The 72089-nt window shown below is 42.6% G+C and overlaps 2 protein-coding genes across 2 annotated transcripts in view; both read right to left on the reverse strand.

The window, feature by feature from the left end:
• Positions 1–3771: 3771 nt before the first annotated feature.
• Positions 3772–28378, reverse strand: srm (spermidine synthase). Its single transcript, XM_080014571.1, has 32 exons — positions 28245–28378; positions 26930–27066; positions 25710–25833; positions 25514–25618; positions 25157–25313; positions 24807–24915; positions 24649–24724; positions 24327–24437; positions 23690–23833; positions 22220–22410; positions 21006–21162; positions 19770–19918; positions 19194–19244; positions 17609–17720; positions 17472–17519; positions 17289–17364; positions 16632–16741; positions 16253–16345; positions 16096–16164; positions 15858–15963; positions 14516–14589; positions 11660–11846; positions 11475–11539; positions 11275–11351; positions 8485–8754; positions 7649–7769; positions 7481–7573; positions 7240–7393; positions 7053–7136; positions 5284–5429; positions 4928–5050; positions 3772–4839 (listed from the first exon to the last, which is right to left on the reverse strand). Exons 1-32 carry the CDS (start codon positions 28371–28373, stop codon positions 4822–4824), a joined length of 3666 nt encoding a protein of 1221 aa, XP_079870697.1. The 5' UTR covers positions 28374–28378; the 3' UTR covers positions 3772–4821.
• Positions 28379–38086: 9708 nt separating this feature from the next.
• The window catches only part of LOC307240727 (contactin-3-like), a gene marked incomplete at both ends in the record, with an annotated part of 48712 nt that continues 14709 nt past the window's right edge, over positions 38087–72089 (reverse strand). Inside the window, 13 exons of the mRNA XM_080014577.1 lie at positions 38087–38190; positions 41426–41591; positions 43403–43515; positions 45640–45826; positions 47671–47780; positions 49720–49954; positions 50816–50886; positions 52112–52261; positions 54941–55099; positions 64849–64966; positions 66649–66818; positions 70315–70442; positions 71103–71253. Of these exons, the coding sequence (XP_079870703.1) occupies positions 38087–38190; positions 41426–41591; positions 43403–43515; positions 45640–45826; positions 47671–47780; positions 49720–49954; positions 50816–50886; positions 52112–52261; positions 54941–55099; positions 64849–64966; positions 66649–66818; positions 70315–70442; positions 71103–71253 (1862 nt within the window). The remainder of the gene's footprint in view (positions 38191–41425; positions 41592–43402; positions 43516–45639; positions 45827–47670; positions 47781–49719; positions 49955–50815; positions 50887–52111; positions 52262–54940; positions 55100–64848; positions 64967–66648; positions 66819–70314; positions 70443–71102; positions 71254–72089) is intronic.

Genomic DNA, 72089 nt, shown 5'->3' on the forward strand with positions numbered 1-72089 from the left:
AGCGCGCTTCGGCGGGTTATCTCCCGATGAGGGTCCTTTCCGTGTGGAGTTTGCATGTTCTCCCCCTACCCCCACATGGGGGTTCCTCCTTGTAAAGTCAGCAAGGGCCCCCACGAAAAACACGCAGAACTGCAGGACTGACCAGCGATGGACACTTGTAATTGGTCCCCGGGCGTCGCGGCCCGCTGCCCCTGGCCGCCCCCCGAGGAAGGACAAGCCAGGACGGGTTAAAAGGCAGAGAACTAGTTTCACCTGCCACTGTCTGATGCATGTGTGTGTGTGTGTGTGTGTGTGTGTGTGTGTGTTGGTCGCTGTCGCCGCATGAGCGCATGTGTTGTGGCGTCTGCGCCGTGTGACGAATAAAGAATCGTCTTCTTCCTCGAAAGAAAGAAATAAAGCAGTAGAGACAGATGGATTGCTACTGACGCGGGTGTGGAATCTAAATTCGCAAGTTTGGATTTCACCATCAGGGAACAACTGAAAAGGAAGCTGTCCTTGTGCTATCGGAGCGAATTCCAATGATTCACTCTACGAATAACGACAAATAAATATGTACAAACACTGAAACTGCCCGACGGAAACGACTGAAATAGAGCAGCGACACTGCAGAAAACACATTTCACGTTTGCGAAAAGCAATTTTCTCGGCTAAAATAACGTCGCAAAGGGTCTTATGTGTGATAGGCGTTGAACTCCTTTGCGTCTCGCTGCCTGAAGTTGACGCCGAGTCGAAATCGGCTTCCGAGCAAACATGAAGGACCCCTAACGGCGCCGACGCCTCCTTCTGAGGTTGGCCCGCAGGGGAACACGCTCATCCCTCGGCACGGTCTGATCGCCAGGACGCGCTGCAAAACGGAATCGGAACCCAGAGGTTTGGAAAACGTGTCCCGAGGCCGCGCGCCGCCTGCTCGGGAAGGGAGAGGTGGACAATGCGGCGCGTTTGAAGAAAGTGACCCGCCGCGCCATTATCCCAAGCCCACCCAGCGGAGAAACTTCAAACGGGGAGGAACGTCAGCGTGACCTTTATTTTTTCTTTTTAATCCCGCGCGTCGCCTCGGCCTCCGGCTCCGTTCGGCGACGAGCACGAGCTCCTGCTCAGGAGCCGAGTGCAGCTTTTCCGAACTGCAACACGGGAGTTCAACTCTGCTTCAAGTAAAACGCTGGTGGGAGATTTCTCTGAGTGATAGTGACGTCATAACCGCGTCAAAATCCAAATAAATAGGTTTGTTGCGTCGTGGCTCTGTGGCAGGGCCGTTTCTAGCTTTTTGGGGGCCGGTCCAGGGGCATGCATCTCACATTTAAACGCTTCAAGCGGGTGCCCTCAGAGGAAAAGAAGCTGGATCCATGAAATAAACCCCTTAACATCTTTTTTTCCATCTCAAATTCAAATCAAACACCTGAAGTGAACCCCAGTCATTTCAAGCGACAGGAAGTGATAATAAATGGGAAACACTGCAGCTCCCCTGCATCGAGAAACTCCTCAGAACTTACAGGATTTACCCAATCTGCATCTCCCAAATGCACATTAATGAGACAGACTCTGCCATTTTCCTTAAAATGTTTATTTAGAATGTGAGGAACAAATTTCTCGAGGAATCAAAATGAAGGCAAACATTGCAACTGATTAATACCCCTCCTCCCCCAAAAAAAGCAATACGTAAAATAAGTTAGGCCATTGCACAGGATAAGGGGGAGCTTCGCTACCAAGACAGAGCGGTCATTTTCATTTCTAAAGAAAAAAATAAATAAAAGGCAAAAATGGCAGCTTGGGGGGGGGCCCCCTGTTGGCTTCCAGGGCCCCATGCAACCACATGGTCTGCATGCAGCAGTAAACCAACCTGCTCTGTGGAATACGAATCGATTCTGATTGGTCAATAGCAGCAACCAGCTGTCGGTTATTTCTGAATAGCGGCCGCTGATCTGTTCATAAGGGCCGTGGCCACGGGCGACCACTTCTCCGGCTGGTTCCACGTCCTTTGCGTCGCTCTGCCTACGCGCTCGTAGTAATACTAGCTAGTGGCGCCGCCTTGTGGTGCCAGGTAGTAAATACAGTGGACGACTCGAAGCGAGGAATGAATATCAGTGAATACACTGATATTCACCTCTTTGAGTCTTGCGTGAGAAAGGTTTACTTCTCTCTTGAGGGAGAGAAACGGCTAACAAAAACTTATCCAACGTGTCTAACCAGTTTTTTAGACTTTTTATTATTATTGTATTTTTTTTTTAATTCCTCTGAGCAAAACAACCATCCATCTGGATTGATTTTAAAGGGAACCCTGCCTATTCTTTATTTTTTATTTTTTTAACCTAAACATACATTTTCGACCATCGGGAATCATCTCTTGATCTTTTGAGTCTTCCCGCGAGAGTTTACTTTTATTTAGGAAGAAGCTGTGCAATAAGTGGGATGATGTGCAGCCAGGCGGTCGTCATCCAAATGTAACACCTCAGTGTATAGTGTGCTGTGGGGGCGACCAAGACAGGCCACAGCGGATCAATCCTGACATGTGTGAACCTTCCAACAGCACAATAAGTGTATTATGAGGTGGCGTAAGATCTCATGGAAGGAGAATTCAATTATTTTGCAGCTTCCTGCACTCTGGACTGACACCACGCACACGCACACGCACTCTGATGCAACTGGAGGAAACAGTGACACACGTCCCACAGGGAAACAGGTCGATGCAGGAACATAACATTTAAACCCAACGCTAATCCCAGATTTCAGGTTCCGGCCTCAACTACACCGACTGAAAATATTACTCGTCGTATGTTGATGTTTATCCGCCGCCGGTCGGGGGGACATTGCAAAATTAATGTATGCCATCTTGTGCCTAAATACTGTAAACACACCTGCACAACATCAAGCCTGTCCACTGAGAGAAACTTTATTTTCTCACATATGATGGAAATGCTTGAAATTATTTGGGGAATACATTATTAACATATGATTTTTTTTTTTTTATGTTGTGAAAGTGATTTGGTGGGGTTGAATGTTTCAGTTGTATACGGTACCACATTAGGGTTGCAGGAAGTCCAAGGTATTCACACAGTCTAAACAAGGTCCTTTGAGCGAAACGTTGCTCTACTCAATAAAGGAATTGGATATATTTAGCGCTGCGTGCTGCTGGCTTGACACCGGATGACTTCCAGCCCTTCCCCTACAAACCCTTCCCTTGAGGGATCTTCTTTCTTCGTGTTCTACACATTTCCCATTTGACGTCATTAACTCTTTCTCACCTGACCTGACCTGACCGGCAATAGAAGGCAGTTTGTTACACTAGCAGCAAAACTTTGTTTCCAAGTTGTTTCCACATTATTTTAATATTGACGGATTTGAATAGATTTACACTTGACTCATACCAAAGAATAACACTTCGATCAGTCTGTACTTCAGTGCAGAACTGACACAAAAGGCTGCAATTAAAGGAAAACACAGGTATTCATGCCAGGCCTTATATTTCGATCATCGGGTGATTGGCATCAGAATCCATTAAATTGATCCAGTGTTGAGACAGCTTCAGCCGTACGATGGGACTACGCTCTAAATCAATTTCGGTCATCAAGATTCTGATGCCAAACACTCCTGATTGTTGATTGATTCCAAATGGTTGAAAATGTAGGTTTAGGTGATAAAAATAAAAAATAAAGGTAGGCAGGGTTCCCTTTAATATCAAACCAGATGGATGGTTGTTTTGTCCAGAGGACAATTAAAAAAATAAAAAATAAAAAAAATACAAAACAAAAAAAATGGTTAGACATGTTAGTTTTTGTCAACCGTTTATTTCAGTTCAGAATTCTTATAAAAAGATGATCTCATCGACCGACATCGATGCAATTCAGGTTTACAAGTTGAGGCATATATTTACATATCCAGCTTATATACCGTCAAGATCTTCCATTTCAGTTCCTTATAACAGCTATGTTAATGACAACACTCAACAAGAACAGTCGTTCCCTAAAAAGCTGTTAACGCTGAAACCGAGGGATCGCATAAAGAACTGAGGACCGAGGCCTAAAAACAAAACAAAAATCGATGATATATATATATATATATATATATACCAGATACTTTATATGTCATTTAATTTTTGCAGTCACACCCATTAAGCCGGACTACAATATCAGGTACAGTAAATCCCACACCCTGGCAGTGAGGTCCTCCATCACTAGCTCTGCAGGAGACCTCACCTCACACCAACACTTGAAATGTTAAAGGGAAAATTTAACTCCTGAGATTTCCCCGGTGGTATCTGCCTGCAGGTACACCATGACTAGGACTCCTTTGCAGCCATGACACGACCAATATCAGGCACTATTGGGTTCATGTTTTCGGGACATTTTAGGTTTATATGAGAGTATGGACAGTTTGAGTATCTCCCTATGAATGAAACCAATACTTTCTTTTTTTTTTTTTTAACACATCAATAGAGAGGGGCGAAGATTGATATATATATAATGTACATATATATTATGATTTAAGTACTGTAGTGGTTACTAAGAGGAAGAAGAAGAAGAAGACAACAGTCAGGTGCTCCCCCCAGAATGACCCTGCCTACTCAACCCCAACGAGGCCTGTTCTCATTGGGGGTCGGAAACGCTTAAGAACGTGAAAGAAGCAGAAGGAAGATGTGGCCTGAACAATAAATACATAGGAGGACCGCAGGAATTTGGTGGACCCACTCTGTCAACTCTCTCTCTCCCTCTCTCTCTCGTCAGTGTCAGGTGTGATGGGAGGTATGGACGTTGTGGTTTGAGGTGGAGCTTCTGTCGGCCGAGTGACGGGGGTGCCGACGTGGGGTGGGGGAAGCGCTGGCGTCCATCACGCTTCGCTCAGTACCTGCATCAACAACGCACACAAGCCATCGTCAGCCGGGAACTGCTCCATGCCTTCGAAATAGGACGCAATTTTCTAAAGCTGCCTTTACCTTTCTGGCGAACTCCGGGAGGATAAAAGACGCTCTGTGGATGTCAGGGTTGTAATATTTGAGGCTCATAGTTTCCACTTCATCCGTTGACAGCTCTTTCACGGGGTCCCGGAAATTAGTTTCCTATTTCGGAAAAGGCAGAAGAGTCATTTGTTTGACATCAACTGGGGTGGGGGAAAAAAAACCCCACAAAAGAAAAAAAAAAACGAAAAAAAAACACACACTGTATGTATCGGCGTTTGGAAGAAGCGGATGCGGGTTTCGGGGTTAAACTATGGGCTGTTAGGAGTAAATCGAACATCGGCGAGGTGTGAGATGGATGAAAAATTGAGGAGGGCAAGCACAACCACACTCACGGTGTTTTTACTGCAGAGCATGAAGCCAATCTGTCCGCTGGGGTAGGTGGGGATGGTACAGTAGGCGTACTCCACCACGGGGAATAGGGTTTTGCAGAAGGTACGCATCTCCTTTATCAGCTCCAAATGGAGCCACTGGCACTCTCCTAGAGGAGTCAACAGAGGAGCACGAGAGCGGGCGTGATCGTTTTCCCGTCAGTCTTTTACCGGGGCCTCTTCCATCTCGCCGGCGGGACCGGCGGCTGGGCGACAAAAGGGCCCCTCAAGGGTGAACACAAAATCAAACCGGGGGGGCTGGAAAATGAATGCGAGGCACAGTATTGACTTGACCCAAAGGAAATGAAGTTCACGCCTCCCACGGATTGAACAGCAAAGCTTAACTGGCCACAGTCTTGCGGAATGGACTTCCTTTGCAACCGTGTGGCTGTAAATACGTCCATTGGCTGACTTGGCCAAAGCAATCTCTCGCTGTAGTTCTAATGGAGGCTCAGAGATCATAGAGCAGCGTTATGTCACTGGCTGCTTACCAAATACGTTCCGATGCATCAGAGAGGTGACTGTGGCTAACGTCACATTCGGCTTTTCTGATTACTGAATATGATCGGATTCTTCTCCCTTTTTGCAAATCTTTTCGCTTTCCCAGTGAAGTCATTTTACTGACAACAGCTTACTGGCAGAAATGTATACGGCTATAAAGACTCCCCCACGAAACCCCAAATCATTTCAGAGTTTCAAGTTTCAAGGCTTTTGTTTATTTTTCAACAGACAATCGAAATCTGTTACTTATGCGATTTGTATCGTTTGGAAAAAGTTTCCTACGGGCGTCCTTGTTTCTTCACTGCCCAGAGATGAAGCTTGAGAGCAACATCTGGGGGTTTGGGGATTTTCTAGAGTGATCTTGAACAATGACCTACGTAAAACCACTGACAGGTAAAGTGAATATCATTGATCATCTCGTTCCATTGGCACCTGTCACTCTATCCACACACACACACACACACACACACACACACACACACACACACACACACACACACACACACACACACACACACACACACACACACACACACACACACACACACACACACACACACACAAAATAGAAGCTTTGTGACATGCCAGGACTTCTACTCTGTGAGGTAAGTACTGGAGGTAAGTTAAGGTGGGTTTCATTTAGGAGGATTTAAATGTATATCTAATACAACACAGACATTTATATAATTATAGAACCCACAATTATACAACCTTGGATTGCGGCCGCCTGCGCTAGCGCCTCATGTCGATTACGCACATTTTAGTATTTTTAGAGCTTATTGTGCGTAATCACCGGGTGGCATGACATTTCACTGCATATATGTATGACAGTGTATGTATGTGTGTGTGTGTGTGTGTGTGTGTGTGTGTGTGTATATATATATATATATATATATATATATATATATATATATATAGTGCTGCAAGCCCCACCCCCAAAGTTCCAGGACGTTTGAAATGCACTACCCCCCGAGGAGGGACTTTTCGGTTCCTGGGACGTTGTCCCCAGAACTAAATTTAGACCCTGGTCCCTGCAGTGGAAACACACTGAGTTCCTCCAAAGGTTCCTAGTTCCTGTAGAAAGTTCCTGGGATGGAAACGCGACTTTAGTGGTGGTTTTATTGTTATGGCTGATCGGTGGATACTGTAAATCGCACAACTACACTCGACACTCGCTACTTCCTTATGAGTCGAAAACAAACGCGGATGAACGGACATGGATCCTAACTTACCTTGGCAGCAGAGAATCCCGCCATCTCTTAGGGCTGTCTTCATCAGCTGATAGTATGACTCCTTGAACAAACTCTCAGCAGGGCCTAGGGCAGGGAGAGGGCCTTAATGTTTCCAAACTACAGGGTGGCAGCATGAGAAGTTTCTCGATCCAGTCCCGATGTACACTCCAGTTTATTGATCACTCACCCACGGGGTCCGAAGAATCAGTTATAATGATGTCAAAGGCGTCCTGGTTCTGCTTCATGAACTCAAAGCCGTCTCCGACGTTGAGGACGAGCTTTGGGCTAAAAAAGCCGTTGGCCATCCCAGGGAGGTACTTCTTAGAGACGTTGATGACATCCTAAAAGGCAGACGATACAAAAAAAAGAACACACACATTGAGAGGGGGACCAAACATTGAGAACCACTGCTCTACAGACACACACACCTCGTCTATTTCACACTGAACCACGGATTCGACCAGTGGATGCTTCACAACTTCTCTTAAAACTCCTCCGTCTCCACCGCCGATGATCAACACCTGCACAGAGAAGGTTGGCAGCGGTTATGCATGGGAACTGAGTTACGACTCCTTTTGGATCTTTGGAGTAAATACCTTTTGGGGGCAGGGATGGCTGCAGAGGGGGAGGTTTGCGATCATTTCTTGGTAGGAGAACTCGTCTCGCTCTGTGCACTGGATGACGCCGTCCAACACCAGGACGTTCCCATACGTTTTGCTGGCGTGGATAAATTCAGGTGTTGCATGTTATTCACGTGACCGATCAATTCACGTGATTTCCCTCCCATTCCTTCGTGGTTGTGATATTTATTTATGGAAAAGCACACTTATTTACTGGGCCCTTGTTTACGCTTACTCAAAGCACACTCTTTCACACGCAAAAAGACCGTTGGAGCTTTTCGAATTGAGGGGAAATTCCGTTAAAGCGGCTTCGTTGAGTCTTTCAAAATTGTAGTTTTTCCCGATTAAAAAAAACCTGAAATTTAAACAATAAAGAATAATTTCCCTTTGCCCAAAAATCGATTTATATCGTGCGAAAATGTTCTTCTTAACTTTATTTTGAATGATTATGAATATTATTATCGCCTATAGTTTTGAGGTGAGCCGCTGTAAAGCCTACCTACCCAAGAATCGATCTATCGTAAATAAATAACGGATTTCATTTTGCGGAGCAAATTTACAAAAAAAACAACAACAACAACAACAAATGCAGTGGGGAAGGTTTCCTGAAGAGAGTGCGTCATGGGCCAGTTTGTGCGGTATTCAGCGGACAGGTTTCGGACGGTTTTCCATCCAGTCTCGGTCGAGGCGGAGCGTCCACTTCGGCTAAACTTGGCCACGGCTAGCTCAACTTAACGCTTAGCATTAGCACGCTAGCTCAGACGTCCCCCCCCCCCCCCCAAAAAAAAAAGAACACACACATAATAACTGACCTTTTAAAAACCATCACATCCTGAAATTTGGACTTCTGGTGGTAGAGGACCTCCTCCACCTGCAGGCTCATGGCTTGGCCCGGCCACAGCGTGCACGTCTCGGTGAACCAGCCATCCTTGATGTCGTCCATGGTCCGGGCTTCTCTCAACGTGTCCGCGGCGGCAGCGACGTGAGCGGCGCTGACTACACACTGCGCCGCTCCACTTCCGCCCCCCCTCGCCGCGTCACCGATGACGCGCCTTGCGCCGCCTTCGCGGTCCCTCGGAAAGCTCGGGAATCGAGTGACGGGGGGGGGGGGGGGGGTTATGTGGCGTGTTGGTTAATTTCAGTAAAAAACAAACAAAAATAAAATGTTTTTTTTCTTGTGAATATATTTCCCCAAAACTAAAATAATTGTAAAATAAAGCACATAAGAGTACAAGAGTACAAGTACGGACTACAAGATTTAAACGTAGTAATATCACTTTTGTTCTGCTTAAAAAACGTGATGTATGTGGCGTGTTGGTTAATTTCAGTAAAAAAACAACAAACAAACAAAAATAAAATGTTTTTTTTTCTTGTGAATATATTTCCCTAATAATAAAATAATTGTATAATAAAGCACATACGAGTACAAGTACAGACCACAAGTTATGGTTCGATTTAAACGTAGTAATATCACTTTTGTTCTGCTTAGAAAACGTGATGTATGTGGCGTGTTGGTTAATTTCAGTAAAAAAATTAAAAAAATAAAAATAAAATGTTTTTTTCTTGCGAATATATTTCCCCAACAATAAAATAATTGTATAATAAAGCACATGAGTACAAATTGTTTACGATGATAATATGACATCACATTAAATAATTATTCGGATTAATCATCCCACTGAAAATAAGTGTCTTGTTAAGTCTTATGATGGCTGATGAGTGAATAATGAATACACGCTACAATAATATTTACTTAACTTAAACAAAATGTTCTAGGGAGAAAAAAACAACTCACTGGTTATGGTAAATATTAACCAAAACGGTGTTTTCCCACCTCATGGCTTGAATCGGGTCACATATAATTAAATTGAATAATAGGGCCACACTATGTAGAAAACTCATTTTGCTCTTTGCATGATCATAATTTGAAGAATGTCAAACCTCTACCACGTTAAAGACAAAAAGAGCAAAAGAAACAGGCCCCCCCCCAGAACAAAGCTGTTCCGCTTTAACGCCCACTGCCTTTATTACGCCTCTGATTTCTACTGATGTCAAATCACATCTTCATCACTGAATTTTGACCAACAGAAGCAGCTCAACGACTGTTAAAGACCCGAAAACACGATGACAATGTTGAGACAGCGCGGTTGGGATGCCTGTTGAAACAGGTCGGTCGGCTCTATAATATATAATATTCAGTCAATTAGTGGTTAGATTCTAAAAGCATGGAAAATATTAGCGTTGATAGAAGAAGCAAAGTCTTTTTTCTGGACGTCGTATAATGTCTGTATCTTAATGAGTCGTTCATTAAAACACAAGGAAATAAACTTGTTGAAAAAACAACTCACAAATAGGCGTTTCCTTTTGCCAAAAATCAATTCTTTTTAATATAGTTGTGGAATTGTGGTATAAAAGAGACAAGTGTATTGTAACCCAGCCATTGTATTGTTATTTACATGGAGAATTGTTACACATGTGACAAATAATACATTTTCAGAAATTCAATAAATAAATAGTGAATTTCCTTTTAAAGCGGGGGAAGAAATATTTTATTTTTTGAAAACTAGTCTCGGGGAGAAAAAATTAAAATAAGTGGGAAAGATTCCTTAAAAGACCTATCTTTTAGGCCAGTTATGCCGGAATCCCCTGTAAAAAAAAAAGGAATACATTTTAAAAATATGTAATATACAATAATCATTTGTATAAGAACTTTCATAAAAAAGACGCTTCACAAATAGACATTTCTTAAGTTAAAAAGCAGTTGTTAAACACATGAAAAAACAAACCAAAAAAAAACAGTATAAATATGGCTCCACCGATCAGCCACAACATTAAAACCACTGATAGGTGAAGCGAATAACTTTGCTCATCTCGTTCCAATGGCACCTGTCAAGGGGTGGGATGTATTAGGCAGCATCTCCAAAAAGACATGCAGCGGTAAGTATCTATCAAAAGTGCGCCAAGAAAGGACAACCGGTGAACCGGGACAGGGTCGTGGGAGGCCAAGGCTCATTGATGTCCGTGGGGAGCGAAGTGTCGCCTGTCTGGTTCGATCCCACAGAAGAGCTACTGCAGCACAAATTGCTGAAAAAGTTAATGCTGCTATGATAGAAAGGTGTCAGAGCACACAGTGCATCACAGCTTGCTGCGTATGGGGCTGTGTAGCTGCAGACTGGTCAGTGTCCATGCTGACCCCTGTCCACCACTGAAAGCGTCTACAATGGGCATGTGAGCGTCAGAACTGGACCCTGGAGCAATGGAAGAAGGTGGCCTGGTCTGATGAATCACGTTTTCTTCCACATCATGTGGATGGCCGGGGTTTGGCTCCGAACTGATGGAGCATCTGTGGGATGATGTGCTGGAACAACAAGCCCGATCCATGGGGGCCCCACCTCGTAACTTACAGGACTTAAAGGATCTGCTGCTAACGTCTTGGTGCCAGATACCACAGGACACCTTCAGAGGTCTCGTGGAGTCCATGCCTCCACGGGTCAAAGCGTTTTTTTCGCGGCATGAGGGGGAGCTACACAATATTAGTTATTAGTGGTGGTTCTAACGTTGTTGTTGATCGGTGTGTATATGCACGTAAATAACATTCTCACCTGTCAGACCTCGCAGGCTGATAAGACATACTTCTGTTTCCAGCAGCATGGTTTGGTTTATGACCCTTCGGGTTTTTCTTCATAGAAGAAAATGTAAAAATATTTACTCACATTGGCAAATAATTCACACGGATATTTATAATTTTTTTTTAAATAATACCAACAAATAAATAATTGAGATTGAGTAAAATAAAAAATACCTTTCTTGTAGGATCATGCATTTGCCTGTGTGGATCAAAGTGTGCACTGCCCTTTGCTTTTGAACCTGAAAAATCAAATATTAATATTAAAACAGATACTGAGTTCAGTGTATTTCCAGTATCTACAATACATAAAATATTGGTCAATATATCACTATAGCAAGAAAATGATAAACAATTCATACCAGCAAAGACGTTGAAGTTGGACTGGCTGTAGTCGAAAGGTTTGAAGTCGTTCTGAGCTGCAGTCCGAGTTTCCTTCTCCTCGCGTTTCTCGGTAGGTTTGGTTTTCTTGCTCGGTCTGGGAGTCGACTCTCCGACCTCGCTGGCAACTCTCTCCCGCTTCGTTCCTTCTGCTTTTTCCAATTCCGACTGAAATACAAAGTCGAAAAACATTCATCAGGGATGCAGAGACACTGATCAGAGTCTCAAGGGACCGACACTAGACACTGATTTCGGGAGAAGTGATCACAGACATTCTGCATTGCTGTTGTATAGTTGTGTTTGTTTACGTATGTTTGTGTACATGTCTTTTTTGTTTTTATGGAAAATGTCGATTCTCAGGGTTTTATGTGATGCAATAAACAATCAGTTATAAGTCAAATCAAAAAGTCAGCCAATAAGATAAGCATAGAACAGGGGAAGTACATTTGACGGAGAGGAAGCAGAAATAGAATTTTCCTCCTATTTTGTAGTAATTTGACAAATTGAAAAGCAGTGACATTTTAAAAGTTGTCTTGCCGCTTGATATACATACGTATATTGCAGTGGTTGTCAACAAATCCAGCCCCAGGGTCCACAGTTGTCCATATTTGGTCTAAATGTGATTTATGATTTGACCCTTCATAAATGATTTCAATGCTTTCTTGCATTTTGAGGACACAAAAACAAAACAGAAAGTGTCATGAGGGCGAAGCCATCGAAACAAAAGCAACTAATGACCCAAGCTTTCGAAATACAGCTTCATCGAATAAAGTCAAATTGGTCAATTCATCCTGTAGCAGAAAAGACACATTAGTGGCTTCATTATAATGAAATCACTTCTCAAAACCCATTTTTACAGATCTGCTTTTATGTGATGTTGCACCCTTTCTTATCCATTTTATTTTTCAGTTATTTATATTTTTTCTTTTTATTTCTTTCTCATTATCATATTGTATCTACTTTTTTTTTTTTTTTTTTTTTTAATTGGCTTTTACCACTTAATGAAGTTTAATTACTGTTTATTAATGTTCCTTCGCCTTTTAATTTCAAGATTTGAACACACTGCGTTTATTTCTCTGTCAAAGCACTTTGTAAATTCAGTTTTTAAAGGTGCAATATTAATAAAGCTATTATTATAATTATCATCATTATTATTATTATTATTTTTATTAATAAAACAGATAGAAGCTTATGAAATGCACAGGGATAACATTTTAATGAGGGTTTATAAATAAGGGGAATCAAAAATATATTTTTATATTTATAATGTGAATCCATGTCCGGACACAGCTCTCCGTGCGCCCCCATCGCTGCGCCCCGCTCAATAAAACACCTAAAAACAGTGTGTTTTGTTTTTAGTCGTTTTATTTGGCGGAAACGGGGCAAGACATGTAGGTATGAGCAACGTCAGGATTGTAACGGTACCACCACGCTTACCGATATTGCTTATCGATCCGCTACTTTAGCGGTACTCTTATCGGTTCTTCTTTGACTTTTTAAGAGGACACATTAAAACAACAACTCTTGGAAACAGAGCAGAATTCTTTTATTTTTATTTTCTGCGCATTATGCACGGAGAGGGGGTGATCCGGGCGCAATCGTCTAGTCTCCTCGTGCGTGTGAGGGAGCCAGGCAGAGGGAGCCGCCCTCTGAGAGAAGAGATGTCCTTCTTTAGATAATAATAATAATAACAATAATAGAGAAAATGCTTCTTAGAGGAATATCTTAATCTTGTTGCAAGTTAGAAACGGGTTATATAACCTAAATAAATAGAAAATCTATTTTCTAGTCCAGTACTGTTAACCGTACTGTACCGGTAATGTCATAGCTTATCGATACTGCGACTACTACTACTACTACTACTACTACTACTACTACTAATAATAACTGTGATTTATATAGCACCTTTCACAAACCCAAGGACACTTTACAATGAGAAAAACAAAGAAAAAGACAGCGTAGAAGAACAAGACGGTCTTAAAGGGTGGGGCGGGGGAGGGGGGCACGGGGGAACAGGGTGCGAGCAACCGTTTCTCTGACCCAACACCCCCCCCCCCCCCACCGACAAACAGTATAAAATTCGCAATGAACAGCCGAATCCTATTCAAACTAACAATATTCTGGGTTACAGCCCTAGTTATAAGGGATGGGAACCAAAATTTTAAGAAAAAATCTCAAACCTCTCTTTTAGGCCTTTTTATGACCCTGTGAACCTTGAGCTGCACCGAGACCCACTGAGACCGAGTTTGAAAGGCTGACCGCCGGGCCCCTGAGAGCCGGAGCTTATGAGCGGACGCACTCAGCAGAGAGCAGAGTATCTGCTATCGCCCTGGGGGAACGGAAATCGTTCAGCAATTGAAGGGTGGGGGAACAGGCTCTGTTGCCGCAATTCCACACGGTGCATGTGGATCCCCCGGGCGCACACTAATACAGTGTGATGTATGACAGGCCGCTGCTGCTCCAGCTTGTGATTTACCAAAGTGGTGTGTAAAAATTCCCAAGCGCAGCCGGTACTTTTCGTAAAACTGGAATTTTACGCACAATAATTGACAGCATGTGTGACAGCATGTGTAATGCTCAGAGCATGTGAGGGTTTCCATTGCACTCAGTAAGAGAAAGACGGTCAGGAGGAGATCCTTCAAGGTCTAAATTGATGACCGAAATCTGAAATGAGTATAATAGACTATTTACCTATTTTTATTTTGCTTGTTTGAATTGTTTTTATTGTTGACATTTGATTGCCTTCTATTCATGTAAAGCACTTTGAGTTGCATGTCGTGTATGAAAGGTGCTTTAAGTTCATGTGAGTGAAAAAACTCAAAGGTCACACTACTTACAGCGAGCTGCTGTCGGACGGTAGGAACGTTCTGCAGAGACTCCTGGTAGTTCTGCTTCTGCTTCTTCCTTTCCTCTATGGAGCGCACAAGACATGAGTAAGTAACAGAACTGGACATTCCGACATTTCTATAATTCAGATAATTTAAAATATATTGTTGATAGTTGTAAAATATAAGGGAACATATTTTACGAAATATGAAAGTGGCAATATGTGTTATATACTGTTATAAATTGCAAATATAATATTAGTTATATGATTAAATCAATATGAAACACTGATTTGCCTGAGTCATTCCCTTCATATCAGTGATGTGTGAATACAGACTGAATATATTGTGAGAAAATGGTTTGACAGACAAAATTTCAAACAATTTCAAAATGATCTGAGATCTGCAAATTTGGAAAATGTATTTCCATTGCATGAGAGGCAGCAGGTGTTCCCAAACAGGGATCAATGCCCTGTATGGCTCTGTGAAAGAATTGCAGGTGGTCTGCAGTAAAATTATTATTATATACACTGACCAGCCACAACATTAAAACCAGCACTAATAACTAATATTGTGTAGCTCCCCTTGTGCCGCCAAGACAACCCGTCAAGGCATTGACTCCACAAGACCTCTGAAGGTGTCCTGTACACCACAGGACACCTTCAGAGGTCTCGTGGAGTCGATGGCACCAGGACGTTAGCAGCAGATCCTTTACGTCTTGTAAGTTGTGAGGTGGGGCCCCCATGGATCGGGCTTGTTGTTGCAGCACATCCCACAGATGCTCCATCGGATCGGACCCTAACCCCTACCATCCGTATGATGTAGAAGAAAACTGGTCAGCATGGACACTCTGACCAGTCTGCAGCTACACAGCCCCATACGCAGCAAGCTGTGATGCACTGTGTGTTCTGACACCTTTCTATCATAGCAGCATTAACTTTTTCAGCAATTTGTGCTATAGTAGATCTTCTATGGGATCGGACCAGACGGAGGAGCCTTCGCTCCCCACGCGCATCAATGAGCCTATGACCTTGTCACTTGTTGTTCTTCCTTGGACCACTTTTTGTAGGTACTAACCACTGCATACTGGGAACCCCTCACAAGACCTGCTGACCCAGTCATCACAATTTGGCCCTTTGCCGAAGTCGCTCAGATCCTTACCCTTGCCCATTTTTCCTGCTTCCAACACATCAACTTCAAGAACTGACTTTTCACTTGCTGCCTAATACATCCCACCCCTTGACAGGTGCCATTGGAACGAGATGAACAATGTTATTCACTTCACCTGTCAGTGGTTTTGATGTTGTGGCTGATGGGTATAATACAGTATATTCTGCAGTTGGCTGCTCCTTACCTGCCGCCTTCTTGGTCTGTTCCTTCGCCTCGTTCTTGGCCTTTCTCTTGTCTTCCAACTCCTTCTGTTGCTGTTCAATACTCAGCAGTTTCCATCTCTTGCTGATCTGTTGACACGATACAAGGGAAATTCAAACACACGCCATCGGGTCAAACATCAGTGTGAGGAAATTTGGTTTGAGCCATGGACTTCATAACGTCGTGAACTATGAAACTGTGATGCCGAGTTGTACGATTACCTCGAAGATTTTTGAAGAGGGATCAAACTTGGCGTTTTCGTTGACATGCACTTCTTTGGAAGGCAAGTACTGAACACAACAATGAACAAAACAAATTAGAGATCGTGGAACACGCAGCTTGTCAAGACTTTTGTTCACACCAGCACTGAGTTCTTACCATTCTGAAAGGGTTTTGAAAAGCCTCGATGATGCGGCTGGCTTTCTGTTGAGCCACCGTCAGGGACGGCGTCTTCTTCTTTGGCTCAGTGTCCTTTAAATTGAGCACAAGGCACACATTCAGTGATAATAACAACAATAATAACGTCCCATATGAACAGCCGTCTCCAATCACACAGGTTTTAATTCCAGCCGATCAGGAAGCTCGCTGATTCCTCTGATTAGTTTATCACCCTGATCCAGAAGGAGGCTGTGGGAGGAATCAGTGGAGTGCGATAGCGTGGTGATTGTTTGGAATAAATACATCTGCATCCTCTCAGCCTAACTTGATGCCACCGAGTGAAACTAAGCAAAACACAAACCCCGCAGCTGATCTCTACCTCGAATATGCTTATTTTGGCCCGAGCGATGAGGCTCGTCGTGTCCTGGACGTTGACCTCCGTCTCTTGTTCCTCCTCGGAGAAAAGCATTCCCTGCTTGGTGACCGGTTCTACAAATAGCAAAAAATATTTATATTAAAAAAATAAAACAAATCTCTTTCTAAAGTACGACTCCATTCGGCACTTTCTAGTGTTGGAACCAAGTGGAGCTAACAAATTATTATTTAAGGACATCACTTTAAACAGGGCTTCCCAAAGTGGGGTCCATAGCCCCCTACGGCCCGTAGGAATTGCAAAGGGTCCCCCAGAATGACTTCTTTATGGTTTTAATAATTTCTGTACATTTCCTATATCTTTTTGTCGAAAATAGGTACGAGTGGTTTGCAATTGTTTTCCTAAAAGATTAAGGTAAATGGTATATTTGTGTTGCATAATTCTGCACACAAACTACAATGGCAGTTTATTATGAAGTGTATACATTTTTGGGGGGGGGCCTTAGCCAGAGCTAAATCTGCCATAAAAAAAACCTAAAAAACAAAAAGAAACCCACCCCCTATAATGCTTCTGCTACGACAATATAATCCACCCCTCCCTTTCCCTTCCACATACAGATAAAAAAAACAAAACTATTACTATCTGATAACACAGTAAACTCACCATTCGTATAGAAGACGGACAAATGACTCTCACACACTCTGGATGTGTCATGTGGACCAAACAATGTAACCTCCGGCTGAAAAAAAAACAAACAAAAATAAAACGCCCGAATTATACCTTATGTGTATTCATCTTAATCCATCCATCCATCCAAAATTTGGCCACTTCAACTTCAGAACCAACCGTCTTTATTGGCGTAAGTCCTTTCTTCTTTTGAGCCACAATTTCAGCCTACAGGTGAATGAAAGTGATTATAATTAATTATATCTACATTTCATAACAAGCACAAAACATTATCACTCCTTCCCTTCGTTGGTTACCTTGAGGAGGGGCATTTCCCGGGCCTGCTGTGCCAGTAAATGCAGCTCATTGACTTTCTGTCTCACTAGCGGGGGAACAGGGTTGCAGCAGGCAATGATGCCCTGAGGCTCCCTGTGGTTGGGGGTGGGGGGGGGGGGGGGGGGGGGGTGGGAAACACGAAAGTAAATGTGTGTGTTGGGAAAAAAAAAACGTCCCGTAACTTTCCAATTTCACGTCACTCTAAAAAGTCTACTAAAGCCGTAAGCAAGTTTTTCCCCCTTACAAGAAATATATCTTTTCATTTATCTTTCCAATTATTACATACACCGATCAGCCACAACGTTGAGGCATGGACTCCACAAGACCCCTGAAGGTGTCCTGTGGTATCTGGCACCAGGACGTTAGCAGCAGATCCTTTAAGTCCTGTAAGTTGTGAGGTGGGGCCCCCATGGATCGTGCTTGTTGTTCCAGCACATCCCACAGATATATGCTCGATTGGATCCTAATCCCGGCCATCCACATGATACAGAAGAAAATGTGATTCATCAGACCAGCAGATCAGGCCACCTTCTTCCATTGCCCTGTGATCCAGTTCTGACGCTCACCCGCTTTCTGCGCTGGACAGGGGTCAGCATGGGATCGGTCTGCGGCTACACACTGTGTGCTCTGACACCTTTCTATCATAGCAGCATTAACTTTTTCAGCAATTTGTGCTACAGTAGCTCTTCTGTGGGATTGGACCAGACGGGCAGGCCTTCGCTCCCCACATGCATCAATGAGCCTTGGGCACCCATAACCCAGTTGTCACCGGTTGTCACTCCTTGGACCACTTTTGGTAGGTACTAACCACTGCATATAGGGAACCCCTCACAAGACCTGCTGACCCAGTCTTCTAGTCATCACAATTTGGCCCTTTGCCGAAGTCGCTCAGATCCATACGCTTGACCATTTTTCCTGCTTCCAACACATCAACTTCAACAACTGACTGTTCACTTGCTGCCTAATATATCCCACCCTTTGACAGGTGCAATTGCAACAAGATGAGCAATCTTACTCACTTCACCCTTCCGTGGTTTTAATGTTGTGGCTGATCGATGTACTGTATATTTACCATAGCGTATGGTGGGATGAGCTCCACCTACTGGCAGAACCGTGATATTGTGGTTCAGGTGGTTTGAAGAGCCCTCTCCCCTACCCTGAGCTCTCCACCATGTGAGGATCTTCACCCCCTGCTATGCTCCTGCACTAAAGGGCGTGATGTAATGAAATAATATACAGACATCATCTCAGATTGAGCTCGATAGGCCGTTTCAGTGGGATCTGGAACACTATCAATCAAATGGTATAGGACCTTAGGTCAAGGGGAGTGGTTTTAGGAGTTTCCCCTCTACGCTATTTACTGCCTTTGACTCGAAAGTGGAAGCACCTGAACTAATCGGCGGTGGCGGTCTTCGGACTGACTGACCTTTTAACCTTCGCTGGCTTTTGGGTTCAAGCTAATGAGTGACAGTTGTTAGTTAGAAAGCTTTAGAAAAGACAGATTATTTTCCACGTGGCGATGAGAACGAGCAGGAGGGCTCAATCTGTGTAACACAGAAAACTTACTTTGGCAGCTCCTCAGAGATCTTGATCATCATATGATTAGGCAGGACGTAACTACAGTGGCAAAATTAACAGAAGTACATCATGTTAATACAGCAAGAAAGACGACTATTAAAGCGGTTGTGAGAAACTAGTAATACATCCTGAAAGAAAGGGGGTTGTGAGACCTTGCCTTGTTGGAAGTCTGAATTCATGTAAAAGTATTAAAACTACTGAGTGATAGCATTTTATTTATTGTTATTTATTTCTTTAACCTGTTCTGTCAGCATGCTGGGCATACAACACAGAGTATTTGTGTGTGCCATTGCATCTAGGAGGAGTCAGTCTGAAATTGAACTTCTCAACCTGCAATGCAACTCTTTATTAATTCTTAAATAATAAAGAACTGCTGCCTCTACCTGCTTGGTTGTAATATTCTCTTGATAAATTACATTCATTGTGTGTAAAAATGATATGAAAGCACCAACAGACATCCCCAAAACATTGTCAAATGATCTATATTTATTCATCAATGATTCATCAATAGTGATATGATATAGTTGTGATATTTGATTTTTGGCCACGTTTGTGGCATCGTACCCGGTGCTCTCGTCCTCCAATCGGGCCAGTTTGTCTCTCCAGGCAAACAGCAACCGGAAGGCCGCGAGCTGCTGCGTGTTGAACGTCCTCTTCTGCCTCCTCTGCAGATCCAGGTACGACTCCTCCGTGAAGATGGGCTTCACGTATTTCTGTATGATTGTTGAGAAAGGAGTGTTTGGTGAATTGTGTGGAATGAGAGGAAAACGTATGAAGCTACTGTAGGTGCACTAGCACTCCACATTTGACTTGATTCGCTAACGTTAGCCAAAACATTTATAATAAATTATACATTTAATAAATTATATATATATATATATATATATATATATATATATATATATATATATATATATATAAATACCCAATCAAATGACAATTTCAGCATTCTAATAGCTTGTTTTTTTAAATATTCAAAATCGATTTGAATTTCGTTCCTGCAGCCTTAACGTGCACAATTATAGGTTTTTATCACTACAATTGATAAACTATAATTAGTAACGAGTGCAAACAATGTAAAAAAAAATATTTGGGAGATAAATACAATATGACTAGAGCTCAATTAAACTGACAATAAGAACTAAATAAGAAAAACTAGAGCAACGCTTGACCGTTTCAATCAATAAATATTTGATTCCATCTAGTGTTCAAAATTAATCATTGCAGCAAATAAACACCGTTCCCAATTCATACACATTTCCCCATTTACAATAAGTCCAAATACTATGTGTCCGCATCATGGTTGACGAGTCAGTTCATCTCCCTTTTCTGTCCAATTTCCTCATTGTATTACACACACACTGTGATTTATGTATGAATATGAAAAAAGCTTTATAAATGTGTGGAATTGCAAGATACTGCTTCTTTCCAAAGTGCTACAAATTTAAAAGAACCCTGAATTTACAATTATAAAATGACTGTGGGGTCTAAGGTTTTAACCATTTTCTGCAGTGAATTTTGTGTGCAAACGTTCGACTCCAAATTTGAGAATGAAGAACAAGCTGTGTGTTTTCAAGTGTTTTAAGCCGCTTTTATTTGAATTAATCCTCCAATAAAGACAATCAAAAGCCGATCCTGTTTGTATGAAAATCTTCCAGATTAACAATTTAAATTATATCTGAAACATTATCAAAAAAATTTAAATAAAATCAGACACAATCATCTGTGATTTTGTTTTTGTTTCATAAACACAGAAAGTTTCATAATTGGCAGAGACTGTGGAGGACGTTCATAAGTTACCTTCAGGGCAATGTCTCTGCTCTTGTTCCAGACGCTCTGCAGCAGGCCGGGCTGCCCGTGGTGCAGCTCCAGTAGCTCCACCCGCAGAGTGTCATAGATGTAGAGCAGGTAGTGGGTGTCGGCCCGCGCATACTGCAACATCTCCTCTGGCAAGGGCCTGCAAGACAGATCACACACGGAAGGTCCGAAATATGAGAATGTGTTCATTCCGCCAAGTACATTAACATGCACGAGTACTTCGTCACGGTGATAATTGGTGCTTTTCCAGAGACGATGAGCATCAAAATAAAAAAGCTTGACAGTAGGACATAAAAATAAAGTATGCCAATTTCTTCAATATACACAAATAGATCATTTCAATATCCCTATACGATTGTCAGAGGGGAGGCACTTTTTTCTTTTTGTCAGTCAGTGTGCGTTACAATAACAATAAAATATAGTTTAGTCTGTGTCCGGACACTAAAACGAACCCAGCCGTCCGTGTGCCCCAATCGCCGTGCCGCATTCATATTGGCATTTAACAGCCAAATCCGACTCGATTGACTGAGTTGGGTACAGCCCTAGAAATAATAAATAATAACCGGAGACACAAATGTTTAATGACTGTGCCCCCACCCTGCACGCCAAGCTGAGGTTACGAGTGGAGCAACTGAAAAGTTTCCCCAGAAGTCCTTGAACATAGGATGGGAGACTGCCAATGATGATAACTTAGCAATTATATATTTCATACCCTCCTGCAACTTTCACCAGCAGATGAATGAAATACAAAAAAAATACATAACATTATTTGCAGCGATGACAGTTATGAGCTAAATACCGCGGTGACATCACATAACCACAAACGGTGTTGCGGTAATGCAGCTATCACAGCCTTAGAAAGGGCTAAGTAGAGCCATCGGGACGATAAGGCAATCGGTTGTGATTAACTTATTAAGATTTGGTAAAAATAGTTTGATTCCACAACCATGTTTCGATCAAAATTTAAGAGGAATTTGAGGCCAATGTTAGAAATGTTGCCACAAATAATATTTGAATTAGGGGAGTTTCCATCAGATGGGTTGAGGAAAATTAATTTCACCCAAATATACTCTATGTCCCTTCTTCATAAGGGGGATGTGTGCTATTACACTATCCAACACAATCCAATTATCAGTCAAAATTGTTTGTATGACTATATATCGTCCAAGCATCCAAGGCCCGGACTCTGTGCTCACCGGATCCTCCAGTCGGCGAGTTGGAAGCGCTTGTCCGCGTTCACGTTGCAGTACTGTGTGAGCAGGTGGTCCAGCGAGTGGCGGGCGTGGTTCAGGGCGCGGCTGGCCTGGTGCGTGTCGAACAGCCCCACGACGTACAGCCCCAGGTCCTTCTGGAGCCACTCCACGTCAGAATCAGCACCGTGAAACACCTTGTAAAAACACACCCAAGCTGATATCAATAACCTAACTCCTAAGTTTTTAGTTTAACATAAAAGTGTCCACCGTGCAGTCCAAGAGGAGGACGGCGCAAAAAAAGAAGAAGCAGTTTGACTTAAATTGCGTTTCCTTTGACTTGAAATTTTAACTTTTGCCAACTTATTATTCACAATGGTCACATTTCTAAATCTTCTTTCACACATGCACTGCAACCCTGAACTTATCTATACATTACTCGGAGGAGTCGTATGTGAAAATGTAAATTTCCGCACCAGTTGGACCGGACATTAAATGGACTGAGGACCGATTGAGCCCATGTGTGAATAGAGGAGGTCATTGTCCGGAGAATTCCCAGCGACTGAGTGGGCGTCCCATCACTCCGAGGATAAAGAAGAAGAATAATGACAAAAATAAAATAATAAAAATTGAAAATGCCTAATTTAAAAATAATTAAAAAAGGATATAAAAGAATATCGAGGCAAAAACAGTCATCATTACAGGTGAGTTGGCAGCCTCATCTGCCATCTTCGATGTGCTGTAACAAGCCACTGGGATTTCCGTACTTTTTGCGTCATGTTCTGCCTTCTGCACACTCTGCCCATGCGCCACCCCTCGCTTAAACTAAACAGAGTATTTCCAGTAGGTGACAACACGTCTTACACGGACACAATTTCCTGTTGTGTGCTACATGTGTGAAAGGGCAACTCCAGACACTGTCCGGACCTGATTCTCCGGAAATTGTCCGGAGTTCGTATCAGAAAGCGGCTTAAGACTTCTGTATGTAGATTATTATCTGTATAATATTAAAGTTGTGCCACCAATTCTTCCGGCACCAACTCCCTTACTTAAAGATTTAGTTCCATTCCAGTTTGCCTTTAAAGTTTTCTTTTGTTTTTGTTTTTTTCTCCCCACCAAACCGGTGAGCGAGAGTGTCTGCATAATGAAACAAGGTTATTTTATAAGGTAAGGTTTATGGGGGTGTTCTGGAAAGGGAACCATTTTTATATATCACAAAACCCTGCAAAATAGTGGAGCTGTAGTGTATACAGTTGAGTTGTTCATTAAAATGGGTAAATTCCAGTTGAAAACAAAAGATTATTGCAAAACTCAAGGAAATAATGCGTGCAGCCCAAAATACAAACTTTTAGGCAAAAGTTTGTATTCTTGTCTTATTTATATACTAAACACAACTTAAAAAGGCAGGGTTCAGACAGGTTGGGGAGAAATCTGGAGTCACTGCGTTATATATAAAAAAAAAAAGGGGTCAGTCACCTTGACAATAGTCGGATCCGTGAACACCTCATTCAGCACGTACATCTCACTGCGGAGCTCCAGCACGTCGATGATGAAGTCCTGGTCTCTGGTGGAGACCTGCATGAGACAGGTCAGTCCCAGGAAGCTCCGGTACGAGTGGTGCTGGGACAGAGACAGGGGGACATTATATTATATTCAGGGGCGGTTTCCCAGACAGGGCTAATCTAAATCAGGAATAATTCTACTTAAATTAATCCAGAATTTAAAAACACCTTTCTGAGATGCTTCATTTAAGATGAATTAGTTGTAGACTAGGAACTCCTAGACTATGGTGATGAAGGACTAGTCAGCTTCTTAATGTCTGGTCTTGGTGCTGGTCTTAATCCAAATCAACCTGGTCCACCTGGAGACCACACCCATTAATTCAACATTTAATGTAAATCATGACTGAGAAAGGCCATTTCAGTTAGTTCAAGTTACATTTTTAATCTGTCTGACTTAGTCTAAAATGAGGCCCAATCTGTGTCCGCTAAACCACCGCTATATTTCTGCCGGTTCAATCCCAACAGAATATGAGCTTTAATTGCACCTGACAATATTAATAATAATAATAACAATAATAACAATAATAATCAGTGTCTCTCTAGAGTTGTACCTCCAGGTCCACAGCAAACTCCGGGACGTTGCATAGCATCTCATTGAGAGCCACCAGATCCTCCAAGGTGCTGATGAAGGAGCACTTTGTTTCAGCCATTGGTTTGTACATCTGGAAAGGTGAGAAGAAAAACAGCATTCTATGACGTATTTGGGTTATTAATGGAGAATATAAATGAAGATTTGAGAATAGTAGGGTAACTAAAGCGCACACACACACACACACACACACACACACACACACACACACACACACACACACACACACACACACACACACACACACACACACACACACACACACACACACACACACACACTACCTGAGGTTCAGTCTTTGAAAGCAACCTTTCTGGTATTGTGAGATGATCCAACTCATATTGATATGGATGTGCAAACCTTTGAAATTAGAAATCCTACAATTAGTTTGGAAATAGTTCACCCCATTGATAAGTACAAGTTAACAGAAGTGTTGTCTTACATGTCTTCCACATGTTCCTGAGTTCTCTGCTGGTAGATGAAGTCGGCTAAAGCAGCGGGAACATCTAGGTCCTCTGGTCTCTCTGCACGAATTTGTTTGTTGGTGAAATCTGCAACAAGAAGCCGATCAAAGAATATTCTGATTATTTTGCATTTAATTATTTCACAGTCCACATCAGCAACTGTGGGCCAATTTTGATGTATTGTCTTATGAAGCACATAGCAGATATAGAAAACTAATGAGCAGGAGGACAAAGTCATTCCATTTCATTGCAAAACAAATTGGTATTTAAAGACCATCATTAAAATACATGTAAGGAAAATAGCGAGTAAGATAGAATTCTGACTTACATGAAGAAAGTGGTTTTATTGCATTGGGCTTGATGAAGATTTTGGGAATAAAGGGTGTGTTGCTGTTGTCAACTTTGTCTTTAAATTTCATCTGAGGCCTTGTAATGTTCTTGGCATGAAGCAGTTTGAATGTCTCGGGGTGGCCGGAGCCAGAACCCTGATGGACAAAAGCAAAAGAAATCCCCCAAATCTCATTTGATGAATTCACTAAAGACAGACAATCTACTAATAGGCAGTGAGGGTGAATCTGTATCAACTGTTATTGAAGTTGCTTGGGTAAACATAACATTTGATCCTGACTAAAAACCTTAAGTCAAGAGTTGGTTTGCTAATGAGAGGACGGTTAAAGACGCCAACCTTTCGATTCCAGCTGGACACAACAATTTTGGGCGGCTGAAACCCGGCAGGCATGACAGGCTGCTGGCTCCTGTTGACCCCAGAAGCTTCGTCAAGCAGGATCCCCTGGAAATCAGCACAACAAACTCTTGTGTAGTTGCCAAGGCATCACCCCGTCAGCACAAAAGCACAATGTAAGAGGAGCTGTCGATCATACCACTTTCTCTAGCACGATGTCATTGGAGTCCACCATCAGGTCAAACCTCTCCTCCAGCCCTGTCAGATTGTTGCGGTCCCTCATGTGCGACCTGCAGCCGTGGTGCTGCATGATCTGACTCATGCTAAAACGAAAACAAAGAGTTTCAATATATTGTTCCTTACTCCAGTGTTTTTCAACCAGTGTGCTGTGAGAGCTCGCCAAGGGTGCCGTGAACCTTTTTTGTAATTCCGCTTAAAAAAAAGAAATAAAGGAAATTATCTTTTGTGTTGCAAGATCAAAATGGCAAGATCCCACTAATTCATCAGTTTTAGCAGAACAGCAGCTCCGTGTTCATCGGAACAGCTTCACTCACTCGGCCACTCTTTTCATTTAAAAGAGTTGTTGGCTACGAACGAATCCTTCGCGAGTCACGAATCACAACTAATAGGACGTATTATTATTAATAATAATAATAATAATAATAATAATATTAAGCGCAGTTACATTACTTGCCTATCGCTCACACAGTCATTTTGCGTTTTTTTCTTTTAAATAGAAACAAAACTCATTTAGTTCATTTTCACATATCAGTGCCCACGTTCAAAAAAAAAAAAAAAAAATTTGTAAAATACTAAGTATATTATAAATACATTAGTACGCGAGGTGTAAGTACGAAACAAGCATGACGATATGTTGCTATGGTGATTTACAAAGAATGAAATATATTAAACTAAATTACTTTATGTCTGTTATTGATGTCTTAAGATTTTATACAAGTAATGCAATCACTGGACCAACCACGCCATGTCCAAATCCTCCATCTGCTTTCTCGCTACAACAACCAAACAGCCTCCATGCAATTATCTAAAAAATAATAAGAATTAAAAAAAAAAAAAAAAAGCCTTTATATCAATCCATGGTTTTTATTTAAGCCATTAAGTGCGACATTCCAGAGAAAACGGCTTCTACAGGGTCCGGCACCTGGAGTTTTGCGCAGTGGAGTCTATAAATATTGAGTTTCATCGACTCGAAAATGTCAGGTGTTACCGATAACACCGGTGTCATGAGTCTATAAACCGTTGGGAAACAATCCTCAGCGTGGCATCGCTAGCGTGACGTGGGATTATTTAATTGTAAAAAATGTGCCGTGGGAGAAAAAAGGCTGGGGAAAAAAACTGCCCCAGCATACACTTTGCACACCTTAATCAAGCCGCGTAACGGACCGCCCCGGTGCTTACCAGTGCAAGAGTTTGTCTCCTTGGGTTTCACAGAACTCCCGAAACCCAGGGAAGCTGCGGTAGAAGTCATAGTCATCTCCTGCTTGAGGCAGAGCAGCAGATGCCTTCGTCGCTGACAACACCGCCCCCAATCCATACTGCCGAAAAGAAAAGTGATTCCATCTAATGATTCCTGAGCGTGGGAAGACACCCGACGTTGTTTTGTTTTTGCTTGAGCAGGTTTTTAGTCTGCCGGGTTAAGAGTTGGGAGTTTTTGGTTTGGATCATAGATAATGTGGGGTGGCGGGGGGGGGCACTATCAAAACACTGACCCTTTTTAAGCATTTAAGCATCTTTTTAAGCATTGTGGATACCTGTCTGAACATGATGCTGTGAAGCAGTGTGTCATCTGCAGGTAGTAGAGTAAAACCTTTTAAGACTCATTTCTCTCTCATGATTCACTAAAGTAGTTGCAGGTAAATATAAGCACTGTAGTCTAGTGCAGGGCAGAGGTATGTGTCGGGTGGAAATCGGGTAGTTTATAAACAAGATGATTGCTTTGAAGGGTTGGTTGTGGTTGCTTGTGTGACGTTGGGTCTCGTAAAACTGGAAATTAAAAAATAATCTATTGATGTTCTATTTGCCCGCCATGTAATATGAATTATTTCAAATATATCATTATAGAACCCAGCGCGAGCACCTCGTGTCGATTATGCACATTTCAGTATTTTTAGAGCTTATAGAGCTTATTGTGCGTAATCACCGGTTGTCATGACATTCCACTACATATATGTATGACTGTATGTATATGTATGTGACAAAGACTCTCTTGGACTTGAACTTGTCCGGACTGCTATTAGAGCCGTTTCCTTAAGGTCAGACAGCAAGGTAAACGATTAGGCACTGGAATAAATCTCGAATTTAGTAAACATTAAACCTACTTACAGGTTCGTGGGTAGGTTTTGGGGTTTTAGAACGTCAGCAGACTATGATTCGTTTCGGCAAAAAAAAAACCCAAAACAAATAAATGGGTAAATCTGGCAAAAGGCAATAATAGCAGAAGATGGAAACAACGGCCTAAAAATAAACGATGCAAAACTTCTGTGTCAACATGCATAACTAGGATATGGAGATATATATCTATATGTATATATACATATACACGATGAAATGAATACCTATTCAATTAGAATGTAAGCGTATTTAATGAGTTCGTATTTGGTAAAAGTGCGTTTAAGACACGTTAAGCCGCGTTACCGAGACCTGCCCGACCCACAGCGCGTCCGCGGTGTCCCGCACCACCTGCGCGCAAACGTGGACGCCTGGCTTCACCTACTTGGACAAACTCGTTCACGCCCTTGAAACCTGGACAGAATTCAGCCGCTGCGTCCACCGGGCCCGCGGTGACCGAGTCGTCGCCCCGTGTGCGGCTGTCGGACGCTGAGCTTCGCCCCGAAGCCTCCATGTCGCTGGGACTGGCACACGTGAGGGAAGCCGGAAGTCCTGGTGGATGTTTTCTTGTCGCGGGGGTGACGTCACTGGAGTCAGCCCCCTGCTGGACGGGAGGTTGCAGCGCGCCACAGACCGTTCATCCAAGTATATATAGCGCAATAACAATACAATATATGAATAATATATACGATAATGAAATAAACAAACAAACAAATAAATGCAAAAAAAACAAAAACCCAAAATGCATCCTGTGGATATAGTCACGATTGGACTTTAACCACAGGAATATAAGGTACTAACTCATAACCATACGAAGTTCCAAAGTGACAGGTATAACTTTATGACCAGTAACCTTTAATATGTTTGGAAAAAAAAAAAGAGTATTACCAGAAGACAACTGGATTAAACAAGGCGCAGCGTATTAAACATTATCAACATACAGTATACGCTTCTGAGGACAAGTGGCACGTGTAGTTTCTTGATGGATTTGAATGTGTTGATGAAGAAGGAGTGACCGCTGACGCTGACTGGAGTAAAATAATAGATTTATTACAAAAGAACAGCATCGGACCCGACTTCCATGGTTGGCCTGGGAGAGAACAGAGCCGGATGGATTGTCGAACGAAACTTGGGCGGGTGCTTTTAAGCTTGCCCAAAGACAACGTTGACCATTTGGTTCCCCTACATAGGTCACAGGTCACATTCCCCCTCCCTTATCAGCGGGACCCTAAGGCCTACCGCGAGGAGGTGACTGATCTGTCACTCTGGTGCCAGGACAACAGCCTCCTCCTGAACGTCAGCAAAACTAAGGAGCAGATTGTGGACTTTGGGCGTGGATTACAACCGAGGATGCACGCGCCCTTGGTGATTGATGGGACTTCTGTCGACAGGGTGAGCAGCATTTAAATACCAGGGAGTCCACATCACGGAGGACTTAACATGGACTATACATACAGACACTCTGGTGAGAAAGGGCGAGGCAGCGTCTTTACCACCTCAGGCAGCTGAAGAAATTGCGGGTCTCGTTGAGGATCCTCAAGTCCTTCTAGTGTGGCACAGTGGAGAGCATCCTGACAGGCGACACCACTGCCTGGTTTGGGAACTGTACTGCTCAGGACAGGCGGGTCCTGCAGAGGGTGGTGCGTTCAGCTGAGCGTACCACTGGAAGTACCTTCCCCTCCCTCCTATACGTATACACCAGGAGGTGTGGTAGCAGATCATGAAGGATCCTCATCACCCCAACAACGGACTGTTCCAGCTGCTGCGACAGAGAGACTGAGACGGAGTTTCTTCCCTCAAGCCATAAGAACTGTCAATGCTGACCTCACCAGGGGTCCTCACTGAGCCACACACATAGGCTCCACTACCTTACTGTACTGTATGTAGCATACTGTACCGCATACTGTGTCACTGTTGTGGGTTGTTCGGTGTTACCGTATTGCTGTGCCGTATTGTTGTATACTGTGCTGTATATCTCATAAACATTACCTCACTTAATTCACATGCCACTTTAATGCACATATCTGTATATACATGAGTAGCCTATGCCATATACATACTATTGGGATATTCAGTTCCCTATATTCTATTTTGTATCCCCACCCTGCATTACCTTTGAGTTCTTATTTTATTTTATTTTATTCTATATATTTTATTTTATTCTATAGTATTCGACTTACTGCATTACGTTTTAGGAATCAGTTAGTTAGTCAAGTAGAAATTCTAAGGTAGCCATTGTGTTCAGTCTAGAACATATTGTGTGTAATCACCGGGTGCGTTGCATCGACATTTCACTGCATATATGTATGAAAGTATGTATATGTATGTGACGAATAAACCTCTCGAATCTTGAATGTATTTATTGTGTGTGTGTGTTTTGAATTATTTTCATGTTTTTGTGTTTTTAGTGTAGCCCACTAGACAATTCATTTTGTGGAATTCCCACCTGCCACACGGCACCCGAGTGGCGTTTTCAGGGCCCTCTGATACAGAGACACAGGCAGAGATGGTGCAAACACACCCTATTGTAGAGAGTGGCAAGATGGAACAAGACAGGAGCAGATGGAAAATTGTAATGACGCTGAGGCTCTCCCTGTGTCTGTGTGGGGATGGGTTTACCTGTTGCTCGTAAATTGCTCTGATGAGCAACAGGCATACAGCCACCCTGATCTCGGGCGCAATTAACTAGACCCAAACCAGACTTAACCACACCATCTCCAAACCACAATTATCATTATTTATCCTCTGCTATTGAAGTCAGTTAAACCACTTACCTTAGTTTTTTCATTTATAGGTTTAAAAATTAGATTATTGTTGTGAAGGCAGTTTTCTGTTGATGTCATCAAATAATTATGTTCCCCATAATGGAGAACATAAGCACCACACACCACCCGATCATAGAATTACACTCTAACCAGACCGGAACAAATTAACCACTGCAGTTACAAAACACAACGAAACTGAGAGCCATGCACACTCCTCCATTGAACGTTAACAAAGGCGTTTCTGGCTGAAGCTATATAACATATATTTATTATTATTATTATTATCATTATTATTATTATCTGGGATATATATTATTTTTATTTTATCATTTCATTTTAATGATAAGAATTATACAAACAATGTCAGAGTAGAAAATCAGTGGTTGATATCCCACATACGGTATTAATGAATACAAAAGAAACACTTATAATACAATACATATAATACAAACTAAAAAAAGGAAGAAAGAAGAAAGAAATACATGAGAGGGAAGAAGAAAATACAGTCATCCCTCCTTAGAGACTTCAGGGATTTATAGTATTTAAAAAGCCGATTGCTAGTCGTGTTAGAGCTGGAGATTTGAGGAGTTAATTCAATTCAGTTGTGAAACCGGAATGAGTGGTGCTGGAATATAAAAAGTGTGTATGTGTTTATGGAAAATTCACTGTATAAAAGACGGAAAATTGCCAACATATTCATATTGAGTGTGATCCAAACCCTCTGCATTGCCCCACCAACTTCAGATTAGTTCAATAGTGTGCTGCTGCCAGTAGGGGGCAGTATTTACTGATCAAATCAGCATGTATCCAGAATTTGCACTTTTCATTGTATTTCCACTGCAGATTCATCACATCATTCCCAATATTAACCAAACGAACGGACACGCTATTGTACAAGTATGTAATTATCTGCAACACTCAACGACGGGTCCGCCGAAGCACTGACGGAGGATGTTGAGTTAAATCCCTGTTTTTTCTTTGATCGATCGATCGATCTTTGATCGGTGTAAACCAGGCTGTGTGTTGTGGCGCAGCAGTCGATACCATGTGAGGAGTAGTGACAGTCCAACTCATTACGGGTGATCTGTGGCGTGTGCACAGAAACCTTTCTTTTCCTCACTTCCTCCTCACATTGATCCCTTCACAGGGTCCTTTCCTCCTTATTATCTTAAAAGCATCTCCGCAACGCTGGCTCGGTCGATACTTCACAGTAGCTTATTTTGCTCCTGTGAGGTGTTTCCCCTTTTGTTCTTCCGGGAGGAAGGTATCTGAAGTACGGGAGATCGAATGTGTTCAATTAAACGGAAACGGTACCACACGGCCGGTATGCAAAGGGCCCACTGGGAGTTGGACAGGACGCGCTTCTGTCACAATGTGTTACTGTCTTTTCAGTGATGTGTTAAGCAAGAGGGACAAGAATGAACCGTTTTGAATAATCCGTAAGATTAATAAACAAATAAATAAACGTGTTTGATATTCGTCCCCTATGTATTTGGCTGGCACTTTATAAGAAACAGCCATTCAGTGTATTGACGTTATGCATGTGCTTCTGTATTTGCTGTTTCCATTGTTGGTGGCGGGTTCCCCCACCGCCTCAAGTGACCAAGAAAAACAACAAATCAAAATGACAAGAATTCTCATTCTCTTATTGGATTCTCATGGATTTCCACTTTAGTTGTGCATTATTGGTGAAATACCAGTAGTATTTCATCAATAGTATTTCCAGCCCTAAATACATCATGGTATATAACACACACTTACCCCATACACCCAAAATGCAATAATATACATAATAATATACATATATCATTATGTACATGTAATATACATATAGTAGCTTGTGATTAATGTCAGTGTTATGTAACCACCACTAACTGTACGTAATATATTCTTGGATGTCCCCTTCATCTATTAATTGAAGCGTTACTTTAGCCATTTATCCTCAATTAGGCAATTTTTCATTATGTTGTGTTTTTTTTTATTTTTTTTTACACATTTGATAGCTCCCCTCGGCACGTTAAAAACCATTAGTGATACGCCACACTCGAAAAAAAAAAATACAAGAGAAAAATCCTCAGCGAATTACTTTTTATTATAACTCCCTGATTTAGAAAACACAAAAAGCACCAAACAATATCGTACATGCACGGCTTGAAGTACATCGAGATCTCGCTGATGACTTTTCAATGTGAAAACTTCCCCCGGACACGATCTCACGGAGATCACCTGACCATCAATGCACTGAGGATTCGAAGCGCAAAGGCCAAGCGTCGCCGCGGCAACCCTCACTTTCTGCTTTGGATCCGCTTCGCTGCTGTGGAACAAAGAATTCAGGGCAATTACCACAATCTCTATAATTATTAAACTGCATTCTCCGATTGTTTCTTTTGCTTGTGATAAAACCGCAAAGTTTCGACAGTACAAAACAATTTCTAGTAACTCTGCCTTGTAACAGGCAGGTTTTTTTTTTGTGTGTGGTACCAGCTCCTAGAATGTGTAAAAATCTGCTTGTATATTTTTCGATTTTTGGAATTGACTTGAGAAATTGGAGCAGCATTGTTTGGTCCTGCCCCTTGAGGGCATCGCCCCCGATCATAATGCCATACATTATGAATCAAAGCAGAGGCATTATCTCCCTTTTCTTTTCTTTTTTTTTTACAAGCCGAAACCGACTCCCGTTTGTGTCTCTCAGAGCCACACTTGACCTCTGTGCAGAACCAAAAAAAAAATAAAAATAAAAAAAATAAATAAAAAAGAGCAAACAATCCAGAACCGTATTTTGGAAAAATAAGGTCCGAATGATAACTTTACAATACCAATACATTACAAAAACAAGGTCGGTGTTCCTTTTTATTTTGTTCGTTTTTTTTTTTTTTTTTTTTGTGCAACTGGGACACAACTCTCATCGACTGTTTTTTTTTTTTTTTTGTGTGTGTTCAGATTACCGTTAGAAATCCGCCAGAAAGATGCTTTTTCCTTTGTAAACATTCCTCATGTTAACTAAGACATCATGTGATGAGAGAACGTGTACATCGACCGCACAAAAACAAGAAATAGGGTGAAGAGGCTGCGTTTTTCCCCTCTAAAGCCGGCTTTACACCGAATGCCGCAAGAGTCAGTGTTGAACTGACACTATGACCGGAAGCCACCGTTGCTAAGCAACTACTAAGCGATGTTGTTGAAACTTTAAGCTGCAGGTCACGAATACATTTAAATATGTATCTAGAATTAACGTGGGATCTTGCCATATTCACCATTAATAAATCTGCAATTTTATGAATGAATGTGAAAAGAAGAGCGATTCAAAAAAAAAAAAAAAAAAAAAGGAAAAGAAGGAAAGATCAAAAACTGCGTAGGTTAAAAGTTGCGTAAGTTTCAAACAAGCTTTTTTTTCTAAGAGGGCGTTTTAGGGCCCTGGCATTCAAGGAAAAGGAATGAAGACAGTTGCAAGAACAGATACAGCAGCGTTGTGGCGGACACGACAGATAGGGGCGAAGCCGAGACGCAGTTCATCCGACGTCCACCGGGAGGGAGGATCCGACCGTCGGATGCGTTTTCGGATTCAGTATAAAGCGAGCTTTAGTCGGGAACAATGGTTTTGGCTTGGGAAACTGGTGGAGGACCGTCTATTTGCAGTATTTGCTTATGGGTGGGAATCCTGTATGTGTCACTAGAAACTGAATTAGAATCATTTATATTTGAATTTGTATTTGTTAACTTGAATAACTGACCCAACGGGATAAGTTGATCATTTGAAATTGAATTTATCCGTTTGGAACTGAATTCCAATTAACTTGAAACTCGGCGTACTTATTATGTGCTAAATTCGATCCTCAACCGAAAACTCGCTCGGTTCTCACAACTGGAATTCAGTTCCGGCGGTTCAATTTCAGTTTACTGAGACGCACATCCGGTTCAGTTGAGGAAGATGAATCGAGCGCAGATTCACAGACGTCCCTTTTCCCGCCCGAGACTCTGTCCCCAATGATTACACCGACAATAAAGACACAGTGCCGTTATTCTTTTTTTTTCCTTTGGAGACGCCGGGGAAGCGGGGGACGCACGGCGGGCTGCGCCACTCTCACGATCGCTTACGTCACATTTACCACAGAGCGGCCGTGGTATCAGCACTATTATTAACAACATAAACACTATAATAACGGCCGAGGTTAAATTCAAGAGGAAGCGCGCTCAACTATCGTTTAGCAATGCTTTATGGGATGAGTGGCTCCTTCACTCTTAAAGGGACCTATTAGGCAAAGCTCAGGTTTTCAGCGCACATACATCTGGGTCTCTGACGGTTCTACGAACACACAAATTGCTCAATAAGACAACCCAGTCATTTTTTTTGTGAGCTGCCTATTTCAGAAAACATGAAACGATCCGTTCAGCTTTGCCACGTCAGCAGAATTAGAACCGCCCTCCGTCTGAGTAACTCCAGCCACGGCTGGAGCGCCACCGGGACCCGCCGGCATCGCAGCTCAGCGCTCAGCGATGGACGTGCTCTGTCGTTGGCTGCGTAGACCAGCACAAATCTCTCAAAAGAAAGAGGAGCGAATGCCAAACGTCCGGGGACAAAACTGCAGACGAGGGGAAATGTAAGTATTTGCTGTGTGTTTCTCCCTGCGTGTGCGTGCCCACGGTAGGGCTGTGCCGTCGGCTGCGGTTGCGCGATCCGCTCCGTGTTTCTCCCGACAAAACCGTGGATGCATTTGAATTTGAATGAAACAAACAAACCGAAAAAACAAAAAAAACGCCCCAAGCCCCGCCCCAAGCTCCGCCGTCGAAAGTCGGAGCGAGCTTTTAAATGAGGCCTGGTAGATCTCAAATGAGTGAAAATTCGGAGACCGGGCCGCTTATTTCTCGCCTCTTTGAATTGGTTCAGAAACAGATTTCAGTGTACTGCCGAGGTGAAATCAGTTGAAGTTTGAAGCAGACAAAACGGAGCCCCGAGTGAAGCTCAAACCCCATTGGCTCAGAACTAGGGGCTTGTCTGTCCATTCACAGTGAAAGTGAGACACACAGAAACCGCGCGTTTTGGAACACGATGGTATAGAGGCAAGTTGCAATGGCTCGAATGCATAATCTGAGTGGCATTTTCAGCAAAAAACCTTAAAAAACATGTTTTGGGAACCTCGGAGACCGACAGTGCATCAACATGTGTAAAAAGGAGCATAATGGGTCCTCTTTGAAATATCTATGTACACAGCCTTTTTTTCCCGCTTTCCACATTTTTTTTTTTTTTCGCTCCAAATTAAAATGTTTTTATGGTCACAATTTACCGCGTAGTTAGTTTGTTGGGTTTGTTGGCTCGGATAATACTCTCCATAGAAGGATTTTCTGAAACGTCAATGGAGTGAATGGACGAGAAACTCAATTCCGGACACGGAGCCGTTCTAAAAGTGTGCGCGTCTCAGCAAGCTCAAATTGAATTGTCTGGGACTGAATTTGAATTGTGAGAACTGAACGGATTTTTCGGCGAGGGTCACATGCAGTTTCGGAGCCAACAAATTACATTTCATAATATTGCATTGAGTTTCAATGTTATTGGGATTCAGTTCCAAAGCCATAAATTCAATTTCAAATCACCCCATTCAGATTCCGTTTTTTTTTTCTCAATACAAGTATTCAAGTTCAGCAATTCAAATTCCAATACGAATGGTTAAAATTCTAGTTTCTAGTGACTCATATTTCTGCCCTTACTTGCCGCTCCATAGTATTTGATTTGATTAAAAAAAAAAAAAAAAAAAAAAAAAAAAAAAAAGGATATTTAAGCGCATGCTTAAATATCCACCAGTCTCCCATGGTGACCTTGTCGTTTTATTTTACTTGACAAAGACCACAAGAACGCGCCTGACGCTTCAGTAAGTAAGTACAAGGGATCGTTTCAGACTCTTTTCTTCCTGAGAATGCACTCGTCCGTGACATTCTGGCAAGGTAATGTGCACCCAATTCTTTACATTGCAGACATCCAATGCGCGCGCACGCACGCACGCACGCGCGCGCGCACGCACGCACGCACGCACGCACGCACGCACACACACACACACACACACCCGCACAGACTGTGTTGCTGTCTTAATAGGATTTTCCTGATTTAGCCCCCCACCAAATCCTGATGTATGAGTCTTGTGTGGCTGTCATTAGAACCATTACTCCTGTGCCCTTTCCCGATTGAAGCCCCTCCGGCCGCCTCTAATTTATTAAGATGTTTTAATGGCTGCTAAATCACGGCAACATGTCCCCGACTTTCCATCCGTCAAGTGTAGAACGTTAAATAGACCCCCGGTGTCGTACGCTGACACATTTCTGATCCATCTGCTCTGAACTCTCTCTCTCCCCCGGAAAAAAAACTAAATAAAAAAGAGGAGAAAAGCAGGTCTGGATACCTGAGCAGCGAGGATCCGATGAAGCACTTCATTCAAAAATAAAATACAACAGATGACATGACCACATACAACATTAAAAAAACAAAACAACAACAACAACAAAAAGCGAATTAAATTCAATCGAGGACAAAGGGTCGGGATCACAAAACATAAAAAAAAATAATAATCCGATTTTTTTTTTTTTTATTCAACTTTTGCCAAAATTACCCCTCAGCTGCTGGCTTGATTTGAACATTCGAATATTTGAATGTCAGACCGGTGCGGCGCGATGGTGGGCGCCCCGCGTGTGCCGCGAACGCGTCGGGCTCGCTGTGTTGAAGAGAGGGCTGACGGAGTCCGTCTATTAGTAACGCTGCTATTAATAGAACGCCTCTCGTATGTATTGTTCTCGCGCTCGTACACCTGGTGACATTGTGCGGAGCAAAATCCATTAATGAGCACGACTGGTGTGGCGCATTACACCCTTTAGAAACCCACGCGCCGCATTCACTTCCCCTGCATCAAAGGACGAAGCACCCGGCTCGGTTCCGTTTTTGCAGTCGTGATGACGACTGCGAAACATACGCTGCTAAGGTAAAGATGGGAGCGCTGAGAAGCATCTGAAACAAAATAAACAGCCGTCACAATAATCTTATCCAAAGGCACGGGCACAGGCGAAAGTCAGATGCAAAAAAAACAAACCCCCAAAAAACCTTATAAAATACTTTTGCAGCTGACGATGGAACTATTAATCATACTGATATGGAACTCGCGGGAAATAAAATGTGTGGTTATATCAGCAACAAGAAGAAGAAGAAGGAGAAGAAGAAGAAGAAGAAGAAGAAGAAGAAGAAAAAGGCTTAGACTACTTTGGCACATGGTAAGGCATCTGTATCGTTCCCAGAATCCCAGAGAGTCCCAAGCGCTCAGCACACTCCGTTCCTGCGCCGCCTCTTATGAGAAGGAAAGGAGGAAGAATAAAAAAAAAAAAAAGAGCAAAAGTAAACCTTTCGAAATAGCACTCGGGCGCCTCCAAAACGGGAGGCCGGGGGGGGCAGACAGACTGATCCGCTGGCGAGGGCCCCCTCGCTGTGTCATGACGTCGACCCGGACGTCGACCCCGCGACGGCGAGCAGCAGGACGAGCAGCGGGGACGGGGCGCCGGGACGCCGATGGCCGCCGCCACGGGCACTCATACCTGCAACACAGTGACGCACATCACAGCGTGAGACCGGGTCGAGGTGAGACGATGAAAGCACCGCCTCCACGAAATAACAATAAAAACAAGTGACGAACAGCTCAACCCCTGCGTCAGCCGCCATTTGCATCCATTTCAGTCACTAATATAATCGGATTATTACACTGGGGCTCCGTGGAATACCCCATCCTGATTGGTTAATCGCGGCAACCAGTCACGTCTGCGTAACGACCACGACTTTGGACGAAAGCCTCTGCCAAACGACGAAATGACGACGAGGATGCTAACAATGGCGGCGGTCACAGGCCACCGCTTCTCCGCCTGTTTTCACGTGCCTCGTCTCGCTCCGCCTACACGTTAACAGTAGCGCCGGCTGGTGGCGCCATCTGGTGGCGCTACATGGACGCTAGAATGGAACCGGACTGGAATGGAACGGGCGGCCACGGATATCGATTTCAAAACCCCCAACGTTCCGTTCAGCGTCTCATTTCACAGTTAATGTAAACGTGCAATTTCAGTTCGTACGTACGTACTAGCTCGAAAAAATCATTGAAAAATCTATATTCTGTGCCAATGTATTATTATCATTTTTTTTTAAGTAGACGTGTAATAAGTGGATTAATGTGCAGCCAGTTAGTTGTTATCACAAAATAACTCACTTTACACTGATACAAGACCCTGCCGGGGGGGGGGTTATTTTATGATAATGACCGGCTGGCTGCACATTATCCCTTACGTATGATTCAATTTTAGCAAAATGAACCCACTGCAGGTGACATCCCACCTGTTATGCTCAGATATTACATTTTCTCGGGCTTCTGTGACCATTTTTAATGGCAGTCTAAGCACCTTATTGACATTGCTACGGCAGCACGTGAGCGGAATGCGGAAGTAAGGTAATGAATAACAGCACTGTCATAGTCCAGCTGCAAGTCCATGTCCAAATAAAAGTTGTTTTTCCTTGAATGTAAACCTAGGAGGGAATTGTCGAGGAAGCTCTCGAGGGTGAGTCGACTCTAATGACTTTAATGGGACAATGTGACATCCGCGGATTGGGTTAAAAAAGACATTTCCGAAGCACGAAAGCCTCATCCTGCGTAGATTTCGCCGTCCGCTTTGCTTGTTGTGATCTCAAGACATCTAACCTTTGAAAAATCCATCCTCTCTGATTCCTGTCCTCTCGTTCCTCTCAAATGAAAAGTCATCAAAAAGACACTACAGACTCAAATGTCTCTCGGTGGCTTTTCTTCTTTTTTTTTTTTTTTTTTTTCGTCTCCGATGGCTCAAACCCAGAATATAAACGTTGCAAATTAGTATTTGGACAGGCGGGAGGGTCCCACGGGACAGCGGCGGCCTGCAGTAAAAGGGGATGTGGAGCCCTGCGACAGAGATGGATTGCCCGGAATATCCGGGCGGCAAGGGCCGACGGGGATGGCGCTGCGGAGGAGTTATAAAGTCACACCAGGACAAAATGTCCCTGTCACCCGGTTAAAGGGCTAAGTGACTTTATTTACAAGCAGGGGTAAACAACATACAAAGTTCCAAGTTTACTCTGGATGTCTTTTTTTTTTTTTTCTCTCTCTCTCTCTCTCTTTTCATTTCCACTACATTTACCACTTTTGCTTCATCAGCTTGAGTTTTGGAAAAATCATCAATTATTTTCATTCAATTTCACTGGGAAACTAAATATGCTTCATCCGCGGATCTCTCTGTGCTGCACAAATGTGCATTGTTAAACTAAGGTCAAACGTGCGTCTTGCCCACCCAATCAAAAGTTCAGATTTTTTTTCCAGAAGCAATCTCCGCTCCGCCTCCCCATTCCTCCAAATAAAACAAACAGTGTGTTTTTATAGTCGATGTATTTATTTTCCCTCCGTTTGGTAATTGAATGAAACAAAAAGAGCACTGTGCTTAACAGGGAGAGTTTCTTGGTCACTCTCTTACCCGCTCCCCCATCACATTTTGCATCACACGTAACTTCAAGAGTCGGATATTTTTAATGTTGCTATGTATAGAGAGCCAGCTGCCACAGGAAACTAGTACCTCCATGTTACAGTATGTGTAGTGTACCGTCACCTTGGTCCGTGATCTGAATCTGAATTCAATTATAATGCAAAATGTCGTATCAAAAATAAAACAAACATAATAAACAATGTGATTAACAAATATTGCTTCAAACTGTGAAAACACTGATTAAGGCTGTTTCTACTTCTTTGCAGCCCTTGCAACCTTTTAGCCTCAGAGTCAGAGACCAACCGAAATCAAACCGGAGTCAATGTGAAACCCCCCCTATGTAAAATACGTTATAACTTTTTCCACTCATGTATTCATTAGCATAGGCCGTTTTTGTCTGAATTGATCTATTTTTATGGTAGAGAGAGCAAGGTTTTTTAGGGCGTATAATACATTGGAAAAGTGATTCTCATATCAAGAGCCTCAATTTCATACGCATAGGCCTGGGACCCCATTTGATAAGATTTAGTCTCTTTGACACCACGGCAGCAGCCGAAAGAAGAAGAAGAAGAAGAAGAAGAAGAAGATGAAGATGAATATGATTCATGTCTAGATTATAGTTAGAGAGATAACAGTGAAACTCGGATCAAAACATTATTCTTCATCAGTATTCTCACTATTAGTCATAATTGTACATTCTCCAATGGCGCTAATGTCTTGTAAATTAAATGATGTTGAAGTTTAACGAATAATAAATAATAAATATAAAATATAAGAAATATAAGATACCTGGACCACACATCCACACATAATCCACTGCATTAGATACCCAGTCATGTATTTAGTTACAAATCATATTCCAACTAACTTTCATGTGGATTTTTTAACCCAATATTTGACTCATTAGGAAACATTGTGCCCCAAGTCGTCATCAAAACATCTCAAGATCTCCTTGAGACCTTTGGTGTCCCCCTTTTGGGGGTGGAGCACGCCAGGTTAGGAAACCACGGTATTAAGAAATAATCAGTGCCTGACGCTGGTATTTGTAGAAATAACAACTATTCATCCACGCATTGAGAACCACTGCATTAGATACAAACAGTCATAGATTTAGTTACCACTTATATTCACACTTACTCTCATGTGGATTTTCAAACATTACATTTGACTTATTAGGAAACATATGTGACCCCCCATTGAGAACTCCGGCATCCCCCTTTGAGGGTCTCGCACCCCGGGTTAAGAAACCACCGTATTAATAAATGATCAGAGTGCTTCTTACTCAGCTGGTGGACCCTGATGGGGTCAGAGGGCGGGCCGAGCCCTCCCTCGCTCAGCGAGCTGATGTGGATGACGTAGACATCGTCCTCGGGCAGCGTCAGCTCCGCCGTGGAATTCAGCGTGATCAGTGTTCTCACCTCCCTGTGTGTCTGCCTCTGGTACGTCAGCTGAGCGGTGGAAAGCAATAAAGGACAAGTAGTTTGTTACTGTAATTAAGTTAATTTTTAACATTACAAGTATCTGCCCTTGTTTAAGTATCTTGAGTTTTGGAGACTTTCGACTTCATTTGTATTATTTTACTCTATTTACATTTCTAATACAGACACAATATATTTTTTTAATTAATAAATCATAAAATAAAATAAAACAAATAACAAATAAATTAATACATGAAATTAATAAAAAAACAAAAAACAAATAAAAATGTATTTATTCCTGATGTATTCAATCCTGAAATAAAAATAAAAAATCAATAAAATCCTTATTCATTCATCCTAATATTTGTATATATGTGTATATTACTATAACAACACAACATACTTCACACACGGGACTCAAAATACACCCATATTCTTGTTTCCCCATAAGATTTACGCTTTCTTGAGAGGGATCACAAAATCACACTTTTGGGATTCTCTTTCTTTCCGACTGTTTCTGTGCAGAGCTGATTGTCACCATTGTGGTGTGGGGATGGTGTGGTTTGAGCAGCCACACCTGACCTGGATCTAGATAATTTGGGACCCGGGTTAATTCCAATTAGCCCGACAATAAACTGGTCTTTTGTGTCTCTGTGCCGGAGGTCACCGAACACGACACTGGATTCTGCACAGAAAAGCACCCTAAACAAGCTGCACAGGTACTGTAACCGTAGACCTCCTGTGCCTGAGGCTCTGAGTAAGCGTGTCAATGGCATTAAACGTCTCTACTTGAAACAAAAGCGCTCCGCTCTCATCAGCAAATGCTTTCTTGGATGTTGTCATGTCTGTAAATCTGGCAAACCCCAGGTGTCAAAAAAAGCTCAAGCTAAAGCTGTCAAAAAGGTCTCATAAAATCACATAAGGATTGGAGTGCCCTAACTGCAGCATCACTTCCTTTTTCTTTTCCGCGGCAGTTTGCCAAGTCTAATCCCAGCTCTTGCAGCATTTGCACAACACAGTCAGCTAAGCCCTCTAGATAGGTACAGTAGGTAGGAATACTAGTGAAAATCATGACATCCTAAAAGATATCTCCAGCACATGGCCCATTTTCCTTACAAAAACCTTTGTAAGCAAGGTTTGTGTGGCTACAAAAACATATATTTTAAAGTGCAAAAGGCTTCCACAGTCAGCATTCTCAGGACGTCTAATGACCTGCACTGCCCCAAACCAACTGTATGGCCACACAGTTGGTTTGGGGGGAGGCCCATGGTCTATGACTCAGTGAGTCCTATTCAGACAGATCAGGAGTGAGAAAACAACATTTTGGGGTCTTCATAAACCATGACTTTAAATTAGAGGACTGAGAGAATAATGCAACGCTTTACCACTCAAGACCTACAGATAAACCGAGGAGAACACTCACTTTGACAGTGCCACAGTGACCCCTGCAAAGTACATGTTTGGACTATTCCAGTGGGAATTACAGGGCTTTGTTGTTCATATGAAAACCCTTGGACTGCGGGGCAATAAATACTGTATAAAGTTGACAGCATCATCATGCGTCATACTTGTACCTTTACTGAAATAAAAGGCTTTACTTCTACCAAGGATCCGACGGTTGGTTGCGATTCCGCATTCGGTGTGAAGCGAGCTTAAGGTCACGAGAGCAAGCCCCAGTCAAATTTATGGAAACATTTCTTCTAAATACTTAACCTCGAGTTGAACTATAAAAAACAAAGTACTTTTTTTTTTATTTTTTTATTTTTACAGTTGAACTTAAATTTTATTCTATTATTTTTTACCTTTTTTTTTTTTTCTCCAATTTTCGGCGTTGGACTCACCTGGTACCCGGTGACCTCAGACTCTGACTCGGTGGCGGTCACAGGCTCCCAGTACAGAGTCAACTGGGAACCGATCAGCGTCCACTCCACGCTGAGCGGGGGCTGGGCTGGTGCTGCACAGCGGTAAAAAAAAAACAAAACAGAAAAAAAACACCACAACACAGCATCCATTTTAGCATTTTCACTTAGAGTAGGGACACGTCGCCGCCACTCCTCCATTAACCATCACAACCCCATCCACACTTCAACTTCCACATCACCGACTGTAATTACAGACTCCTCGTTCTGAGCGACTAAACGTATTTCTTTTTTCAAAAGGATGGTTTGCATTTTTTATTTTCCATTTTTCTATTTTCCGCCTGCTGTGACAGCGAGGAGAAAAATGTGTCAAAATGCATCAACTTTATCCTGCGTGAGCGAAAGAAGACCAGACCAGAATATTTACCATTCATTCATTGACATTGACATTGACACTTTTCACATTTTTTTTTTTTTTAACCTCAATTGATGTTAAACGCAGCTTCCTGAAGGTGCTCACAGACTACACAATTGCCAAAATCCTAACGTCTCTGGGGTGTTCACACTACACAACCCCTTTTCCTGACATTATTTTCGTATTGCTGATGTAGCGGTGTTCACACCACACAACTACTATTACTTCTGGTACTACAACTACATGACCCTTCACTCTGCGAGCGAGAGACACACGTGAGACCTGACGAGGCTTGGGCATTTTTGGGAAATCATGTAGAAATTGGAGGAAGGGCGGGTGCGGAGCATGGATTAATTTTGCAGAGAGTTAGAGGTAAATTATTAGAGATTATAATCATTATTATTGTAAATTAAGTCATAAATAGTGAATTGCAATAAAAAGACCTAATATTCCTTTATTTTTTTATATAATTTTTACATTTATATTTGTATGTTTTATGTTCATAGTTTTGTGTAAATATTTAGTAATTTATTTTTTAGGATTTTGCTTCATTTTTATTTACGTTCTTCACTGTTGTCCTGTAAGAAAGAGGAGTCATTGAAACCTAAACACACAATGCTGCTGTTCTAAACACACGATGCTGCTGTTCTAAACACACGATGCTGCTGTTCTAAACACACAATGCTGCTGTTCTAAACACACGATGCTGCTGTTCTAAACACACAATGCTGCTGTTCTAAACACACAATGCTGCTGTTCTAAAAACTCAATGCTGCTGTTCTAAAAACTCATTGCTGCTGTTCTAAACACACAATGCTGCTGTTCTAAACACACGATGCTGCTGTTCTAAAAACTCATTGCTGCTGTTCTAAACACACAATGCTGCTGTTCTAAACACACGATGCTGCTGTTCTAAAAACTCATTGGTGCTGTTCTAAACACACAATGCTGCTGTTCTAAACACATTTTCCGGCCGCAAAGACATTGTCTCGCCAAATGACGTTTCTTCTGCATGCAAACATCACTTGAAACACTGACTTTTGTTATTTTTATGTCTGTTAAATGTCTTTATTTTTGTATGCTCTCTCTCCCTCCCCCCCTCTCCCTCTCTCTCTCCCTTGCTCTCTCTCTCTCGCTCTCTCTGAGTGGATGGGGGGGCATGAGCGGGCGAAGTGTGTGCGTCGTGGTACCTGTGGAGCGAGGGGCTTTTTTCCCTACCTTTCCTTATGTTCAGTATTTATTTTGGTGATGGGTAATGTTTTTTATTAGTTGTGGTGTGTAGACACAGCGGGTGGGGGCGGGGGTGGGGGTCCACAGCGATGTCGGACTCCACCAGGTTGACACGAAAGCACGGCCTTAAGATCTCTGCTGCTTCTCCCATGTTCCTTGGAGAAGTGTGCGCTGGCCGCGGCGCAGGTTGTGGCACATCTCTCTTTACAGCATGACGCTCAAAAGTTTGGTTAAGCGTTTACATGATAGTTCAGGCTAATGGATCTGATTGCCCTTTTTTCCCCCCTGATATCCGATCCAGTGATTTTGGCCTTTATCGGGCAGATGCCAATAATAATGATACCGATACCGAGTATCAGATCGGCATATTCCTATTGAAAACCAGATTCCTTGTGTGTGCACTTGGCCAATAAAGTCTGATTCTGACTCTGATGACATTATTCCCTTCAGTACACACTTCTACAGTACAGTATATTGCTCCTCCTCCCCTTGGCTTCCTCTCACGCCCTCATTGGCTCATTGGCTTGGGGCTGATTGCCGAGCTCCCGAGCCATTTCAAACGGGAGAAACTTACGAGGCTTTTTGGTGGTGGCGTTGATGGCCGGGAGGAAGGGTCCGGTGCCGGCCGTGTTGAAGGCGCTGACCGTGAGGAAGTACTGCGTGCTGGCCGCCAAACCCGCTACCGTGACCGAGGTCTGGTTCCCGGGGACCCGCACCTTGCCCATGGTCTCCGGCTTGGTATCGTCCTCCCAGTACACAATCTGTGGATGGATGGATGGATGGATGGATGGATGGATGGATGGATAGATAGATAGATCGATACTTTTATTCTCCCCGAAGGGAAATTTTAAGTGTCACAGCAGCTCACATAAAATATAGTCAATAACTAAAAGCAATTGAATAAGAATAGAAAAATAAAATGTTTTGAAAATATACAATTAACCCTGACTGTGTTAACTGTGCAATAACATATACACTTAACCTTATGATAAACAGCAGATATAATAATATATATATATATATAATAATAAAATATTAGCAATAAAAAATATATAACAAACCAAAATGACCAATATCTAATGAAATAAACCCTGACAAATATTCAATATAAGCCTGGAAAAGTTTACAAATACAATAGAAAAATAAACCTGCATCATCATTCTGGAAGTGTACAAAGTTTTAATTAATTTTTTTTTTCTCAAATAAATAGAAAAGCTAAATAAGCTGTAGTGCAGCTGTTCCCACCAGAAATGCTCCCGTTAATGATTGTGGAGTAGATAAAACAAATTAGGAAACACTGGCCTGGTTCGCTCATTGTTGTTTTTTCCCCAGCCAAACCTAAGCGACTTGCCACCACTTACGAGAAGTCAAATTCGCTGTGTTCCCTTAAAGGGAGACTCGCTTAAAGGTATTTTTAAGCCGAGCTGAATTTTCTCATTATCTTATATAATTGGGACTCGACCCTGGACTGGATTTTAAATTGATCCAGTATTGATCCAGAGAATAGCTTTGCAAAGGGGCAGACGCCACCAAGTTCTCTCCTCGGCAGGGCTTGGGTTCAGCCAAAAAGATTCCTTTGATGACTCTAAAATTCCACCAAATAAAGTCCCTGTCCACAGCCTTTTAAACCTGGAAACAGGTTGCCAAGCACTTCCTCTGCTAAATGCAAAACGGTGAATTGTCTCATTGGTATTTGGTATTTAATGAAGAAACAGAAATATCGAGCCGCGTCCCCCCATGATGAGACAGCCTTCAATTTGCTCGGAGCTTCAACCTTCAGGGGAAAGAAAATAATGAAAATAACGAAATTAAGAAGCACGATGCACGTTATAAGCGGCTGGTTTTAGGACGTATTTCCAGTAAAACACCGAAACACACCATATGACCACTCTCCTGGATGGATTCAGGACTTTGGTTTATTCTCTCCCAAAACCCGTAATTGCACAAATCAGAGAGAACTTTTGTGGCAGATACGGCATTCATTCACGACAGCCATTCACACATTTGGTTCTTAGCAGGGAGATTAGTGGTGTGTGGAATCATTAGTGGCAGGTATGGTAGGTAAGCTATGGCTCTGCATTTACGATTGTACTGCGGTACAGCAATAAGGGAAATGAAGGTTTTTCTGCAATATCTGAGAAGGGAATGTGTGTTTTTTAACCCTTGAGGGATCCTTGAGGTTATCAAAATGTAATGTATCTGTCACGGTCTCAATTTCGGCGAGACCTTTAATCTGAAAGCTCAATTCTTTTGATATCAGTGCTTATTCATGGTGAAAGAATCCCTGACTCAAAGCGGTCCTTATTTCGAAAAGTCATGTCATGACAATTGTAGTTTCGCTAAACATCAGTGGAAACAGAAAGGTCATGTGCAAAAGCAATTTCCTCTTCTCTTCATCTCGGCATTTTTTTTTTTTTTAATTAATTGTAATTTTTTAAACACGTACAGTGAAGTAGTCATTTCTGCGGCGACGCCGAGTCTGCAAAGGAAGCGTCTCTGAGCTCCACCGAGGGTGACGGCGAGCATCTGACGCCGCCGTGAGCAAACTCAGAAGATCTTTTTTCCAATTTCCATTTCCATTTTTTTAAAAGGGTTGGGCGCCTACCTCATAGCCCAGAACCCTTTCGGGGGTGAAAGGGAGAGCCTGCCAGTTGACCTCGATCTCCGAGGCCGAGACACTTCTGGCCCAGACTCCCGCTGGCGTCCCGCTGGGCTCTGGACAGAGACACAAGGACCTGCATCTTCAAACTGAAAGGATTTCCTCTGAGTCGTCAGCGCTGTCATGTTACGTGACTTATGAGCAGAAATCAACAGGAAGTCATTAGCTCCATTCATATATTTTAAAATATATTTACATTGATATATACGGTATATATATGACATGTATGTAACATATATTAGTAATGATATTATTATATATTTTTTACATCCTTGTTATATATTATGGGAAAATTATATATACATAGAAAAATAGAAGATTAATAGAAAAAAAACGAAATATATATATATATATATAGTATATATATATATATATTATATAACAATAAAAAGAAATAAAGCTATCACAGTCCACAGGCAGTAGTCTTTTCACCACCCCTCGTACTAACTCTAAAGCAGGGGAGGCTGCCTTCTGTATCTATGCCCCAAGTAAATGGAAGACCCTGCCCGAGGACCTGAGAGAGCCCCATCCACACTGAACACTTTTAAAAGTGTGTGTGTGTGTGTGTGTGTGTGTGTGTGTGTGTGTGTGTGTGTGTGTGTGTGTGTGTGTGTGTGTGTGTGTGTTCTGTATGCTGTGAGATTTGTTTATTCTGCACTGACTGTTCTTATGATTGCACAGAGATTTTATATATTTTCTTTGATTGTATTTCTCTGTAAAGCGCATTGTGTTGCCCTGGTATGAAATGCGCTTTATAAATAAAGTGTGACTTGACTTGACTTGACTTGACTAACAGTCAGGGGTGTAATGTGCAATACATTCCCTGTGTTTATCTTTCTCCCTTGTCCAAACACAGTGAGAGATTTATGTTATATACAGTGTGTGTGTGTGTGTGTGTGTATATATATATAGATATATTTTTCTTTCTATTTTTTTCAAATTTTCTCACACTGTGTATAAACTTTTTTCCTGATGATAGCTCACATTTTCAGTTTTTTGAACATTGTCTCCTTTCTGTTTGGATTAAGGACATTTCTAACTATGATATTCATTCAAATGTTCTAATAAATCGTGCTGACAACTATGATGATACATTTTTATTTTTTCTTAACTTAATTTTGCCTTCTTCTGTGGTTTTCTGAATTCCGTTCGAAAAGGAAGTGCCATTGCTTTAATTGGAATAAAAAATTTTATATATATAAAAATATGAGACCTGTCAACCTTGGGAAAATATTTTGAGTACCACAATAGTGTAACAGGGAGTCTCTGTAGCGTTTGAGTTACTGCAATTAAATGACTCCATCTGTTATTCACGTCTCGTAACGAGGCCAATCACATCGTATGCAAGATACTACCTCTAACTACATACAGTATACTAATTCATGTCATCAGAATATACCCTTTGAAATGTTTTTGGAGTGTCAACTATGTTACATTATGTTGGTATTGGTATTGAGTACTGGAACATTTTTACCAGTACAGTACATGAGCGCAGTATCAGGCATGTAAATTTGACCAGCACAGAATTGGAAAATATATCTGACACTGATCGTTCGGTGAAAACAGACCAATTCCAGTCACCGGCCGGTCGATCGGTGCATCTCACAGTTTATATGTTAACATTGCTGTCACATTTTTGTGCTTTAACATAACTCTCCCACTTTTCCCAATTTACCTCAGCAGCACAGCGTTACACCTCGGTGGATAATAAAGTTCCACTCAGTGCTGCGTATCAGTGGATGTTGAGTGAGAGGAGAAGGAAGGGTAACATACATACATACATATACATATATATATATATATATATATATATATATATATATATATATATATATATATATATATATATATATATATATATATATATAGTAGATAAATAGTAGATAAATTAAGCGATCTGGAAAAAGCTCAGGGGTGTAATGTAAATGACATGATATATTCCCTGTTTAAATCTTTCTCCCTTGTCGCAACACGGTACCGGCCTTGTATCCTCACCGATCTCAGCCGAATAGATGGTCACCACAGGGCCAAAGGGCCCCTGTCCTTTGCTGTTGTACGTCCCCACCTTGACGTGGAAGGGTGAGAAGGGCGCGATGCTGTCGTTGCGGTAGACGTACCGCGACGCCCCCGGCGCAGACGTGGCCTCCCGCGTCCACGCCGCCTCGCCGAGGGCGCGGAAGGCGATGATGTAGCCGAAGCTGTCGCCGTTCTGCAGTTCTTCGGGGACAGGCTGAGAGTGAAACACAAAACTATAGTGATATTAAAACACATACAAAGCGTGAGGGGGGCGGGGAGGGGGGGGCTGACACCATCACCATCACCCCCATCCCCCCAATCTATTTTGATTGCTTTTTCTCACCCACCTGATGGAGCGAAATGAGGAGTGAAAGGACGACCAAAAAAATAAAAATAAATAAAAAATTTGGGAGGTTTTTTTTTTTTTTTTTTGCTCATTGCAGAGTGGAGCAGAGATGTTGGATTTCTAATAACTTTAACGTTTCATAATTCAACTCAGCTTACATCCATCAATCCATCCATCGATCTATCCATCCATCCATCCATCCATCCATCCATCCATCCATCATCTATCCTTCCATTCCCCACACACACACAATGTTCATCCCCCTGTCCGTCCGTCCATCCACCCGTCCGTCCATCCTTCCAGCAGTCATTCCATCCAGCCACCCACACATCCATCATTCCTTGCTTCCAACAATCTGTCCATCCATCCATCCACCCATTCATCCATCATTCCATCCACCCACCCATCCCGTCAAGCCATCCCTTCTTCCACCCAGCCATCCATCCGCTCACACCAGATACCGCCAGGGGCGTTTTTTTAGGCGTCTCGGGTTTGACGAGAACAATAACTCCACGGGGAACGTCCACCACTCGCACACCACAAACCAACCCCTCTGTCGCATTCACTTTTAAAAATAATACATTACAACGTATCCCATCATCGAGGCAAATTTCAATCTGGCCGGAATTTGTTTATTGATTTATTGGTTGATTACATACTTAATATAGGCATAGACGGCCATTTTGGGAGGTGAATGGAGAATGTAGGAACCTAAGACGGACAACTTACCTCCCATGTGATGACCAACTCAGATCTGCTGCCGCCGCCTCCGCCCACCTCACCCGGCGCTGCGTCAGGAACTGTACACACACACACACACACACACACACACACACACACACACACACACACACACACACACACACACACACACACACACACACACAGACATACCAACCCTACTATCAGCCTCTGGTTAAAAGCAGTGAGGGGGATTTTTTACAGAGAGTGACAGCAACAGTCTGTAAGTTTGTTTTCCTGGTGGAATGCTAATATTTTATTTACGCATGTTTAATTTGTTATGGGGGAAAATGTACGGAGGGCACATCAGCGATATATATATATATACAGTATGTGTGTGTGTGTGTGTGTGTGTGTATACACAGTATACTGTATGTGTGTGTGGTGGAATTATATACAATATGTATTTATATATATAGTATATACCTTATATATATATACTGTATATGTGTGTGTGTAGTTGATGCATAGCAGGCTTGGTAATTCAATATTTTCACTAAATACATCTTTTGAATGGACCTCTACGGGAATCTACAATTTACGCTTTGCGCTTGAAAAAATGTAGCCGAATCCTAAAAAATTTGGAGCCTCACGTCATGCCGCTTTCACAACGCTTTCGCAGCGCTGACACTTCCGCTTGGTGTGACCTTCCACATTAATTAACATGACAGCTTATCTGAAGCATTGCCGTGCCGCTTTCGTGACGCTGCCGTGTCGCTTTTGGTGTGGCCCAGGGGTTACAGACCAGAACAAATCTTTTAAAAGAAAAAGGAATCAATACCAACTATCTGTGAGGAAACTGCAGGCGATGGAAATGTAAGTAACTCTGCTGTGTGTGTGCAGTAGATAGACTGTAGGCTGGTGCACAGCATCCGCTATGCATTTCTCCAAACAAAAAAAAAAATAATCATAGAGTTTTTATTGTAGATGTATTACAATTATTTTATTTTATTTTATTTTATGACCTTTCCTGAATGAAACAAATAAAGCCCTGTGGGTTGTCCCGTTGCGGTGTCCCCTGCGGTGCACCCGGCAGTGCAGCAGGGCCCTGGCCTTACGAAAGTCGGCACAAACTTTTAAATTAGGCCTTGAAGAGCTAAGATGAGTGAAGATCAGCAACTGGATTGCTTATTTCTTAGATTGCTTCAATGATCCTGTTGGTGTAGTGTTTACACCTGAAACACCTGAGACTGTCAACAAACTTGTTGATACAGTAAGTATGTCATTTGATGACTGGAAAGTATTTAGGAGAAGTGCTTTGGGTGAAAAGTAAACTTGACATACCGGCATCTTCTGTCCTGGTCTTTTGGGAGCTGGGACTGGGTTCCCCAATCCCAACACTGTTCCTGGCCAGAACCCGAAACTCGTACTCCACCCAGGCGTTGAGGTCCACCACAGTGGCCGTTAGCGTGTTCCCCTCAATGACCTCTGGGACTGGGGGAAGGGATGCACGTTTTAACGTCAATCTATTTTTTTTTTATACGATTTTACGATTCGGGGTTTCAATTGATGGAAGCTTTTTGATACCTATTCGGTATGCCTGGCTACTTAAAGGATGGGTTCGCTATTTTTCAACCCATGCCTAATTAAAATGTTGGTCTCCATCATTTATAACTCTTCATAGCTAGAACCTCGCTCAACGCTTTACCTATTGAGTAAGACGGAAGACGGCGAGGGATGCTACCGGACACCAGACACTTGTGGCAGGGGCTGCGTACTACAAGAGCTACTAACTACAAGAGTCCTGTCCTTCCTCACCGCCAGGCCCCAGGTGGTTAGGGTGGGGAGGCACACGTCCAGCTCCCTCTCCCTGAACACAGGATCCCCCCAGGGATGCGAACTCAGCCCCGTACTGTACTCCCTGTACACGCATGACTGTGTGGCCAGGTCCAGCTCCGACACCATCATCAAAGTTTGCTGACGACACCGCCGTGGTGGGCCTGATCTCTGACGACGCCAAGGCCTACCATGAGGAGGTGGCTGACCTGTCACTCTGGGGCCAGGACAACAGCCTCCCCCTGAACGTCAGAAAAACCAAGGCGCTGACTGTGGACTTTAGGACCCGGGGATTACAACCGAGGACGCACACACCGTTGATGAGGACTTCTGTCGACAAGGGGAGAGAGAAAGGCGAGGCAGCGTCTTTACCACCTCAGGCAGCTGAAGAAATTGCGGGTCTCGTTGAGGATCCTCAAGTCCTTCTACTGTGGCACAGTGGAGAGCATCCTGACAGGCGACACCACTGCCTGGTTTGGGAACTGTACTGCTCAGGACAGGCGGTTCCTGCAGAGGGTGGTGCGTTCAGCCGAACGTACCACTGGAACTACCCTCCCTTCCCCCTGCAGGACGTATACACCAGGAGGTGTAGTAGCAGAGCCTGCAGGTCCATGAAGCATCCTCATCACCCCAACAACGGACTGTTCCAGCTGCTGCGGTCGGGGAAGTGCCTTCGCAGCCACACAGCTAGAACAGAGAGACTGAGATTCTTCCCGCAAGCCATAAGGACTGTCAATGATGAACCGACCAGGGGCCCCAAATGAGACACAAGCATAGGCCCCACTGCCTTACTGTTCTGTATGTAGCATACTGTACTGCATACTGCGCTGTATTGCTGTTCTGTTCGGTGTTACTGTATTGCTGTGCCGTAATGTTGTATACTGTACTGTATAGCTCCACTACACAACCTCACTTTATTCACATGCCAATTTACTGCACATATCTGTACATACATATATATCTGTATATACATAATAATAATTTGTTTTATTTCTATTTTGTATTCCTACTTTGTATATTAATTTTTTTTTTTACTCTTATTTTATTCTACTTACTAATTGAATTGCGTTTTAGGAATCAATTTGATTAGTTAGTTAGTTAATTAGTTAGCTATTGTGCCTTAGTACTTACAGTGCATAATCTTTGGGTGCGCAATGTCATTTCACTACATATATGTATGCTCGTATGTATATGTATGTGACAAGTAAACCTCTTGAATCTTGAATCTTGAACTAACCATTCTGCTGTAGCTTCCCACTGTGCTTCAATGCACTGGGGCAAACACTCAAGCCTTAAACAAATGGGTTAAATCTCTTTTTTGAAAATGAGAAACTCACAATATAGTTTAAAATGGTCATAAACCATGTATATTATTACAAGTTTCAGGGTTTCATTAATCGTTATGGACTTCTGCAAGTAACCAAAAACAGGAAGTTGCGTTGCTTCCTACTGGCAACCTGCTGAAGCCAAAGTCAGCTCTGGATGCAACATGTAAAGTTAGTGTTATTTAAAACAACAAAAAATACACCAAGACACACGTGACTATATGGTGAGTTTCCAGTTTTAGGAGACTGATCATGTTTTTTTAAGGCTGAAATGTTTGCCCCTCTGCAATGCACCGAAGCACAGCGAGAAGCTGCAGCAGAGTGGTAAGTTTCCCAAAAGTGAAGTGTTGAGCGATGTTGTGCTCGTAATAACAGTTATAAATGATGGGAACCAACATTTTAATAATACCTGAGTTGGAAAATAGCAAACCCATCCCTTAAGGCCTTCTGCCTCATTCCCGCGTTAGAAGCTTTCCTTGGGTTCAGGCTTCTCATTGAGATCAAGATCTGTTTTACAAGAGACCTGAAAATAAATCACATCTAAAAACCACAAACAATAAAACATGACAGAATCGCAGTTCACAGGCGAGATAAAAACAAGCGTCATTAAAAACATCAGCAATTAAAACTTTTATAATCATCCAGCTGAATGATTATTATTTGAAGAACCTGGTAATGAGGTGCTCCGAGCTCAAAACATGCCAACAGAATAAAGATAACGGCAAACAGGAAATTCCTTGTCATCTGCGTCCTATCAGTTTTTTATTCCTAATCACATTGATCGTTTTAATAAAAATAGATGTATTCTTGTGCTGCTTTTCTGTGCCACAGCCCTCTTAAAAACAAGATTTAATAAAGAGCCAAATGAAGGTAAAAAAAAACAACCAAGGCCATTAATTATATCTCTGCACTTATGAAACATATTTCCGCTGCGTTCGGGGTTATAACCGCTGACCCTGCGCGTCGTGCCAATCTGCGATGAGCCAGATGAGACGGCCGTCACCATGGTTACCTGTGTTGACCCGCTGCCAGCCCACAGTGAAGGGGTTCCGGGTCTGGATGATGTAGCTGGAGATGGGGCTGCCGTTGTCCCTGCCGGGGCTCCAGCTCAGCTGGGCGGTGCTGTCCGTCACCTCCTCCACCAGAACCTTGTCCGGGGGGCTGGGAGGGCCTGGACCAGTCACGGAAAAATGAGTAACGATTGTGCTCCCGTGCAGGTAGAGGTAGAGCCGTCACCATTAATCGATTAATCACCTGATCGTGATTAAACGAGATGATTGCTTTCGTTTTGTAAAATCATTAGATTCCACAGTCCTGACATCAACCGACTCTCCGCCCTTTGTCTTCTCATTGACAGCAGGGAACAAATAAATCTCCAGCTCTACTAATTTTGCTTATTCCTAAAGAAGGTTTAGCTGTAACGTCGATTAATCGTTTTTTTGCGATTGTTTTGCGAAATCATTAATAGTCCACCGGGGACGGACTGAGACTGAAAAATGGCCCTGGACTTTTTTACCCAGACCCGCCCACCACAACCAGCCTGCGGATACTCCACCACTCCTGCCCCACCGACGCATATACAAAGTGCGTCCAGCCCTTGATACCACCACTTATACTGTTTTTACAGCAAAATGAACATTTATACTAAAAAGCTGTTCCCATTGCCAGTAGACCGGTATGCCCACCTTTTATATTTTCTGGTGTGTCACGTTTGACATCACAAACAAGCTGAAAAACGGGGCGTGTCATGGCTCCAGTGTGATTTGGAAACAAAGTGTAGAAGCAGCATGGCGTACCCATGCCCGCACCAGGAGCGGAGATGCTTTCTCCGGTTGGAAGAATGGCTTGGGGCGGTGCTGGAGTGGCTCGGAGTCCGGCGGGGAGCGCGGGGTTCTCCACCGCGGCCCCCACGGAGCGGATATGAAATGATTGAAGATACACGGATATTCCTGTCTATTTACGTGCCACCCTCCCGAACTTCAATGTGCCGGGGAAGGGGCGAAAATTTGCGTGTCAACCCGGGCGTCATGTTTCCATCACTGCCGATCAGGGCTGGAGCCGATGAAAACCTGTCACTACTGCAGAATCATTTATCCCAGGAATGAATGCCGGGTGTAACCTTTCCCACTCGAGAAAAGCCAAATGTTAGCGGGTGTTAGCAGGTTTTTTCGTGCAGTGGAAAAGACGTATTATGAGCATATTACGTATGGATTCTCTAGACCAGGGGTTCCCATCCACTGGGCCATTGGGCGGTGAGAAGGTGGCCGGGGGTGCCCTGTTTAGCCTGTACTTCCTGTGCTTTATTTTTTTTGGCAAAGCCCGATCAGATCGACCTCAAATCGAAAACAAGCGAGCGAACAGTGTGATTTTATTGTAGATAGTAAAATAGTAATGTAAAATAGAATAGTATTTATGTATTATATATCTATTGCCCCTTGGTTCCGAGGTCGGGGGGGCAGAATTCTGAGTTTATTTTCGAAACACAAGGGTAGTTTATTATTTTTTTTGCACGACCCTAATGATCTTTTATTGCAGACGTATTTAATGTATTTATTTCCCTCCGTGTGCGGAGACACAGAGGAAAATAAACCATAAGTCAAAACAGGCCTTGATGATGAAAAAAATCCCTCACAACTTGGAAAAACCAAAGCCCTTACAGTGTTAAATGACAAATCATCAATGTTGGTGGATAAGGAGCAGGGGTGGGCGGATTGATACCAAAAGAAAAGATATTACCGTTACTACATCAACTTTCAAGATCGATTTTAGCCTCATTAGGATCGAAACCAAAAAGGTATCAGTTTCTCTCTCCAAAGCAAGTAAAATTGCTTTTTTTTTTTTTTTAATTCTACGTATATATTTTCTCACTTGTCACGGCTTGGTTGCCAACTTGGACGCCACGCAGGGATGTGTTGGTTCTGATGTGTTGGTTCTGGGAACGACGGGAGCCGCCTCCCGTCTAAGAGGCGTTAAATCTTTTTCTTTCTTTTTTTTTTTTTGTAAATTTATACTAATTCTATAACGTATTTGTTCAATGCAATCCTGAAACGTCTCACTTTCACTTTCATATTATATTATACAAATGTAATTGAAATATGTGTCTGTATAGAGTTATATAGACACATAATTATTAATTACAATTATAATTAAATATATAATTAAAATAATATATAATACATTATAATTGATTTGTAATTATTTACAAACCATACTATTTCGTGAGTAGTGTGTTATCGTTGTTATACAACTAGGATATTTATTCTTTAACCATCAATATGATGAAAAAATGTAAAAACTTTGTTTTACATTAATTAAGGTATCCTGCAAAATATTAGGTTTCATATAATTACATTGAATAATTTAAGTGATATATGTCCAATCATAGGTCAAAACACTGCTAAATTTAGCTGAAATATAAAAGCCAGAAGTGGTACTGAATGAAGAACCGTTTGGGAGCCGAAAGAGCCGGCTCTTATTTCTGGGCTGAGCCAAATGACCTGACTCACAAAAAACAGCCGGAATTCCCATCACTTGTACCGCGTCACGCATGGCAACTTAGCCATGGTACATAGCTGAATTATTTGGAGAAGAGAATTTGTCAGTAAATGATGTAACACAATTGTGTTTCCATATCTTTTTCTTTTTTTTGTTTTATATCACTAAACCTTGCCGTTTTTGCAACGTTGCGTGATTTTCCTTTTGTTTTCAGCCGATCCACGAAAGGCTCAAGTTAGAGTGGCTGGATAAATTCGATTGGATCTGAGAGAACCGAGTCAGCTACTCCCAAACGATAAGGCTCCCTTGAAGTGAAGCCGCCGCACCTCACCGCAAGGCGCGGCCAGAACCTCGGCTCAACTGGGAAGCAGCCGACAGCTGGACGTACACACTGCGCATGCACCGGTAATTCAGCAAGAGGCCGCAGGGACCCAACGCTGCCTCCACACTTTAGGGAAACCAGAGGAAACTCTCTACCTCGGACTCTGCAACCAGATGCTTCCGACCGGCTCCATGATCAGGGTTGATGTCGAATTGAATTAATTCCCCTTTTAGAAAAGTGAACTGCCCGTAGCGTGTGCCTTGGTTATATTAATTTGATGTAAGAGTCATATAACTTCCTACCTCACTATTGTCCCTGAATTCGATTTGTCGGCATTTTAAAATGCTGTATTAATTAGCTTATTGATAGATTTTTTTTTTTTACTATTATTTTAATTTTTCATATATTTCACTATTATTTCAATTTATTAAACTATTTAGCTTGATAAAACAAATTGTGTTTATTTGAAAAAAAGTGTCTGTTTGTGCTTGTTAAAAATTAAGGACAGAGGTAAATTCAATTCTTATGAGACTGATCAATTATAGTTAATTTGGTTTATTTACTGTTCTCCTGGCTGGGAGTGGTGCCCCATAAATGAAAGTCATCTAATATGATAATTTAATAGTTTAATAAGCCATGTAGCTCCACATAAATTGATACCCTTTAAAGTGTGCAATTTTAATTTCTAAAGTGGTTATAATGCTACAACAGTAACATTACATTGCAAACCACCTTTACTGTATATAAAGGTGGAAACCATTACACAGACCTCCAGATTGCCCCTAAATGGTGAATAAAAAATTATTTCAAGATTTATTTTCTAAGATTCAACCAACGGGTCTTTTTTCCCCCTTTCCTCACTTTTTCTTTTTCCGCAGCCCTAGAGGTAATTGATCGAAAGAAAGCAGAGCCGAGCCGAGCCGAGCTGGGCAAAAAGCTACTTGCAGGGGAGTCAAATTAAAAGGTGAGGAATAAAGATGGGTCTCGGATCCCTGAAGGAGGCAGTTTTATCATTTATTTTCATTATCCCACCAATTAAGCTATGTGATGTTTTACTTTAGCGCCATCGAGTGTTTCCTGTTTCTAATGAAGGTGTCAGTTCGTCAGAAATAATGGACCACCAGAGACGGGCCGCGGGAAATAAAAACGCAGCTTTCGCGGCTCCGACACCTCATTGCTTCCAAATTGAATCTGAATTTCAAAGTAAAATATTACGGTTAGAAAAAAACATCTTCTGCTGGGACTTTTAAACATTTCTTGCTTTTGTCTACACATATCTACATCTTTTGGTTTAAAGGCTCATTGACAACATTGTGTTTACTGTTTAGGGTTTTTTATATCTAATATCAGGTTTATTGTACGTCACCGTAATTATATGAAGTATACTTTCTTTTGGGACATTACCTTTTATTTTTTAGGACTTTTCCATTTTTATCTTTTATTTTTGTTCTGTTATTTTTAGAATATACTGTATCTGTTGTACAGTTAACTGTGTACAATTACCTTTTCCAATTATTGGCACATCATTTTTTATACTTTACTGTATTATCGTGTTCTATGTATCTATCTATCTGTCTGTCTGTCTGTCTATCTATCTATTAAACATGAGCTAAGAAGAAAATAAGGCTCCTACCCTATATTGTTTATTGTATACATGCTGTCTTTATACATTAGGCATTAAAGCCCAGGCCTCAGTTTGAGATATTGATCTATGCAAAACTCATTAGAGGTTCTCGATAAAAAGAAACAAAAAAGGGGGGGTGCTTAATAAGTTGGCCTCATTAATACATATTAACGGCGCACACAATCAAGGATCAATTCCTTATCCTCTTAATTATATTTTCTTGGCTGAGGAGGAAGGGTGTTGTCACTATCTAAGAGGGTGGTAAAATAATATGTTATTAAAATGAACAGGCCACGCAGGCCTTTTGTGGGAGACTCTGCACGGGAGAAAATTAAAATTCCTCCTAATTGTAATCGTCGACCATTAAGGGATTTTGTGTTCGAAATTCGACTGACATCCCTTTACATAATGTAAATTTATGTTTCAAAGCTCCATATATTTTCCAAATAGATCAAATGTTCATAATGGAATAGAGATTCAACAGTAAAAACACATTGGCGCAGTGTTGGCCTCTCTTCACTGGCTCCCAAGGAATTTTAGAAAGAAATTCAGGATAGGATGATATTTGGAATATATTTTTGCAATTTAGCGTTAAGGTGTATAATGCCATGGTTGAGCCGAATATGAAAGAATAAGCTAGATCTGTTCATCGGCATGGTAATGACGGTTGTAATATTAAAAATACCGCCTGTGGCGGGCCAAGGGGGCGTGGTCAAGCCGCCGCTGAGGTGCAGCGAATCAACAGAGGGACTCCACCGATTCGTCTGATCCCAAAACCAGGAATTAATATATGTTTTGTTGTCCCCGCAGTGAGGTTTGGCATGCTTGTGGAGCATGTTTGTCCGGGCAAGTGATCCCGATATGCAAGTCACACGACACGGCGGGAGCTCACTAAAGCGCCGAGCGCACGGAGCAAGCGTGGAGCAACGTGGGGCAGAATCCCAGCCCTCCCCCCTGGAATGGATGGTAGCGGGTCCGCGAGCTGGACCAGGAGGCGCTCCGGGAGAGCCAACAGGCCATCCAGGTTCCTGGCGAGGAACGCAAGCAGGCGTGGTGGCTCATTCCCCTCCTCTCGGGAGAAGCCCAACTGGCGGCGCATGCCCTACCATCAGAGCAGCGGACGAGCTACTCCGGAGGGCTTTGATGGGACGCGTCAGGAGAACAGCTGAGGGCCACCACCTGCACCTCGGGTCAGGTCGTTCGGGTCACCAGTCTCCCAGATCCCTCCCCCAGTCGAGAAGGGGCCTACCGTGTGCCAGTGAGGTTACAAAGGGTAGACGTGTCTCCTTCTTGCGCTTTTTGGTTGCTGAAGGAAAAGTGCAGAGACAAGGTTCAGGCGATCTTTGACTGGCCAGTACAGGCCTCCAGGAAGAAGTTGCAGCAGTTGTTGGGGTTTTCAAACTTCTGCAGAAGGTTCATCAGGAACTTTAGCCTGATGGCAGCACAGACCTGCCTGACCCCTCCCGTCAGTTTGTGGTGGAGGTGCATGCCTTCGATTTGGGCAAAGTGGCTGCACTCTCCCAGAAAGCTGCTGTCGACCAAAACCCTCACCCCTATGCATTCTTCTCTCGCCAGTTATCCCCTGCAGAATGCAATTATGACATTGGGAACCGGGAGCTGTTGGCAGTCAAGTTGGTGTTGGATGAGTGGAGGCACTGGTTGGAGGGGGTAGAGCAACCATTCATTGTCTGGACTGACCACAAGAACCTCAAATACATATGGTCAGCCAAGTGGCTGATTACCGGCCAGGTGGGCACTGTTTTTTAATCGATTTGACTTTTCTCTTTCATACCACCTGAAATCTAAGAACACTAAACCTCACGCCCTTTCTCACATCTACCAAGCTGAGGGTCATTCTTCAGAAAGAAGATTCTGTCCCGATCCTGCATCGTCGGTATGGTTACCATGGAGGTGGAGCAGAAGGTAAATGACTCTCTTTTTAACCACCCATCTCCCAGCACTTGACCTGATCACCTCCTTTACGCCAGCTGATGTTCTCTCTCAGGTTCTGCAGCTGGGACACTTGTCCCGGTTAGCTTGCCATCCGGGGGTAGCCAGGACTCTGTCCCTTTTCCAACAACGTTTCTGGTGGTAATCCATGGATCAGGACACATGGGAATTTGTGGCTGCATGTCCTGCATGTATTTTCACAGAACAAGAACTCCCCTCAAGCCCCAGCTGGTCTCCTCCAGCCTCTGCCCATTCCCCGTTGTCCATGGTCCCACATCTCTATGGACTTTGTCACTGGGCTCCCCGCATCGGAAGGTAATGCTACGATCCTCACTGTGGCAGAAAGCTTCTCCAAGGCTGCTGACTTTCCTCTGCTGTCTAAATTGCCCACAGCCAGCCAGACTGCCAAAGTAATGCTAAATAAAGTCTTTAGAGTGCACAGCCTCCCGAGAGACATCTCTGATAGGGGGCCTCAATTCACTTCTCTTATCCGGACTGAGTTTTGCAGTCTACTGGAGGCCGCGGCCAGCCTCTCTTCGGGTTTCGATACCCAGTCCAATGGCCAGACAGTGAGGATGAACCAGGCGATGGAGACGCTGCACTGCATGGTTTGATGGAATCTTACCACATGGCCCCACGCTTTGTAGGGCCATTCCCCATAGCCAAGATGATCAACCCAGCACCTGTTCGCCTGTGTCTGAATCCATCCCACCTTCCACGTCTCTTGACTCAAGCCACTTAAGGAGAGTCCGCTTCAGCCCTCCTCCAGACCCCCACCACTCTTCAGTTGCCTACTAAGGCACAGAGGAAGGGGTCTCCAGTATCCTGCAGTTGAAAGTGGTTAAAAGTGGTTTGAACGCTGACACTAACGTCGTAATCCGCGGATGGTGACCTTCCACAAGAGGGAGAAGAAGGCAAAGCCATAACATCCTCTATAGTGGTGGTGGTGGTGGTGGTGTTAAAAGGACAAGGGGGAGGAGAAGATCACTCACAATCTTTGCTTAAGTAGCAGTTAGCAATAACCTTGGCCCTCGAGAAGATAAGTATGTCAATAAAATGAAAAAAAAAAAAAAAAAGGCTTTGTTATGGTAATTTGCATGATTATGATCGTCATACACAGTGTATTCAGTGCAGTATAGACACATTCAGTCAGTGTCATATTACGGATGAATATGGTGAATAAGTGGACCACATATCTCTCACGTATAACTGTTCTCTGCTTCTGAATTAAAAGGAAACAACTGGGTTGGTTGTTTTACCGAAACCTTATTTAATAATATCATTACTCCATCTAATCCTTCAATTCTTCTGCTGGGATTGGATGCCCAAACTTTCTACGAGTATAATATAAAGACAATGTAGAATAATGTAAGCATATAAGGAATAAATTAAAGTTAAAACAGGATAAAAATGTGCTAATAAAAGAAAATTTTGTGAAATCGGTGTCATGAGACAAAATAAAAAAGTATGATTTAGCCCCAGATGAATTAAAAAAACAAGTCTGATGCCTATTATTCGACTTGACTCCCAATGATTGAAAATCTTGAAGATTGGAGATTTAGGTTAAAATACAACAACTTTAACACAGTAAAGTGACAGTCCAGCTGTCCATCTGATGAACCTTGTGAATTGATGTGTATATATTTGTCTATGTGTGTGTGTCCATAACCCAAATCCTTGGACCATATCCGTCTCCACCCCGTCCCCCTCTCCGCAACTTGTCCGTTTGTCACACTCTCGGACGCTGTTTGGCCGAGCTGACTGATTCTGATTGCCTTCCAGCTTTGAGCTTTTCCACCCGATATTTCAGTCTTCAGGCTTCGATCCCTCCGGCAACATCAATAGCAGCTGTCACACACACCGCACGCGCACACACACCGCACGCGCACACACACACACACACACACGCACGCACGCACGCACGCACGCACACACACACACACACCAGTTCCTCCACTATCTAGAACTAGACGCTCCGTCTGTCACGTCGGCTTGACAGACAAGTTCATTTACATTTACATTGTTCGTTGTTCGTTCGTTCGTTCGTCGAGAGAGTTCCGTGTTCATAAAACAGTCTGCGATGAGTATCTTCACCAGATAAAGATATGGATACCGGTTTGACAGACAAGTGAATTTCCATTCAATATCGTTTGTTCGTTCGTTGGTTTGTTCGTTGGTTCGGAGGGAGGGAGCTCCGTATTAACAGGAACGTGCACTCAGGTCCTAAGTCTGCGAGGGGCATCCTCACCAGATAAAGGTATGGATCCAACCTTTTCAAAAGCCTGACACCCAAATCATTCCTCGCCTCATCTGACATTTAACACATTTGCGCGGTGTCAATTTGTTGGGCAAGTTGCCCTATCGAATTAAAAACCCGTCAGCATCTCTCATTTATCCCCTCACGCCGCACGCCAGCCGCACTCCACAAAAGAGAATAAATATTTCCATTGTGCTCGCCGGCCGCTCTATGGCTCTTAACTATTATCCCCGTTTGGTGTTCCAGGAATCATGCGACCGCACAAGGGAGGCCGTCAGAAATTGTTAAGAGCACTCGGGGAAACCGTCCATGAAAAATAATGAATTGAACAGTTTTGTCAATTCCAAAGCTATTAAAAATGAAACTACTCTAGAAGGACCAATACTGATATTACCAGCCAGCACATCTCAAAGCTGCAGCTATTTATGAAAAGAACCGCACAGACTTTGATGATGTCTGCATGTTGTGGTTTAAAAAAACCCCCAAAAAACATCTACTATTTCAAATCAATTCAATCGATTTACAATCAATCAATTATTGGAGTTATTATTTAATATTCCTTCAGGGTGTGATAATGACAAAGGGGCAAAAACCATTAGACCTTTGAGAGTAAAGCGTTAATCCATAAAATCCTCTGCGTTGTGTGGACTACACACCACAAATCCCAGAGTTCCATCCCAAAATGCAACAGTCCCCTTCTTGAGCGTGCCCCATCTTTGCACTTTTGCCGGGAGAGGCGGACCCCGCCACCAACAATGGAAGCAGCATATAGAGGGACTGCACGCAGCACGCACGCATGTACACTGAAGGGCTGTTTCTTCTTATGGAGCCGCTGAATCGCCTCGTTTCAATTTATTTATGGAAAATATAATCTCAGCGCTACGATCCTGTCCTGTGCGGGAGAAGGCTTATTTGCGCCTGTGCATGTTTTGTTTTCGTCATGTGTGTTTTGTTTTTGTTTTGTTCTTGTTTTTCTGTTTTCATTGATTTTCGTATTTTTGTTTGCTTGTTTGGTCCTTTTTGCGATCTGTCCACTGATATTTTCCGTACAAAAGAGCCAATAAACCTAGCTACCGGCCAAATAAATATGGGATAAATCCGAAATATGGCTTTGTTTTTTGAGCAAAATAATGTTATGGATTACCGCTTTAAGCAGCATATGACCGTGGCAGTGTGAAGCCCTCATACGGTGACGGCCCACACAGAAAAACCATCCCTCCCGTGCGACCGGCTGTGATCACTAACTCAGAGTCGGAGGAGACGTTTTCTTACCTTTGACGATCAATACGGCCACGGCCGACAGACTCTCCACGTCCGTGTCCACCACACAGATGTATTTGCCGGCGTGGTTCAGCTGAATGCTTCTGATCATCAAATCTCCCGCTGTTCTCTGCCAAGGGACCAAACGAGACTTCATGTGGCAGGAAAAATAACGGGCCCCCGCGAGGACGAGGAAAACGCCGCCGCCATCGAGGCGTGAGACGTACTTACTTTGACGCATCGTGTCACAGGATCCACATCAACGTAAAAAAAAAAAAAAAGTGATTTTACGAGGCAGGAAAATGTCAGTCGCATCCAAACGCAAACGCCATAAGTTCAGACGGAGGGGGAGAAAGTTGCGCGTTGACAGTCACGACAGCCAGGTTTTTTCGTGCGCTCGACAGGACCTGGGCCGTTTCTACTTCCCGTCATGGTCATCGCCACGACCTTCAGACCCTGTTGTGCGGCGCTAGACTAAATTAAAAATGATTATTTTGCAATACTAGGAGCAGTTTTTTTTGCTCAATTTGGAAACGAAAAAAGTCCAGATTCTCATCGGAGGAGACATCCGCGAGCAGCAAATGGTAAATTAGTAGTGAAATCCTTCTCTTGGCTTTGGCACCAAGGAGTGGGTGTTAGGGCCAACTTGCTTTAATTATGGAAATGAATTCCTTGAAGCGGCGAACTTAAGTTGATAATCTCTTTGGACTGGGGACATTATAACATTCCTGAGTAGCAAATCTCATTTCAGATAAGAACATTGCCAGTCAGAAACACACACACACACACACGGAAAGGGGTGAAAGTGTTCAGGGAGGGTGTTGTGCCATTAAACCCCCCCGCCCCCCAATACAGTGTGTATAGTACACGTTGTGGAGATGGGATTCCGGGACAATTGGCTCCAAATATAGAATATAAGTTAACACGCTCCATCAAAGAATAAAAAAACTATTAATAAAAACAAGACATGGAGCTTAAAGGACGCATTGGGAGTCGTGATTGGGCAATGGGGCAATGTTCCCCATGACCATGTTCTTCAGGGTCACGGTTGTCCCACTGGACAATACTAGATCAATTTAAAAGATTCTGATGCCAATCACTTGGGTCGACTCACTCAATGATTGAATAATAATGTTTTGGTTGAAAATATAACGTAGTTCATAATTGTGATTTATACCCTAAATACCCATACCAATAACTTAGAATCGCATTTGTATATTCTGTTTATTTTTATATATTTTACTATTTCTGTTTTGTATTCTTTGGCTGTTTGTGTATATTTGGCAATTTTTATTTCATTTTTACTTAACTTTTTATTCTATTTTATTTGTATTATTATTTTTCATTCCGCTCTTCTTTATGCTGCACATGTAAAAATGCAGCCGGCAGAATGCGCCCGTTCTTCCTCCCATGATTCTGATTCTGGAGAAATGCACACAATAAACCAATTTGCCGCGACCGCTCCAATGCAGGGGGAGTCGACCTGAAAGAGTGACTTAATCGTCCTGCACAGCCCCTCAACATTTTCAACCGCCCCACACGTCTGACAATTATTTTACTACAATCAATAAACAAGTGATTACTATACTTTAATATATAAAAGAAGAGAGTGCCATCGCCAAGGTTCACTCTCCAATAAATACAACAGCGTCAAAACCGCAAGCTGCCCCCCTGCGTCCGCCTCCCAATGCCGGACGGCTCGCCGGGTCGAAGTGCAGCGGGATGGGAAGAGGGGTGCCAACTCACCAATTCACACGTTGGTTTTTTTTGTGGTTGTTGTCGTTTTTTAAGTACGCCCTGTCCTGTACTCACCCCTCCCACCGGCTCGAAGTGGCGGTCTCCCTTGGCGATGAGGTGCCCGTTAAAGGCCCAGGAGAAGGAGACGTCCAGCACGGGGTCGCTGGAGACCTGGCACGGCAGCACGATGCTCTCGCCCACCGTGATCTCCATGTCCGCCGGGCCCTGCGTGAACCTGGTCGGGTCTGCTCGGGGAGGGTAGTTCAGGATCGTTGTTTTACTCATTTGGATTTATTTTGAATTAAATTTTTTGATTTTATTTATATCGCTCTTATAATTCAGATAGATAGAAAGATCAAATAAACCTCACAGTTAACTGGACACATACGGCCGTTTCCAGGCCAAAATGATCCCGCTAAGCAGTGTATCATGAAGGGCTTAGCGATATAATCTGATAACTCGGTGCCAGTGCCGCCAACTAAAATGGCCTTGGACTCTGGGTTTAGAGGCTGGGATAATCTCGTGGTGGTAAATCCTGGGAAGCAATTACAATGGCACCGTGAATCGCCCTCGCCCTGTCATTTGTGTTTGTGGGCCGCGCATAAAGGAACATTACAACGCGCCGACGTCACCGAAAGGCTCAGCGCGCTGTGGCTCAAGAGCGCAGAAAGTGAGCGCACCTGAATCAAACGGAGAGTTCTGGAGGCCGAGACGCGAAGAGGCTTACTTTACTGAAAATGATCTTTATTTATTCTACATTGTAAAACGATGTAGAAATCCTCGTACACTAATTACTGTAAACATAACGTGACGTTAATAGTTGTCAGCAGGTTATGGTTAGTTACAGTGAGGTTAGTAGTTGGTAGCAGGTTGGGGTTAGGTTTAGGTTTTATATATATAATTCTCATTTTTTTCTTTAAAACTGTTTATACCTTGTCCAATGTGATTATAGGGGGGGACGTTTGGACACTCCCCGACCATGTGAGACCAGACGTCACCGAAAATCGCGGATTCTTTCTGTAATTGCTCTCCTTTTATGAGGTCGTACGGCACCGTAAGGGTTATCCACTATGTTCTCCTCTCGCCCTGCGCCGTTCGCCGCCCAGGGTGATGCAACTTGGTTGGGTTGCACTGTGGAAAATCCAGTGTCCACTGCGAGCACGGGGCGGAGGGACGCTGGTTTATTTTTAACACACATTTAATGTTGTTGAAATAAATTATGTATAGTTAAAAACATGTTTACTTTAAGTGAAGCGTGTTATTTTTCATGTGTTTTTTCCCGTGAGCATTTCTCGCCCTCATGTGTTCGACCAATCACCGTGGACTTACGTCACTGCACGTTCCTCTGCTGTCGTTCAGTTTAAATATCCCCCAAGGAAAGTGTTTCAACCATTACGTTCCTGGATCATGCAGAGCGGACACAAAAGAAAGGGTCGGCTCCTCAAATGGTTCTTAGAGCTTCCCGCGGTTGTTTCCGGGGTTTTGTAAAACGCAGCAGGAGTCACAGTTTTCAGAGTTTCCTTTAATCACTCAAGTTGTCTGTCCAGGCGTCGCGCTCGCCAGTGGCTGGAGGGGAATGAGTTCTGAGGGACGAAGCTTGGACTTGACTTCGAATGATGATGTCACAAAGTGGCCCACTCCTGCAACTAATGAACGACAGTTTTTCACTAATTTTGCTATATATATATATATATATAGCAAAATTTGTTTAAAACTGTATGTATTTATATATAAAAAAAGAAGAAAAAAAAAAATATATATATATATATATATAGCAAAATTTGTTTAAAACTGTATGTATTTATATAAATATATATATATATATATATATATATATATATATAAAAACTGTTTTATATATATATATATACTAATTTTGCTATATATATATATATATATATATATATATATATATATATATATATATATAAAACACACACACACACACACACACACACACACACACACACACACACACACACACACACACAAACATATACTGTATATTGATAAACATGAATAAAATTAGGAATAAAAAGACAACTCAACTAAAATGAGAATATGCTTTCCGGTAAATAAGCCTGATTTACAAGTCTAATTTCCTCCAACGGGTCGTTCCATAGCTCCGGGCTGCTGAAAACAAAAGCTCCGTCACTCTTAGTTTTACCACAGAATCACACGCTGACATCTGTGGTCAAACACCAACTTTTAATTGCTGTTGGAATTGTTATTGGGATTGGCCATAACAGCCTAAATGAAACCATTAACACGACATTAACACACGATGCAGTGAGAGCCGTTCGCAGGGACCCACAGTATTGGATAGTGCACTAGTGGGAAATAACCCTGTCACTCAAGAAGCAATGGTGTTTACTTCCAAAAATAAAAATAAAAAATAGAGATAGTGAGCTGCAGCAGCACAGACTGTGAGCTCTGTTGCCGCAGCTCACTCAGACCGGATTTCCAAAGCGTTACGTAGTCGCCGCTGACGCATTGGACCAAGTAAATGCGTCACGACCTCACGTCGTGATTTGGTTGGAGTTGTCTTCAAATCTAATTCAGTTGTTTTTAAATTCATATTTCAAAATATTTCACATAATGTCTTATCATTATATATAATTTCCTGATTTACTGTTTTACCTCTATGCTTGTTTATTCATTTTGTCCGCGTATTTATTTCTACCTTTTAATGCTTATATTTTAGCTTTTATTTGATTTTCTCTGTGAATCTTGTCGTGTTTCATTCATGTTTTATAGGGTTTGATCCCTACTGTTATTGCTAAGCGTTTTTTGTTTTTTTTAATCTCGGCATTTTTCGAGGTAAAACTATCTAAAAAAACCCGACGACGGCAGTACACGCAGACATTGTTGTTAGAACGGGGACATTTCAGATGGCTTGTCATTGGAATTTGATCAATATCGTTCTAAATTTGGAGCAGAAATTAGTGAAAAACTGCAAACTGTCATCGCATTAGTTTCGGGAGCGGGCCGCTTTGTGACATCATCATCCAAAGTCATATAAGTCCGGGCTTCATCTCCCCTCCAGTCATTCCCCTCCAGCCACTTGCGAGAACGACATCGAGACAGACAGAGTGAGTTCAAAGGAAACTCTGAAAATTGTAACTGGTGCTGGGTTTTACAAAACCCCGGAAACTAGGATGATTCGAAGAAGACGTTTTCGCACGGCAGGAATCTCTAAGACCCGTTGGAGGAACCAACCTTTTGCGCCATCCAAGGGCAATCGTATGTGTTAAAACACTGTTCTTCAGTGATATTCAAAACTGAACACCAGCAGAGCAACATGCAGTGACGTAAGTGCACCTTGACTGGCCCAGACCTAAGTCCGAGGTGTTTGTAACTTTTGTAACTTGTGCCGCGTTTCACAGAACCTGGAAAACTGTAATACGCACCCAAAACGAGAAACTGGACCCTGTGTACTGCTGTCTGCAGCTGTTATTATATTTATTATAATTATTATTACATGTAGCTTTGATTTCAGCCCGTGTGATGTGTTGATTGGGTGAACTGATACAAACGCGCGCTGACGTCACTCCAAGTCAAACAAACAGAGGCAAGATGCTTCACACTTCCCCGAGCGGCCAGTGATCTGCCAAGTTATTTTAAGCTACAACTTGGCAACAATTTGGCACGATCCCCAGATGCCATTCTCAGCTGAAAAACAAGTTCATCCCAAAGTCGGCCGTGCATTTTCAAGCATTACTTTAAAACGGAGGAGCCTACCCGTGACAAGGAGTCGTCCGGTTGTACTCGACATGCCGAAGCGATTCCTCGCAAAGCAGGTGTAGCTTCCTGCGTCCGACTTGGTCACGTTAGCGAGCTTTAGTGTTCCGTCTGGAGACAGTGTGATCCTGTAAATGAGATGCGACGCATTGTACCTGCAGCCTTGCAATCACGCCAATAGCACCGTTGCAATTATTCAGGTTTTTTCCCGGTGTATGTACAGAAATGTCAGCCGTTGTAATACCACCGTGGTTATTTGCAATACCAAGGCAAATGCATTTATTTCCAACAGAGAAAAGAAATACTTTGAAAATGTCACTGGTCTCTCTGCAATGACCTGGTATTACAATCTGGGTTCTTTACACAGGTAGTGAACTGGGACAGACTGCAGAACCCCCGAAAACTCTAACCAGTAACAAGCAAATGAAGGAAATGGATGGATCCTGTTGCTCCTCTAATTGAGACGTTGCATTATTTACATTTATTTATTAGTCATTACTTACATATGATATTGTGCATAGAATTGCACCTTGTATATTCTGTTTCTTATTTGTGTATATTTGGCATTTCTCTTATTTATTACACTTTTACATTTATTCCATTGTATTTTCTTTCAGACTCCATGACCAATTCTTTGTATTTAGTAAATTTACTTGGCGTTATAAACTAATTCTGATGCAGATTACTCAACATGTCCTTTGAGATTATGCGTTGACGTATGGACATTCTGCTTCTTTTTTAATGTTGAGGGACCATGGGGCTGTTGGGAGCGCAGGGTGTCCATCTACCTGTCGTTGGTGTGGATGGGCAGGTTTCCCTTCTTCCACAGGATGCTGGCGATGGGGTAGGCCTGGGGCTTGCACTCCAGGGTGACGGTGGACCCCGCCTTGGCTTTGAGCAGCGCTCGCAGGAGGTTCCCTGTGAAGTCTGGAGGAGAAGCTGCAGGAAGATAGATAGATAGATAGATAGATAGATAGATAGATGGATGGAGGGAGGGAGGGAGGGAGGGAGGGAGGGAGGGAGGGAGGGATGGATGGATGGATGGATGGATGGATACATAGATAGATAGATAGATAGATAGATAGATGGATGGATGGATGGATGGATGGATGGATGGATGGATGGATGGATGGAGGGAGGGAGAGATGGATGGATGGATGGATGGATGGAGGGAGAGAGAGATGGATGGATGGATTGATGGATGGATGGATAGATACATAGATAGATAGATAGATAGATAGATAGATAGATAGATAGATAGATAGATAGATTTAACCTTATGATCAACAATAAATATAGCATTAAAAATAAAATAAAATAGATGTGACCCAAAAAACAAACCAGAAAAAATGGGAATGTACAATAACTACATATAAATAAAATAACGTGCAATAATAACACCGTGTGTAACAGGGACACTTTGTCAGTCATCCTCTAAAATCTGATAGGATGGGTTGGGATGCCCCAGGGTGTTTTTTTTTTTAACACCTCACTGTGATTGATGATGAAAGACAGCAGGGATAAAATTAATTGAAATTGTTCATCGGTTTGCATGACATTAGGGTCCACTTTGAGGAAAAACACAAAAATCAAAGACACTCTATTATCCCAACGCCCCCTTTTCGTCAACTGCCACTTCAAAACGAAACCAGCACGACAGGCAGGGATGAATGGATGAGGAAATAAAGGAAGAGAAAAAGAAAACCCTTGACCCCAACACAACCATGCTCCAAGCATCCCGACCCCATTATCCGCTGATCTGAGCAACATTTAAA

Source organism: Zeus faber, assembly GCF_960531495.2.
Source record: "Zeus faber genome assembly, chromosome: 15".
Taxonomy (NCBI): Eukaryota; Metazoa; Chordata; class Actinopteri; order Zeiformes; family Zeidae; genus Zeus; species Zeus faber.

Bases quoted from the DNA above. Each gene is read 5' to 3' on its own strand.
- srm (XM_080014571.1), bottom strand. From the start codon at position 28,373: ATGGAGGCTTCGGGGCGAAGCTCAGCGTCCGACAGCCGCACACGGGGC. The intron at 24,438-24,648 runs GTAGTGTGTGTG...TCACCTTTCCAG, and splicing joins TTTCAAAGACTGAACCTCAG to ATGTACAAACCAATGGCTGA. The intron at 17,721-19,193 runs GTAAGTTTTCTG...CCCCAACCACAG, and splicing joins ATCTCTGAGGAGCTGCCAAA to GGAGCCTCAGGGCATCATTG.